At 42.2% G+C, this 72,089-nt stretch overlaps 2 protein-coding genes across 2 annotated transcripts; one reads left to right on the plus strand and one right to left on the minus strand.

Annotated features, from left to right (window-relative positions):
- Window positions 1-2,684: 2,684 nt before the first annotated feature.
- On the minus strand, window positions 2,685-28,144 carry LOC138363728 (uncharacterized). Its single transcript, XM_069323119.1, has 3 exons — window positions 28,132-28,144; window positions 7,702-7,820; window positions 2,685-3,542 (listed from the first exon to the last, which is right to left on the minus strand). Exons 1-3 carry the CDS (start codon window positions 28,142-28,144, stop codon window positions 2,685-2,687), a joined length of 990 nt encoding a protein of 329 aa, XP_069179220.1.
- Window positions 28,145-48,243: 20,099 nt separating this feature from the next.
- On the plus strand, window positions 48,244-53,304 carry LOC123758398 (uncharacterized). The gene is made up of 2 exons (XM_069322836.1): window positions 48,244-48,438; window positions 50,536-53,304. Exons 1-2 carry the CDS (start codon window positions 48,406-48,408, stop codon window positions 51,403-51,405), a joined length of 903 nt encoding a protein of 300 aa, XP_069178937.1. The 5' UTR covers window positions 48,244-48,405; the 3' UTR covers window positions 51,406-53,304.
- The last annotated feature ends 18,785 nt before the right edge of the window (window positions 53,305-72,089 follow it).

Here is a 72,089-nt window from a genome sequence, read left to right on the forward strand (position 1 = left end):
GCATGCCTTTGATGTAGGAGAGTTAATCCTCGGGGATTTACATGGCAGCATAGTATCTGATAATTTCGTGACCTCCTCACTGTTGACTTGGCTCTTGGTTAGTGCCTGACTCAGGTGTGAATTTTCCATATTATTTCGCTGACAGTCTCGCGATGGGTCAACTGTGAATGTTCTGCTGTAATGTTGCTCTGCTGTGTACTGCTCTCTTGTTACATAAGAATGAGCTCAGTGGGCCTCAAGCTAATATAATAAATAAATATATCAAAACTGGCCTTGTACCTACAGCCTGGAGGGTCATTAACGTGGTCCCAATACTCAAGAAGGACAGACTTCTTGCTTCAACTTTAAGCATGACAATAATCGTGAGAAAGTTCTTAGAAACAATCATGGCAGATTATATAGTAATCACCTAGAAGTCACAGGTTGATAAGAGACTCCTAACACGGGGTGACAAGGGCCCTTCCTGTCCCAATAATTTACTTTTATTTTATTCCTGTATATTCGAGGCAGTTGACAACTATAGCAAGAATGATGCTCTATACCATGACCTCATCAAGACCTTCGACACAGTTCAGCACGAGAAGGCACTTAGGAAGGTTGAAGTACACGACATTGGAGGAAACATACTAAACTGGATCAGAACATGGTTATAAAACAAAAAAATTGTCTAATTATAAATAGAATGAATTTTGAGTGGATGAAAGTCACTAGTGGCATGCTTCAGGAGTCTGTGTTAGGCCCACTGTTTTTTTATTATTTACGTCAATGACCAGGATACCGCAGTAACCAGCAATATCTGCAAGTTTGTGGATGATACAATGACGTGGCATGTTGTGGATTCAAAAGAAGACAGAGGGATAGCAAATGAACTTAAGCATACTGCAATGCTGGGCAGAAAAAATTACAAATGCAGTTTAACGACGAAAAGTTAAAATTCTTTAACCTAGACATATATAGCAATGCTATATTCCATATTACAAACATAGTCACGGAGAATAGCGTTGTGGATGAATAGAATGAATTTCTGGCTATCATTATTGAGATACACAGTTTACCAAATTGCACAAATAGATTGGGTACGCACATGATTAGAGGGGGGGGGGAGCGTAATTTTTACATGGAACCCGGCTAGTTAGAGTTAGCACGTTTTCTCTGATGCTCCTTAAGTCTTAGGTTGTGTTACTTCACAAACTTATTGCAGTATGCAATTTATTTATAGAAAAATTTTGTTTGTAATTTAATCTTTAAATTATATGAATATTTCCTTTTTAATGTACTGTACTGGTTTCGTTGTTTCGTAGTATTCCTTCTCTGTTATGACTATCTACGCCAGAGGCGTTTGGGAGTATTCATACGATAAATAAGGACTAGAGTAAAAATTGTTGATTAATTGGAGAAAGATTTTCAACCGTGATGATGTTGTTGAGGTAATTGGAAATGTTACAACTAATATTACTACAACTACCATTATATGTACTTCTACTTGGATATAGCAATCTATTTTAACCTGATATTGAATCTGCACTTTTGGTGTAAATAAAGTTTCATTATATAGTGATTACTAGTATGTATTTTACTACTAATGAGAAAACTAATTGGAGTAATCAGGGGATTCGAAACTAAGACCTGGGTACTCCAAGTTGTGTGCCTTAACCCACTGGGCCACGATGCGTTATATGTTACTTAACCGGGAATCCTACTTAACCCACTAGGGTTCTTGAGACACAGAACTAAACCAAATTAGAATTTTTACAAATTACCCGCCTGCACTCTGGTGTGGTATAGGAGTTCCTCCCACATGCTCCCTTCAGATTTCCTTCTGTACTAATACTAGTATCATTGCTACTAGTTTTTTTAATACTAGAAAGTATTGCTTTGTGTTACTACTAATATGATTCACCTTACTGCCACAGTTACTGTAACTGTTACTTTGATTATTATTACCTCAACTATTATTATTAATGAGACTTGCTACAGCTGCTACTTTGACTTCATCTGTGACTTACGACTGTAAAAAGTCACAATAACATGTTAAATTCTTTTTATTCACTCTTCTCCAGGGAAGGTAAACCACAGTTAGTTTACGATTGTTTACTTGATGAAAACTATAGTTTACTTCCAACAATACTTTACTTTATATACATTACTTACATTACTTGATTCATATTGTACATTAATTGCTTCAAGGTATACGTATTTGGGTAAGGTATAGATTATTTTCCTCAAGCTATACATTATTTGGTTTAAGTTAGTCATTACTTCCTTTTAGTTATACATTATTTGAAAAAAATATACGTTATTTACTTCAAGTTATACATTAATTGCTTAATGTTATACATTACTTGCTTAATGTTATAAATTATTTATATAAGAAGCATTATTTGCATCAATGCGCAGTGTTCCCAGGAGAAGGTGGTGTCACAAGTGTAAGTAGAGGATACAAGTAGAGATGGAAGACTCAGGTGTAGATTATGGTCACAGGGAATGGTAATGGCCACGAGTATTACCTAGTCGTCTAGGTTTACCTGGAGTTTACCTGGAGCTAGCTGTGAGAGTTCTTCTCACGTCCGACCACAGGTCGTAGGAGGAACCTTGTTTTCTAGGTAGGTGGAAACAACCACCTAGTGTTACCAAGTGGGTGGAAGAAGACGTCTATGTTTACAGGTAAGTGCCTCCAGATGGGCTCAGATCGCTGGGCGAGGGCAGTCGTCGGGCTTGACACAGTAAGGGTATGAAGGGTCGGTGTTGAAGAGCAAGGATCCTGTGCAGGTCTCAACGGTGGCTGGCTGGCCGACGGTGCGACAGTTGAAGTACTGCTGGTAACAAGTCGTGCACATGGGGAAGCGTCCCACAGCCGTGCACGTCATGGACTCCTGACAGACTGGAGGTAGGGTCGTACTTCCCCCGGGGACTGTGGTGTCGTTACACATTATGTTACATGGGCCGCCGACTACACAGTGACCCAAGTTTGCATCATAGTTAGACCCTGAAGGGCAATTTACAACGTACTGTTCGTTGACTAGTCCAACTTTTGTACACAAGTAGTACTTGGTGCAGTCGTATGGGTCGGGAACCTGTGACCCTGGCTCATAGCAATAGGCAATACACGGGTCACCACAACACACTGCCTCGTCTGTGCTACAGGTACTACCCACGCCGTCAAAGTAAGGTTGGTCCACTGGGCATTCGATGGGCCCCAAGAGGCTTCCCCCCATGCAAATGTAGTAGCGGCTGCAACTCGTCTGGTCAAAGATCTTGTCCAGGTCAGCGGCGCATGTTGTAAGGCATTTTGGTAGTTCGCAGGTAGGGTCACAAGGTAGCTCACCAGTACAATCAGGGGTAGATGCCGTTCCGTCAAAGTAGGTACCAGCTGGGCAAGACGCAGGAGAGTCCGACGGGGTGCCATCCGCCGCACAGACATAAAATCGAGTGCAATTGACAGGATCAGCAACCATAACCAAATCTGGTGGGACAGCGATGCTACAGTCTGGCTCGCAGACTCCAGCAGCGAGGCCGCAGAGCAGCGCCGTCACCCACGCCACCTGCAGCAGACACCCGCCATGTTAATGTTCCTGTTGAAACACTAGTAATACAAGATAAAAGAAAATCAAACGTTGCTGAATTGTGAATAAAATAATAATTCACCAAAATAATTTGTCAATTACACAGGCAAATATACTTGTCAATGCTGCTAGAGTAAGCAGAGTTGCTCTTGTCATGTTGTTACTGTTGTAAGTATCGTTTTAGTTGTTGCTGTTGTTACAGTTTTGATTATTGTCAGTGTAGTTATAGTTGTCGCTGTTGTTATAGTTGTCTCTGTTGTTATAGTGTTTATTGTTGTCAGTGAAGTTATAGTTGTCGGTGTCGTTTTTCTTGTCAGTGTTATAGTTGTCGGTTTCGTTATTGTTATAAGTGTTGCTATAGGTGTCAATATTGTTATTGTCAGCGTTATTATAGTCGTCAGTGCTGTTATAATTGTCAGTGTTGTTATTGTTGTCAGTGTTTTTATAGTTGTCAGTGTTATAGTTTTCCATGTTACAGTTATCCATGTTATAGCTGTCAGTGTTGTTATAAGTTATTAGTGTTATAGTTATAAGTGCTGTTATTGTTAGTGTTATTATTGTTGCCAGTGTTGTTATTGTTGTCAGTGCTGCTATGTGTCAGTGTTGTTATGTGTCAGTGTTGTTATTGTTATCATTGTTATTATAGTTGGCAGTGTTGTTGTTTTTTTGGGGGGGAGGGATATTCCTGCGCGGGCCCTAAGCCTCTGGCTGGCCCACTAAGCGTTACTTGTTTCTGTTTTACTTGGGCGGAGTATGAGTATTTATGACCTCATAAGGTCGCTTTAGAAGATTTTGTTCAATGCGTTTAACAACTTCTGCTCTGTTGAATCTAAGTTGAAATCTTAATGGGTTTGTAACTGTGCACTGTGTTAGGTAATGTTCCAGCGGTCTGTCGGGCATTTAAACACAGTCCTGACATTTCCTCTCATCTTCCGGAACCTGTAAGCCTATTTCCCATGCAAATGTGAAATTGGATAACAGACCAAGCCTGATGTGATGTAAGTATACTTCTGCTGTTCTACTACTCCCTTTCATCAAACTAAGTGGCTCGTAGTTGGTTGAATTCTTGTACCAACCCGTAGATCCTGATGTTGTAACTGGTATGTTGTGGTTACTGTACATATTTTGCATTGCTCTGTTTCTTATAATCCTTCTTAATCTGTGATAGACTCTGTGGTATGTAAATGTTTATATTTCTTCTCTTAGTTGCAAGTTTTCCAGCTTCGTCTGCAATATCATTTTCTATTATTTCCACAAGTGTTATTATAGTTGTCAGTGTTGTTGTAACTGTCAGTGTTGTAGTTGTCAGTGTTTTATAGTTCTCACTGCCGTAATAGTTGTCAGTGTTTTCATAGTTGTCATTGTTGTAATGTCAGTGTTGTTATAGTTGACTGTTGTTAAAGTTGTCAGTGTTATTGTTGTCAGTGTTGCTATAGTTGTCAGTGTTGTTATAGTTGTCAGTGTTAAAGATGTCAATGCTGTTATTGTTGTCAGTGTTGCTATAGTTGTCAGTGTTGTTATAGTTGTCAGTGTTAAAGATGTCAATGCTGTTATTGTTGTCAGTGTTGCTATAGTTGTCAGTGTTGTTATAGTTGTCAGTGTTAAAGATGTCAATGCTGTTATTGTTGTCAGTGTTGTCATAATTGTAAGTGTTTATTACTGCTTTTAGTGTTATTGTTGTAGTGTAAGTGTTGTTGTTGCTGTTATTGCTCTCAGTGTAGTTAGTGTTGTTAATTAAGTTATTGTTCTCAGTGTTATAGTTACCTATGTTGTTATTGCTGTAAGTGTAGTTATTTTTGGCAATGTTGTTATTGTTAATATTGTTGGCCGTTTAGTTATTGTTGTCAGTGTAGTTATGATTGTCAGTGTTATTAATGTTGAAGTGTAGTTATAGTTGTTATTATTATTACTTTAATATTGTTATTGATGTTATTATTGTCAGTGTATTTATTGGTGTTATTGTAGTTATTGTCAGTGTTATTATTGTTGTCAGCGCTGTTATTGTTTTCAGTGTAGTTATTCGTGTTAGTGGAGCGTTTGTTGTCAGTGTTGCTATTGTTTTTAGTGACAACACCTTGTCAGTGTCATTGCTGTCAGTGTAGTTGCTGTTGTGAGCGTTATTATTGTGAGTGTAATTATTGTTGTCAGTGTTGGCAGTGTAAATATTTTTGTCAGTGTTTTTGTTATCAGTTCAGTTATTGTTGTCAATGTAGTTATTTGAGTTATTGTCAATGTAGGTATTGTTGTCAGTGGTGTTATTGTTGTCAGTGTTGTTATTGTTGTCAGTGTTATAGTTATCACTGTTGTTATTGTCCGTGTTGTTTTTATCAGTGTTGTTATTGTTTAAAATATTGTTATTATTGTTGTTTGTGGTGGAGTGTAAACAGGCATGTCAAACATGCGGCCCGCGATCTTTGCAAGCAGCAGTTTAACTCCCAGGTACCTATTTACTGCTAGGTGAACAGATACATCAGGGTGAAAGAAACTCTGCCCATTTGTTTCCGCCTCCACCGGGAATCGAACCCGGAACCTCAGGACTACGAATCCGAAGCGCTGTTCACTCAGCTGTCAGGCCCCTCAGCTGGCCTAAATTTCATTTCAGTTTTTCAACCTGTGATTTTCTTTGTAATTTTTTTTCAGATTCCACATCATCTCTAAAATAGCTAGTGCTCCTCCAGCTAAGAGAAAACGTAAACTGAACGAAGAATGGAGAGTGTTTCCAGAAAAATAGGAATTACAGTATTTTTGCACAACGGTGAGTGGAAAGATCATTGTTTAATTTGCAACAACAACGACAATATTCCCACGCCAAAAGAGTACAACATGAAAAGACATTATGGAACGAATAAGCGATCTTACGATAAATATGAAGGCCCAATGTGTGTCTCAAGACTCAAGGAACTGGAGGCTAACTTGAGACAGCAGCAGACCTGTTTTGCGAAAATTGAGAAAGGGAATGTTGCTTCCGTTAGTGCAAGCTGTGAACTCTGCCGAATGATCGCCATGAGTGAGAAATCTTACAGTGAAGGAGATTTTGTGAAGCAATGCGTTGTAAAAACGACTCAAATTGTGTGTCCAGAGAAAGCACACTTGTTCAAAGATATTTAATTAATCAGGAACACTGTTGCTGAACGGATTGATTAAATGTCAGGTGATTTGAAACAGTAGTTGAAGGCCGCATCTCCAAGATTTGAAAAATTTTCAATTGCTATTGATGAGAGCATTCACTTCACTGGAATAGCACAGCTTGTGGTCGTCATAAAGGCCTGTGACAGTAAATTTAATAACTATCAAGAACTGCTTGAACTGATCGCCAATGCATGACATTACAAAACGCCAGGACATCTTTAAGAAAGTCGAGCAAGGTCTGCATGACTATGGTTTGGCTATGAGTAAACTTGCATTCTTATGTACCGACGGTGCTGCGGATATGGTTGACAGACATAATGGTGTTGCTGTCAAGGTACGAACAAAAATAGAAAACCCGCATTCAAATTCATCATTTGCACATTTTCACTGCATTATTCATCAGCAAAATTTGTGTTCTAAGATTGTAAAATTGGATCATGTGCTTTGTTTGGTAACAAAGACAGTGAACTATATCAGAGGCCGAACTCTCAACCACCGCCAATTCAGCCAGTTGTTGGTAGATATGGATAACCAGTTTAACGATGATTCATTCTACACAGAAGTCCGCTGGTTATTATGTCACAAAGTGCTGAAAAGATTTTATTTGTAGACAAGAAATAATTATATTTTTGGAGATGAAAGGTCAAAACACAGAGGAAATAAAAGATGAAAGTTGGCTCCAGGATCCGGCTTTTGCTATGGGCATTATTGCACAATTAACTGATCTTAATTTGAAATTACAAGGTAAAAACAAACTTATCACTCAGTTGTATGATGACATCAAAAGCTTCATTATAAAACTAAGCTTATGGAAGTCAAGGTTTTCAAATGATAATTTAGTTCATTTTCCTAAGGGCTAAGAGCGGAAAATCACGGCCAATACTGAGTCTCTACTTAGATTTGCTCAGTATGACAGTCACCTGGAATTGTTGTCAAAGGAATTTCAAAAAAGATTTCGCGATTTCTCATCTTTTGAACACCACTTCGCATTATTCTCAGCACCATTCACCTTTGATGTTGCCATGGCAGAAGAAAGCCTGCAAATAGATCTATTAGAAATGCATTCGGATTCTTCACTTAGAGCAAAGTATCTTGAAGTTGGGATACCTGGTTTCTTTTCATACTTTCCTGAAAAGTTTAAAAACTTCAGAAACTTTGACACAAGGATTATGACAATGTTATGGTCTACCTTTGTGTGTGAACAGTTATTTTCCTTCATGAAATCAACAAAAACTTCTCAGAGAACAAAGATGACTGATCAACACTTGTCATTTCTAATCAAAGTGGGAACATCACAGATATTTTAGCCAGACATAACAAATATTGTCAATAAAAAGAGATGTCAAGCCTCAGGACACAACACTAAAAATGATTGAATAGTCGCAAATAAATGTTCATTTTGAACTGTTGTAATTTTTGTACGATGTATTTGTTGCTACTGCATAGAAGTCTGTGTTGCCATTTAAAATTTAGTTTCTTTTTTATTTTGTTAAACCTACTTTTTAACTTTGCATTCATGAACGTGACTAGCCGCTAGTATGCACATTGTATGTTTCTAAGTTTAAGTAATACAAATATTCTGCAAGAACTTTCATTAAATGGTTTCAATTAGTTGTGGTGTGTGGCCCCTCGTGACAACACAAATGTGGCCCATATGGCCCTCGGGAGACCTTCAGTTTGACATGACTGGTCTAGAATATGTAAAGCGAGTTAAAAGTAACGTGGCGCATAGCAGTCACTAGTGCCGCATGACTCTTTCTCTCTACCGGGACTTACTCCCCCTCTCTCTCTCTTGGTGACACTGTCCATCCAGGTGGAGCACCTTAGTTGCCCACGGGGTTTGAGTTCCCTGAACCCGGTCTTTTCCCCGTGGCAAGTAAGGTAATTCGACAACTACCGTGTCTTCATCAAAAGTGCCCGTAGACACGAAGAACTAGGCTTCACTAGGTCGGCTTGCCTGCCACAAAATTATCACGGTTTCAAGGTCGCCAATCTGACCTGTACTCACCTTAAGCCAGATAAATTTGTCTTGTCACAGTGGTAATACTCGTTCCAGTTCACTGCTCATTCAATATTTTGAATAAGGCGAAAACTTGAGATCAGAATTGAAGAATATAAGAAAGAATGTAGAATTATGGCTGGTAACAGTGTTGTAACTAACCATAGTTGGGAAACGGATCACAATAATGATTTTAAGAAATGTAAAATAATTTTTAAAAATAATAATATTAGAACTAGAAGGGTAGTGGACGGGGCTCTAATAAATACACTGAATACTTTCGCTGGTAACAAAAGCTTTACTTCAGAAGATAGCTTTACTAGGAAAATGATTCTGAGTTAATTAAAATTAGATCCTAATAAATGGATGGATGAAAGCAGTCCCACTTGCCTTGTTCCTTCGAGTATGGTGAGGGTTACAAGGAATAGCATCCAGATGAACACCTCTATTAATAACAACTCTAGTTCCCAGAATAGCAGGAATACAAAAAGGACACGTGACATATTTCCGTGGAAGGCATTACTGCAGGTACATCGCCAGTCGGGAATATTGATGACATGGTCAGGCGGTCAAGAAATATATGAGGATTGGACCCAGGATAGCAGCTTCAAGAGCACCACAAATACTACACCTACTCTGTACAAGACCTCCTCATGGAGGCCACCTCACCAAACTCCAGATATAGCACGGCTCAGTCAAAGTCTCAGGCAAAGAAAAAACGGAAGACCTAGAGGTCTACATTAACCCCACCAGCTCCATAACTGGAACAGCCAGTCCTCCGAGGCTGAAATCCACTGTGAAGACCCCCATCCATCCCCCAGATCTCCAGTATTAGCTATTGAGACAGATATTGGTTCCAAAGAGCCTCCACTTACGGGCTCACTGTAGCCCGTGCTACTTGGAACTTTTTGTTCTGAGTAGCTGAATCTAAAACATAGCAGCCTCATTAGTACTTACGTTGAGATGTAAGTCTGGTCCTAATCACACACTCGGACCTTAACAAAGCACTCAGGAGAGTGCGAAAGACTTGGTGTAAATTCCTTACATAAAATTTCACAAACACACAAGTGGGTTTTTATCCTATGTTATTATGTCTGCGAGAAGACATTATCATTACTAATAGCTTTAAACATACTCCAATTCAGTCCTGGAAAATGGCAAATATAATTTAACACTGATAAATGAGAATTCCGTAACCTAGGGAACACCAGCGATGTTAGTTGCTGTGGGGGTTTTCTTTTTTGCTTTCACGACTGCAATGCGTACGTCGCCAATGTACATGTGGCAGACGCTTCACGAAACTGTCGGAATTAGCAGAATAGAAAATACGAGAGCAACCGTACTGGGCCTGGGAGCAAGGTCGAGTTAGAGTCCTTGAGGGTCTCTTCTCAGACTATTCTCACCTGGTCCTGCTCCACGTTGATCGTTGGAATCTCCTCAATGATTTAACGCTTTAAGGGACTCCTAGGGTCCTCATCGCATCTATAGTTTAGTGAATAATAGACAACTCGGTGTTGAAGACACTTAGAGCTGAAGGCTTCAGTAATATTGGCGGTACTCAGAAGTGGTTCAACGGAAACACCGCATAAAGCTTAACAGTAGTTTATTTACTAACTTAACCACTAATCTCCTCAATGATTTAACCCCCTATTAGACTATTTTACAGGAACTTCTTTTCCACAGCTCATAAAACGGAGGAAAGGGTCCTGAAAGATATTGTTAATAGAAACGTTATCCCTACAGACAAAAATCAGAGGATACAACTGACGATTTACTATAAAACCAGAAAAACGGCCAGCCTACTCATGAGAAACTCTCCAGACACAAAACAGAACGCTTTAAAAGAGACTAACGTCGTCTATGCCTTCAAATGCCCACTTGGGGACTGTAAGCTCCAAAAAAACCAGTATATAGGCAAGACAACAACATCTCTTTCTAGGCGTTTAACGATGCATAAGCAACAGGGCTCCATTAAGGAACATAAAATCTCTTCCCATAACCAAACCATCGCCAGAGAAATCCTAGTAAACAACACAGAAATCATCGATAGATACAGCGATAGCAGGCGGCTTGACGTTTGCGAGGCACTACACATCAAGAAGTCAACACCAGCAATCAACAGCCAATTATTGCACAACTATATTCTACCCACCTCAAGACTCCGCTCCAATATAGAAGCATCAAGAAATATGGAACAATAGGCTTTCTACAAACACTTCTATTCAATACCCATTGTTTCTGTTCTGTCTTGTGTTGATACTTTTAATACCCTATTAATATCCCCTCCTGTTCTGTCTTGTGTTAATGCCACATCACCCTTCCCACCTCACTCAAATGTAGATATAATATCAGAGAGACGTAAGTTCTAATCAGTTGTGTATTTGTGAAGTCTTTGAAAATGTAATAAGTTTTACGAAACGCGCCCGTGTCGCGTCAGACTAGAAATAAAAATGAATTTTGGAGAAGTGATTTTTTATTTACCTCCAACAGTGAAGCGTAATGTACGAAAGATTGAGAAAATTCGTGTTAGAATTATTAATCTTACTTTTTCGGTCATATTTAATAATATATATATATATATATATATATATATATATATATATATATATATATATATATATATATATATATATATACGAACAAGCCTGAATGGTCTCCAGACATATATGTAATGGAAAACTCACACCCCAGAAGTGACTCGAACCCATACTGCCAGGAGCACTCTACATCTGGCATACAGGACACCTTAACAACTCGACCAACATGACCGGACAAAAGAATATGGTAGCCGAGGCTAATTCCCCATCCCCCCGCTGGCACTCTGATGGTAATCTTGGGCATGGTATTTTATCAAATCACCTCATTCTTTGGGGCGCATGTGAGGAACACAAATGCAAACAAGCCTGAATGGTCTCCAGGCATATATGCAACTGAAAACTCACACCCCTCAGTTATATATATATATATATATATATATATATATATATATATATATATATATATATATATATATATATATATACATATATATATATATATATATATATATATATATATATATATATATATACATATATATATATATATATATATATATATATATATATATATACATATATATATATATATATATACATACATATATATATATATATATATATATATATATATATATATATATATATATATATATATATATATATTTCAGGCTTGTTCACACACACATATATATATATATATATATATATATATATATATATATATATATATATATATATATATATATATATATATATATATATATATATATATATGTAGGAGAAGAAAATATCAAAGTGTTCAGTGAGGATCCACAAGGTCTTCTCTGAGTACTCTTTATTTTCTTCTCCGAGGCTATGGGTCCCTACACTTGCACCAGAGGTGGTACCCCTTCTAGGTTTAAAAAAAAAAAAAAAAAATATATATATATATATATATATATATTTCAGGCTTGTTCACATATATATATATATATATATATATATATATATATATATATATATATATATATATTTATATATATATATATATATATATATATATATATATATATATATATATATATATATATATATATATATATATATATATATATATATATATATATATATATATATATATATATATATATATACATGACTGAAAACTCACACCCCAGAAGTGACTCGAACCCATACTCCCAGGAGCAACGCAACTGGTAACTACAGGGTGCCTTAATCCGCTTGACCATCACGGCTGGACAAAAGGAAGTGATAGCCAAGGCTATTTGAACCACTTCCCCGCCGGCAACTCGGATGGTAATCTTGGGCATAGCATTTCACCAAATCACCTCATTCTTTGGGGCACACGTGAGAAACACAAATGAGGAACACATTTGTGTTCCTCACGTGTGCCCCAAAGAATGAGGTGATTTGGTGAAATGCTATGCCCAAGATTACCATCCGAGTTGCCGGCGGGGAAGTGGTTCAAATAGCCTTGGCTATCACTTCCTTTTGTCCGGCCGTGATGGTCAAGCGGATTAAGGCGCCCTGTAGTTACCAGTTGCGTTGCTCCTGGGAGTATGGGTTCGAGTCACTTCTGGGGTGTGAGTTTTCAGTCGCATATAGTCCTGGGGACCATTCAGGCTTGTTCGCATATATATATATATATATGTCGTACCTAGTAGCCAGAACGCACTTCTCAGTCTACTATGCAAGGCCCGATTTGCCTAATAAGCCAAGTTTTCCTGAATTAATATATTTTCTCTAATTTTTTTCTTATGAAATGATAAAGCTAACCATTTCATTACGTATGAGGTCAATTTGTTTTTATTGGAGTTAAAATTAACGTAGATATATGACCGAACCTAACCAACCCTACCTAACCTAACCTAACCTATCTGTATAGGTTAGGTTAGGTTAGGTAGCCGAAAAAGTTAGGTTAGGTTAGGTTAGGTAGGTTAGGTAGTCGAAAAACAATTAATTCATGAAAACTTGGCTTATTAGGCAAATCGGGCGTTGCATTGTAGGCTGTGAAGTGCGTTCTGGCTACTAGGTACGACATATATATATATATATATATATATATATATATATATATATATATATATATATATATATATATATATATATATATATATATATATATATATATATATATATATATATATATATATATATATATATATATATATATATATATATTTCAGGCTTGTTCACACACACACACACACACACACACATATATATATATATATATATATATATATATATATATATATATATATATATATATATATATATATATATATATATATATATATATATATATATATATATATATATATATATAAGGGAGGGAGTACCACCTCTAGCTGGAAGAAGGGGGACCCATAGCCTCGGAGGAAACCACGCATAACGCATTAGAGGGAATGTTTAGATCCCCTCCAATACAGTTTCTGTGTGCTTTTCTCCTACCACCCCCTTCCTTGAATATTTTTTGTGCTTTATTGTGCATTTGATGGTTACAAGATATACATGGGATGATTCAAAAATAATAATGCAAAAAGGTGCTTAAAGGTTATGGATCTCTTGAAGAACACAACAATGGGAAACATTGATGAATGTCACAGACGGGTTCGATCATTGTTGCAAGTCAAACACTTCTTCGAATTCCTCTGAAGTTTAACTAGTGCCCAAGACGCAACAGGCATTTCCCCTCTGAATCGCAACACTGAGGCGCTGGAACAAGAAACTTTTTGCTCTCTGGTCTTTTGTAGCGCTGATCAATTTGTCCCCCAATTCCTTCAGGAACTTCAATGCACATTTTCCCCACGAACCGAGGGTCTCCGAGCCGATCGGAACAAAGCTGTAGCAGTGTGCTAGACCTCTGTATTTAATAATTTTCTGCGATTCCCTGAAAGAAGCAGCACCACCGCTTTCACGTGTGCTGTAGTGGAGGTAGGTACTGGCCAGTGTGGCAGCGCACGTGTAGTCCCATACCACTTGCTTACCATCCTTCCAAGGTAGCAAGGTGACCCCATCAGGGTGCTTATATATATATATATATATATATATATATATATATATATATATATATATATATATATATATATATATATATATATATATATATATATATATATTTATTTATTTCAGGCTTGTTCACACACACACACACACATATATATATATATATATATATATATATATATATATATATATATATATATATATATATATATATATATATATATATATATATATATATATATATATATATATATATATATATATATATATATATATATATATATATATATATATTAGTATATTTTGGTAGCAGTCTTTCCTGTAGACATATATTATTAAATATGACCGAAAAAGTAAGATTAATAATTCTAACACGAATTTTTTCAATCTTCCGTACATTGCGCTTCACTGATGGAGGTAAATCAAAAATCACTTCTCCAAAATTCATTTTTATTTCTAGTCTGACTCGACACGGGCGCGTTTCGTAAAACTTATTACATTTTCAAAGACTTCACAAATACACAACTGATTAGAACTTGCGTTTCCCTGATTTTATATCTACATTTGAGTGAGGTGGGAAGGGAGATGTGGCATTACATTTGAGTGAGGTGGGAAGGATGATGTGGCATTACATTTGAGTGAGGTGGGAAGGATGATGTGGCATTAACACAAGACAGAACACTAGGGGATATTAATAGGGTATTAAAAGTATCAACACAAGACAGAACAGAAACAATGGGTATTGAATAGAAGTGTTTGTAGAAAGCCTTTCTACAAACACTTCTATTCAATACCCATTGTTTCTGTTCTGTCTTGTGTTGATACTTTTAATACCCTATTAATATCCCCTAGTGTTCTGTCTTGTGTTAATGCCACATCATCCTTCCCACCTCACTCAAATGTAATGCCACATCATCCTTCCCACCTCACTCAAATGTAATGCCACATCACCCTTCCCACCTCACTCAAATGTAGATATAAAATCAGGGAAACGCAAGTTCTAATCAGTTGTGTATTTGTGAAGTCTTTGAAAATGTAATAAGTTTTACGAAACGCGCCCGTGTCGCGTCAGACTAGAAATAAAAATGAATTTTGGAGAAGTGATTTTTAATTTACCTCCATCAGTGAAGCGCAATGTACGGAAGATTGAAAAAATTCGTGTTAGAATTATTAATCTTACTTTTTCGGTCATATTTAATAATATATATATATATATATATATATATATATATATATATATATATATATATATATATATATATTTAACATTTTTTAATGGTTAAAGTAATATTCATCATATCCTTTGAGATAAAGGAGACTTCGAATCTACAGTGAGTTCAGTGTCTAGGATCACTGTGACTTGTAACTGATTGAGTTGATAGACACTAACTCATCACTGGAGACTCATGATCACCTCTACCTCCAACTAGGAATTGTCTGTATTTATGCAGAATTAAATTTGGCATAACTTTCTGTCCTTGTTGGACAGGTATTTTAGGCTACTCTATAATGATACTAAGTTTCTAACTTGGCTAAATTCATATTAATTTAGAGAACTGAGAATATTATAGAATAGAGAATAATATAGAGTATAGAGAAATGAGACTAATCAGTCTCTATGAATGTAGCCAGCGGTATTTCTTTACTGTGTACAGATTAAACTTGTACTCTGCTGACCCTAACTAATTTCCCTAAACCTACCTAAGTAGAGGTGTTAATGCTAATTGTATATATTAGGCTACAATGCTAAAACCCTCTTGAGGAAAAACAGAGCACATATAGCTTAAAAAGTTATTATGAGTTCATTCTGCTGTGAGAAACTATTTGTTTATCTTCTGGTAGTCCTCTGGTAATTGTTCACTTACATCCTATTTTAAATTTAAATTTAGCTTGTGCTAAGTGCTTCTTCAAAAACGTCTCTTAAGGTTGGTTATGGGCAGAAACGAGAAGGAAGAAGTAGCTCCAAACAAAACTGATGCAGCCCTGCAGGTGAATGTTTCACTGAATGTTTTATTAGATTACTAAAGTCCTAGTCCAGAGAGACTGTCTGATCTCGTGAAGATATACCCGAAAGCATTGTAAATATGGTCTTCATGTGAAAATCTCCCCGAAGGCATTGTAAATGCGTAGAGGATTGAATGTGGTCAATTATTACCGTCGAGAATAGTTCTGGGTCTGCAGTGGGGGCAGTGATTTGTAGCTGTGACTTGTAGCTGGTCTAGACTACTGGTCATTGACTATCCACCGAGACCCATAGAAAAAATCTTTGTTAATATTAATTGTACCAAACTCAATCTGTGTCTCATAGAGGTGTAGTGGGCCTCGTGGATACGCAGTGTCTCGTGTGGGCCTCATGGAGACGTAATGTCTTGCGTGGGCCTCGTAGAGACATAGTGTCTCCTGTATTCTCCCTTGTCCTTAGTGGCTGGAGATTTATTTCAGCTGGGAGTTTAATTTCTTATTAGTGTTGGTTATCAGCAGGCATAGACTTCTTCAGGTTCAAGACTTTACCTGTGAGTTAATAACCACCTGTTGACCTTAACAGGTTCATTCCCTGTTGTTTAGTTTGTCCAGTCATAAACTGGTAGTTATAGTTTGCCCCTACAAGTAGACCTACATCGGTGAGGCGGTCTGCTGTCAGCCAATTTAATTCCACTTTTCTGTAGGAATCTGGCTGTATTCCCTAGACCCTTATCATTTAGATCAAACAGGATATGATCAACTACTATGGCCTTGACAGGTCGGACATAACCACCTAGGCGTACTAACGGTTCGACTACTTTATATTGTGACGCAAAAGTAAAAGAATACAACAGTGGCTATTCTGGGTGGTGAAATGACAATCATATTAAATGAAAAAAGTAAAACAAAGTAAATAAAACTGCTTCTGACCTCTTTACGGTGTGAGAGCTGCGGAATAAATTTCAAAAGAATGAAAACTTAAATATTGAATATAACAAATGACTAACCCTTAAACTGCGCATGGCGTATATATACGAACCGGAGTAACATGCCCCACCGTGTGCATGGCGTATATATATGCCAATGGGTGTCAGGCACGATTCAAAAGTCTCGTAGTGTAAAGGGGTCACCCATATCTTAGCAAGGGGCGATTGTAAACAGATGCCACCTGGAAAAAAATCTAGTGCAGGCCTCCTTTGTCGCACAGGCGTTAATTACTGATCAGACACCATGGCGAACGCATAACGACCCAGCGTCCGACTTCGCTCAGCACACTGCGCCGCACAGTCATTGACCGAAGATGAAATTACAAATGAATTGTTCAAAGACGTTGATGATCTTGATATTGATGACTCAGATATAGAGGAGGACTATACACAGCCTGAGGATATTTAAATAACGGATAGTGAGAGTGAACAGGTTGATGACACGAATGTGGGAAAATCTGACTCAAAATATTAGTGGAAATAATCTTTACATTCGATAGCTGCAAAAGACCACCACTTTTTGTGAAAAAGTGGAAAACTAAGTAGAGCAAGTGGTTTGAAGTTAAATCCAAGAACTAGTGTCCTATGGATGTTTGTAATTAATAATGTATTGAATGCACTAAAGGGACTGTGCACTACACATTCGGGTAGATGGGACTCGTTAGCCTGGGAAGGCAGCTCATCTAGGGGGGGGGGGGGGAAGGAAAACCCTGATTCTTAACCTCCGCTGCCTTGAGGCCATACCCTTATTTTGGGAAAGGCTTCAGGAGTCAACCTCGAGGAAAATCTGGAGTTGGAGCCCCTAAAGCAGTTCGTTGTCGATTACGACCTCGCTCTGGCAGCTCCTACGACGGTGCTGGAACCATGTGTATTAGCATTTGCCTTTCTATTGGTTAATTTCAGCAACGTGGAGAAGGGGGGGGGGACCTGCTGCATGGGTAACAGCTTCTCCATATCGACCTACCCAGGCTTTGCACCCTGGATGGCAACCAGAGCGCAACTCCATAGATTGCATAGACTGAAGGATGCTTAATAAAGGGACTGTATATTAGAATCAATTATGAGTCAAATTCTCTCACCCAAATTGGGGGTACAGGCACTAAGTAATCAATCAATCACTAGCACTAATAATCCGGTGCTGGTTCTTCACCAAAAATGAAACATGAATATAAATCAAAATGGTTATATTAAATAGAGGTAAACTCACCTCAATAGGCTATAGTAATATGAAAGTAAATTTATAGCAAACATAAGAAGTTAGTTGATATGATCCCAATAGGAGATCATTATTATAACTGTTTTGTTAGTATCTACAAACAAAAGGGTTAACAGGATAGCTGTAAATATAAGAGACGTGATATGGGTTGCCACGCTCCACTGACGACTTGTTGCATCAGGTAAATCGTTCCACATGACCGTGGTGTAGCCTAACTTCTTGCTGGTGTGAACTCTGGAGCTGAAAGGCAATTACAATGTAGAATTCTTCTACATAATGAACAATAGATATATCTAATACTGCAGAATTCTTCTGCAAGAGAAATAATTGATATATCTAGCACTGTAGAATTCTTCTACAGAAAATAATGAATATAATTTCCTAAATGAATTACGGAAACTGCTAGAGAGGAAACGTACTGGATTTTGTTGTTATGAATATGGCCTAACGACAACTAGCCTACATGTTTACAGTGATCGCTAGGAAACAATAAGGAAATAATAGTTGCCGAGCCATGTGTAAGTTGGTCGAGGGAATGACTCCAATCCTCCGTCTTCAACTGCTGTTGCTAGGACGTCAATTACGGGTTGGAGTGTTAATAAGTTCCAGGACACTGCCGTTGTATGCCAAATTAATGTGGCACTGCTCTCAAAGATGTAGGCACCGCTCTCATGAGAGATGCATCTCTCAACCGTGTGAGATATTAAACTAGAGTATGTTATAAGGAAGGTAACATTAATGACATTATCAACATATAATTATTAACATGAAGCTGTTATCATGTCGTCGAAAATGTATGAAAGTGGATGGAAAATTTAGTTACTCCATGTCAATTCTATGATAACAGGAGATTGCTGTTAAACAGTGATCTTTTAGCTAATAACAAACGATTATCTGATCACTGGTTTACATAGTGACAGTTAATGATTCCATGAAAAGAATACTGATACAGAGTAAGAACATAATTTAATCCTCTGTAATGTAGACGTTATCTTTCCTGATGCTAAATGTTGGACGTACCCACGCCATGTAGTGCAAATATTGGGCAAATTAATTTGCGCAGTAGGAAAGGATTTAATATAATTACTCTACCAGTTAGTAAGATTAATATTTACTATGGTTAATACAATAATGATGTATTATAATACAAAAATGATGCATAAGTGTTGGATATTTTCCAATAACGAGAGTGAGGATGTCACGAGAGTCACCCGCTACAACTCAACACCACTTCGCGCCCAAGCACATAGTTCAGGTGTTACATTGCCAGATTATGATGACATGATCGACGAGTCTGAAGCAGGTGAATTGTAACGACCCTGGGTTCTTTAGTTGGAAACCAGAGGTCAAATTGAGCTCTAAATAATTACTTTACATTAATTGATAGGATTGGATCATGTGAGAAGGATAGTCAATTAACAATAACATTTACATGCAGGACCCCTTAAAGCCTGGTTCTGCAGTATTCCCATCATCCTTGCCAAACGTAAGATGAACCTTGTTTCTCACTAAGCATTCCCACTCTGAGCTTGTTGACTATTATATATAATATTGAACTAAGTATCAGCTACCCTTAGAATTGTTAAAGTAACTAGTAATGAAGGTCGGTGAAGATTTGTATTGGTGTGGCTGTACGATCACCTAGGCATCACACTTCAGCAGCATTTATATGGGAGCGAAGAGGCTGTTTGAGCTCTCTCTGGCTGGCTGTGTGGTGGTGGACATAACTCTCCTGTGTGTCTCTATTCTACTTCTCCTCCTCTTCCTTTACCTTATCCTGTGTCTAGTTTACAAAGATAAGTACCGTGTTACATGTACGTTTTCTGGCATAAGTGTGTAGTAATGTGTATAGGCTACGCTAGTGTTTATATTGCTAAGTTACTCTAGGGGGTCTCAGTGGAACTACGTGTGCTCAAGTGGTACCAGGCTACCTAGAGTCCTTGCTAGTGTCCCTTACCAAGTAGTCTTTACCCTAGTTGCCATTGTAAACCTTGAATCCTGCTTATGTAGACCAAGGTATTTAACGTAAGATACAGTGGTAAAGAGAAGGGCGTTAATGTATATGGGGGGTTATTAGAGGGTTTAATAAATAAGGTATAAGAAAGGAGGTTTCCCTTAATCCTGCTGAGTGTGGAATAAGGGATCAGCTTAAACTGCGGATATATATCCGTCTGGTTATAAAAATGCAAAAATTAAAACTCGTTCGATTTCCATCAAACTTTTTTGACAACTTCTACATGAAAAGTGTTTCATCTGGTCCAAGTTTCAGCATCGTAGCATAAATAGGAAGGGAGAAAAAAAATATTGAAGTAGTTATGAAAATTATGCCAAAATGGTCAAAATCGATTATCAATCAAAAGTGTCAACTGAAATCATAGCTACGACTCTTTGCTATCACAATAGCATATATTAAACAAATATTGTAATTAGTTTAATTGAAAAAATTTTTATGAAAAAAAAAAGTATTTTTTTTTTTCAAATTTAATTTTTTTCAGGCGATTTGCATCAAACTTACACACCTGACTGTACGTAAGCCTATCTGTACGGATGCCAATTTTGGAGAAAATTGGTTGATGTTAACCTCAGCCACATATTTTAGAACCTTAGACTTTATTCATTTCTGTTTTTTTTCAATTGACACAAACGTTTGCAAACTGATTCATTTTTTATTCAATTTACATGAAACGTACAAAGTATATGTGGAGGGCATGTCTCTACATTGTGGAGTTTACATTTTTCTCTAAGTTCATTTATTGATTTTATAATAGCAATAAACATGCCATATTTGCAAAAAATTTTGGGGGAACTTTGAACATTTGTATTAGGAAAACTAAAGATGTTTTGGAAATTCTATAACTCAAGGTTTTTTATTATATGCTAATGTGTCAGAAAAGTGTCACAGAGTAATTATATCTGAAACGTGTGTTCTGAAGTGTAGACTTGAAAATGTGTAAAAAACGTTGAAAAAAAAAAATATCCCTTTCTATTTACGCTGCAGTACTGAAACTTGGGACAATTTCAGCACTTTTCATATACAACTAGTCAAATAATATTGGTTGACATTGAACAACTTTTACCTGACAAGCAGACGGCCCCTTAACTGTTAGTATTTATTGGGAACCCAGCAAACACAAATCATCTACACAACGTTCGCCTATCTCTTCCCATAGGTGTGGGAATGATTTGCATTGAGAATGGTGCAGGAAAGCCTTTGAGAAACTTTTACTCAAAAAATCCAAACACAAAGGTTTAATTATAAATTGTTTTTCTACAATTATTTTCTTCCAAATGTAAAACAAATAGTTTTTACATGTTTAAATATAAAATTTATGGTGTTTTTTTGTAAAATTCATTAATAAATTGTGAATGATATATATTGGCTGAGTGAAACCTTTAAAATCCATTTAGTTATAATATGAACAGAAAAAAGTAGTTTTCCAAATTTTCTAAAAATCGCTCTTTTTAACACAATTTGACTCCTTATGCATTCCACTAAACACTAATATCATGTTTAAATATATAATTTATGTATTATTCCCTAAGATAATTTATATAAATTTTAAAAGTTGCTGGAAAGTGGTGAGAACGAATCTGAAAACGTTTTGTTGTCTTATATTGGCGTGTTCTTATTAACTAGAGTGAGTAAGAGTGAGCGAGAGTGGGTAAGAGTGAGTAAGAGTGAATGAAGGTGAGTGAGAGTGCCAGAGAGTGTGTAAGTGTGAGTAAGAGTGAGTATAAGTAAGAGTGACTGAGAGTGAGTAAGAGTGACAGAGTGAGTAAGAGTGAGAGTAAGAGTGACAGAATGAGTAAGAGTGAGAGTAAAGTGATTGAGAGTAAGGGTGAGTATGAGAGTAAGAGTGATTGAGAGTTAGAGTGAGAGTAAGAGTGATTGAGAGTTAGTGAGAGTAAGAGTGATTGAGAGTAAGAGTGATTGAGAGTAAGAGTGATTGAGAGTAAGAGTGATTGAGAGTAAGAGTGATTGGGAGTAAGAGTGATTGCGAGTAAGAGTGATTGGGAGTAAGAGTGATTGGGGAGTAGGAGTTAGAGTGAGAGTAGGAGTAAGAATGAGAATAAGAGTGATTGAGAGTAAGAGTGAGTAAGAGTAAGAATGAGAGTAAGAGTGATTGAGAGTAAGAGTGATTGAGAGTAAGAGTGATTGAGAGTAAGAGTGATTGGGAGTAAGAGTGATTATGAGTAAGAGTAAGAGTGAGAGTAAGAATGAGAATAAGAGTGATTGAGAGTAAGAGTGATTGGGAGTAAGAGTAAGAGTAAGAATGAGAGTAGGAGTGATTGAGAGTAGGAGTGATTGGGAGTAGGAGTGATTGGGAGTAAGAGTGATTGAGAGTAAGAGTAATTGAGAGTAAGAGTATGAGAGTAAGAGTGAGAGAGTGAGTATGAATGGGTAAGGGTGACTGAGAGTGAGTAAGAATGACAGTAAGAGTGACAGAGAGTAAGAGTGACAGAGAGTAAGAGTGACAGAGAGTAAGAGTGACAGAGAGTAAGAGTGACAGAGTAAGAGTGACAGAGAGTAAGAGTGACAGAGAGTAAGAGTGACAGAGTAAGAGTGACAGAGTAAGAGTGACAGAGAGTAAGAGTGACAGAGTAAGAGTGACAGAGAGTAAGAGTGACAGAGAGTAAGAGTGACAGAGTAAGAGTGACAGAGAGTAAGAGTGACAGAGAGTAAGAGTGACAGAGAGTAAGAGTGACAGAGTAAGAGTGACAGAGAGTAAGAATGACAGAGAGTAAGAGTGACAGAGAGTAAGAGTGACAGAGAGTAAGAGTGACAGAGTAAGAGTGACAGAGTAAGAGTGACAGAGTAAGAGTGACAGAGAGTAAGAGTGACAGAGTAAGAGTGACAGAGTAAGAGTGACAGAGAGTAAGAGTGACAGAGTAAGAGTGACAGAGTGTAAGAGTGACAGAGTAAGAGTGACAGAGAGTAAGAGTGACAGAGAGTAAGAGTGACAGAGTAAGAGTGACAGAGAGTAAGAGTGACAGAGTAAGAGTGACAGAGTAAGAGTGACAGAGAGTAAGAGTGACAGAGAGTAAGAGTGACAGAGAGTAAGAGTGACAGAGTAAGAGTGACAGAGTAAGAGTGACAGAGAGTAGGAGTGACAGAGTGTAAGAGTGACAGTAAGAGTGACAGAGAGTAAGAGTGACAGAGAGTAAGAGTGACAGAGAGTAAGAGTGACAGAGTAAGAGTGACAGAGTAAGAGAGTGAGAGTGATTATGAGAGAGTTAAGAGTGTGAGGTGTGTGAGTGTAGCAGGCCAGGGAGGCAGGATGTGTGGTCACAGGCGAGGCCTAGGCCTCGTGATCTCTAATGTTGGTTTTTATATATATGTGGGATTTTTTGTCCTGTTTCAAATTATAATTATTTAGCAGGAATGTAATAAGATATTGCACAGTATTAATGTGACAATAATATATGCATTATTTCCTTGATAATCAAACTTGTTGTTCAAAGATAATATACAATCTTCGAAGGAAACATTTTGAGAGCGCAAGCTGGCAACACTGTTCTGGTGGGTGAGAGAGACATATGGTTAGTTGTACTCAGACCTACAGTGGAGAAGGGTGTGTCCCAGCTGGCCGCCACCAGCCGCCACCCGCCACCAGCCGCCACCCGCCACCACCCGCCACCACCCACCACCAGCCGCCACCCACCACCAGCGGCCACCCGCCGCCACCCGCCACCCACCACCAGCCACCACCCGCCGCCACCCACCACCAGCCGCCACCTGCCACCACCCACCACCAGCCGCCACCCGCCGCCACCCGCCACCAGCCGCCACCCGCCGCCACCACCCACCACCAGCCGCCACCCGCCACCACCCACCACCAGCCGCCAGCCGCCACCCACCACCAGCCGCCACCCGCCGCCACCCGCCGCCACCCACCACCCGCCGCCACCCACCACCAGCCGCCACCCGCCGCCACCCACCACCCGCCGCCACCCACCACCAGCCGCCACCCGCCGCCACCCGCCACCAGCCGCCACCAGCCGCCACCCGCCACCACCCACCACCAGCCGCCACCCGCCACCACCCACCACCAGCCGCCACCCGCCACCACCCACCACCCGCCACCACCCACCACCAGCCGCCACCCGCCACCGCCACCCGCCACCACCCACCACCAGCCGCCACCACCCACCACCAGCCGCCACCCGCCACCAGCCACCGCCACCCGCCACCAGCCACCGCCACCCACCACCGCCACTCACCACCCGCCGCCACCACCCACCACCAGCCGCCACCCGCCACCCACCACCGCCACCCGCCGCCACCACCCACCACCACCACCCACCACCACCAGCCGCCGCCGCCACCACCACCGCCGTCACCACCCATCACCGCCGCCGCCACCACCACCCACCACCACCGCCGCCGCCACCACCCATCACCGCCGCCGCCGCCACCACCCACCACAGCCGCCGCCGACACCACCGCCACCACCCACCACAGCCGGCACCACCACCCACCACCACCACCACCACCCACCACCGCCGCCACCACCAGCCGCCACAAGCCGCCACCGCCCGCCACCGCCGGCCACCAGCCGCCATCACCACCACCACCACCACCAGCCGCCATCACCGCCACCAGCTGCCACCACCACCAGCCGCCACCACCACCACCACCACCAGCCGCCATCACCGCCACCAGCTGCCACCACCACCAGCCGCCATCACCGCCACCAGCTGCCACCACCACCAGCCGCCACCACCAGCCGCCACCACCGCCACCACCACCTGCCACCAGCCGCCACCACCGCCCGCTATCAGCAGTCACCGCCCGTTGCCACAGTCACCACCGCAAGCCGCCACCGCCAGCCGCCACCAGCCCCCCCCACCGCCGATCGTCACCACCCACCACAGCCGCCGCCGCCCGCCACCGCCCGCCACCGCCCGCCACCACCCACCACAGCCGCCACCACCCACCACCACCCGCCGCCACCACCCACCACCACCCGCCGCCACCACCCACCACCACCCGCCGCCGCCACCACCCGCCGCCGCCGCCACCACCACCCACCACCACCGCCGCCACCACCCACCACCACCAGCCGCCGCCGCCACCACCACCACCACCCACCACCACCGCCGCCACCACCAGCCACCGCCACCGCCACCACCACCCACCACCACCGCCGCCACCACCCACCACCGCCAGCCGCCACCACTCATCACAGACCCCGCCACCGCCCGCCAGACACAGCCGCCAGTGTCCGCCACCGCCGCCACTGTCCGCCACCGCCCGCCAGACACAGCCGCCAGTGTCCGCCACCGCCGCCACTGTCCGCCACCGCCGCCACTGTCCGCCACCGCCGTCACTGTCCGCCACCGCCGCCACTGTCCGCCACCGCCACCACTGTCCGCCCGCCGCCACCACTGTCCGCCCGCCGCCACCACTGTCCGCCCGCCGCCACCACTGTCCGCCCGCCGCCACCACTGTCTGCCCGCCGCCTCCACTGTCCGCCCGCCGCCTCCACTGTCCGCCCGCCGGCTCCACTGTCCGCCCGCCGCCTCCACTGTCCGCCCGCCGCCGCCACTGTCCGCCCGCTGCCGCCACTGTCCGCCCGCCGCCGCCACTGTCCGCCCGCCGCCGCCACTGTCCGCCCGCCGCCGCCACTGTCCGCCCGCCGCCGCCACTGTCCGCCCGCCGCCTCCACTGTCCGCCCGCCGCCTCCACTGTCCGCCCGCCGCCTCCACTGTCCGCCCGCCGCCTCCACTGTCCGCCCGCCGCCGCCACTGTTCGCCCGCCGCCGCCACTGTCCGCCCGCCGCCGCCACTGTCCACCGCCGCCACTGTCCACCACCGCCGCCACTGTCCACCACCGCCGCCACGGTCCGCCCGCCGCCACTATCCGCCACAGCCGCCACTGTCCGCCCGCCGCCACTGTCCTCCCGCCGCCACTGTCCGCCCGCCGCCGCCCTGTCCGCCCGCCGCCACTATCCGCCACCGCCGCCACTGTCCGCCCGCCGCCACTGTCCGCCCGCCGCCACTGTCCGCCCGCCGCCACTATCCGCCACCGCCGCCACTGTCCGCCCGACGCCACTGTCCGCCCGCCGCCACTGTCCGCCACCGCCACCACTGTCCGCCCGCCGCCACCACTGTCCGCCCGCCGCCACCACTGTCCGCCCGCCGCCACCACTGTCCGCCCGCCGCCACCACTGTCCGCCCGCCGCCTCCACTGTCCGCCCGCCGCCTCCACTGTCCGCCCGCCGCCTCCACTGTCCGCCCGCCGCCTCCACTGTCCGCCCGCCGCCTCCACTGTCCGCCCGCCGCCGCCACTGTCCACCCGCCGCCGCCACTGTCCGCCCGCCGCCGCCACTGTCCGCCCGCCGCCTCCACTGTCCGCCCGCCGCCTCCACTGTCCGCCCGCCGCCTCCACTGTCCGCCCGCCGCCTCCACTGTCCGCCCGCCGCCTCCACTGTCCGCCCGCCGCCTCCACTGTCCGCCCGCCGCCGCCACTGTTCGCCCGCCGCCGCCACTGTCCGCCCGCCGCCGCCACTGTCCGCCCGCCGCCACTGTCCACCACCGCCGCCACGGTCCGCCCGCCGCCACTATCCGCCACAGCCGCCACTGTCCGCCCGCCGCCACTGTCCTCCCGCCGCCACTGTCCGCCCGCCACCGCCCTGTCCGCCCGCCGCCACTATCCGCCACCGCCGCCACTGTCCGCCCGCCGCCACTGTCCGCCCGCCGCCACTATCCGCCACCGCCGCCACTGTCCGCCCGACGCCACTGTCCGCCCGCCGCCACTGTCCGCCCGCCGCCACTGTCCGCCCGCCGCCACTGTCCGCCCGCCGCCACTGTCCTCCCGCTGCCACTGTCCGCCCGCCGCCGCCCTGTCCGCCCGCCGCCACTATCCGCCACCGCCGCCACTGTCCGCCCGCCGCCACTGTCCGCCCGCCGCCACTATCCGCCACCGCCGCCACTGTCCGCCCGACGCCACTGTCCGCCCGCCGCCACTGTCCGCCCGCCGCCACTGTCCGCCACCGCCGCCACTGTCCGCCACCGCCGCCAATGTCCGCCCGCCGCCACCGCCGCTACTGTCCGCCCGCCGCCACTGTCCGCCCGCCGCCACCACTGTCCGCCCGCCGCCACTGTCCGCCCGCCGCCACTATCCGCCACCGCCGCCACTGTCCGCCACAGCCGCCACTCTCTGCCGTACAGCCTCCCCTCTCTCCGTTAGTAAATAATTATAATTGTTAGTAAATAATAAAAGAAATATAAATTATTAGATTTTTTTTACCCTTAAATTGGTTTTAATATTTAAATTGAAAATAATAATATAATATAAAATATAATAAAAATAATATAATATAAAATATAATTTAATTTCAAGAAATTTAACTTTAAACACAAAGATGTAAAAAGGGTTCAGATTATTGGCTCAAACCTTTCATAAGAGATTCATATTGGTATATGAATGGATTATGAATGACTCATGTTAGGAGTGTAAAGTTGCCACAACATCTCAAATTAGTGTTAGATACATATGTCTTGGTTATAAGTTTTGGAAACCTATTTAAGTCCACACACAATATCGTATCTGATACGATAAAACAAACGTTTCCAATACTTTCAAATACTTTCCAGATATGTTGTGGCAACCTAAAATTGTTTGCTGGGAATATTCTTCCCTGGAGGCCGGGGCCTTCCTAATTACACTAGTTTAGGAATTCTTTTATCTTGTACCATTGGCCCTCTCAGTTTAATCACATACCTTTCCATAACATGAATCATTCTTTGGTTTTAGTGATACATAATCGGAGAATAGTTTTGCCACGCCTGCTAGTGCCAGTCAAAGTTTCGTCGCACCAGCAGCCCACCCAGCCAAGCACCGCCGCATGGAACAAAATGGCGACAGTGAGGAACAAATCTCCTCATCTTCAAATACTTATCCCTCATCGTCTCTTCCTGCCCCTACTGTTGTTAAACCTGCTACAGCTCCTGGCCCACGGATTCCTCGCCGTGGTGCAGCTGTTGGATATCGAAAGACAGCAGATTTATTTATGTGGAGTGATGGGGAAGATTTTGTTCCACAAATTCCTGCCTTTGACAATAGAGGTGTGGGAATTACAGATATTTTCCCTGATATACTTGACGAAATGAGTGAAATGAACTTCTTCACCGCATATTTTGATGAGCCGCTCATGGAACATATTGTTCACGAAACGACAGACTTGCGGCTGATCTCATAGAAGGCGAGGAAGTATCAAAATTTTCACAATTACAGAGTTGGAAAGAGACGACTGTAGGTGAACTGTATGTGTTTTTCACAATATATATATGTTGATGAAACATTGTGTGAAACACGTAATATCACATTATTGGAGCAAAGACAACACTTTTCCAACACCATTATTCGCGAAATATATGTCTTGAGACCGATTTCTGGTACTCCTACAGTGTCTTCAATTTGAAAATAATGCAGACGAGAGACAGGATGATAGGCTTTGGAGGGTGAGGCACGTGCTAAATGACCTTATTGGAAAGTTAGGAGATTACTACTTACCAGCCCAGAAGCTGGTTATTGATGAATCCCTTGTGCCTTTTAAAGGATGTGCTGCCTTCAAGCAGTATATTCCCTCAAAACGCCACCGATTTGGATTGAAATTCTTTGTGCTCTGTGACTGTGAATCAGAAATGGTGTTAAACATGATACTTTATTCGGCTACAAATGTAGACATTCCTGGTAATGACCAACATGGCTTCTCAGGAAGTGTGGTGAAGGCACTGCTTGCTCCATATCTGAACAAGGGCCACATATTGTACACAGATAACTATTATACCAGTCCCTTGCTAACCAGGTTCTTGCTTGATAATAGAACTGGAGTGGGTGGCACAGTAAAGCCGAAACGAAACTGCTATGCAAGTAGGTGAATGCGAGGTAAGAAAAAATGGTGCAATTCTTTCATTGCGGTGGAAAGACAGACGTGAAGTGAACATGTTGACCACCATTCACCCTGGAACAATGGTAGACACTGGCAAGGTGAACAGAACAACAAAACAAATAATATATAAGCCAGATTTTGTGACGGACTACAACGTCAACATGCGTTTAGTCGATAAATGTGACATTATGATGGGTGCTGTAGAGTGTGTACGGAAAACAGTGAAGTGGACCAAGAAGATGATTTTCCACCTTATCTACGTACAATGCTGAACAGTTACAACATGTATCTTGTGAAAACAGCTAGAAAACCATATTTCCGTTCGTTTAGTTTTCAAGTTGTCTGGCCAGCGTCGGTGCGTTGTGTGTAACACTACAAAAATGAGGCCACAGAAACGTAAATTGGTGTTAACATGGTGCGAAGCGTGTGCAGTCCCTCTGTGCCATGTAGACTGTTTCGCACATTATCACAGTCTCCAGGACTACTAAATGTCTAATACTTTTGTAAAAACATGTATTCGTTTGCCTTGTTCGGGTTGAATGTAGACACAGTAGTCGCTTCTGTATATATTTATTGAGTGAGGCAAACAGGTGTATAAATGGCCAGCCGAGGTCCACCTACTCTGAGTCTGTGAGGAGAACTGAGGCTGCTGGGAGCATGGCTGAGACTCCTCTGTCTGGCATGACGTCAGAGGCCTACTTGCCTGTGATTGGTTATATTCCAACTGACAGAATTTGAGTATAACACCGCTCGGACACGCTACCAAGTCGACGTCCCTTGTCGACAAGCTCTGGCTAGCTATATAGTTACAATGATACTGAAAGGACCTCGGTGGCATTCAATAATGGCTTACATGTGAAATTTGCATAATAAAACATTGAAAGAAGATCAGGTGTGTGTAATACTAACAACTCGGCATATGCACCAAAAAAAAAAAATTCATCATAATAGGTGAAAATCATGGAAACAATGCTTTGATTAAACTAGAGTATTAAGAACATGTGGATGTCTACTGATCAGATATGAACAATACAACTCAAGGTATTGCCTAAACAAAATTATTAACATGTGTCAATGGCATGTGCTTGAAAACCATACAAAATTAAACAATTATTACATTAATGGAACAAAGTTCTGACCTAACAACCACAAATGAATTTTAAGATTAGATAATGTGGATTTTTTTTTCTTTTCTCTTTTTTTGACCAATGTACAATATATTTAATGTTCAATATATTTACAAGCTATATACAAGACCTGGAACAAGAAGACTAACATCTGCGTGATAACAGTCAGTATTCACTGGCCACAATGTGGTTGCTAGAACATTAATAACTATTATGACAAGCACTGTAAAAATACAAATGATAGTAGACTTAACAATGGCATCTAATATATAACAAAATAAAGTTGAGAAAAACTATACATTACAGTATATATAATGGTAATAATAAGACATGTGGTAGAAATACTGCAAATGATTTTTTTTTTCAAAACAAACAGAATAACTGCAGAGTGCACTCAATTATAAATTCTGTGGATATCTACACCTAGCTCATCCAGAGCACTATACAACTCTGGCTCTGACTGAAGGTCCGGAACAGATGAAACTTCATGTGACAAACTATCATCTTGAGAGATATCCTCGTTAACATCTAGCCAATGGACGTGTGGTGAGTGCACGGTTGAAACGAGAGGTCTAGATCTAAGATTATAAGTGCTAGTATGGGGTTGCTGAACATCAAGTGGTCTGTCAACGACAGAAGGTGGTGTCCCAATAGGAGGATCTGTCTGGGTAAGTTCATTGTCATCTTCCTCATCAGTCTCGTCAACAGTTATTTTAGCTAACTTCATGTGGTCTAAATGTTCATTTATATACTCTCCTGTTAACAAGTTCTTAAGTCTGTATTTGTTACCTTTAATAAGCTCGATTACCTTATATGGACCCAAAAATTTCTTAGTTAACTTATACATAGGACCAGACCTGTGTTGGTTAAGTATCATTACTACAGATCCAATAGTTATTTTACTGGGTTTAGCTCGTGCATTCCTTGCTAGAGTGAACTCGGCTGTAGCTTTGGACAGTTGTTCACGTATTTTCTTGAATACTAATTGCATCTGTCTACGCTTCACTTGAACAAAATCATCTACATTATATAAGGGAGTAGGAGGTACATTAATCAATTCATTAGGGAGGATCTTATCTGTACCATAAAGAATAGCGTGAGGTGTGTCACCTGTAGAAACATTAATTGAAGAATTTATAGCACACTGAATTAAGGGTATAAAATCATCCCAATTGTTGTTATCAAAATTCAACGTGACTCTCAAGGCATCTAACACTTTCCTGTTAGTACGTTCGGCTAGTCCATTACTTGCTGGATTATAAGGCATGATGCTACATTTTTTGATGTTATATAAATCACACACGCTAGTTAAAATACTATTACTGAATTCTGGACCATTATCTGAAAGGATTACTTTAAGCATACTATATTTACAAATTATTTGGTCATGGAATGCACTGGCTATAGTTTTTGCTGTTTTGTTCGGGATAGGAACTAGTTCGCAAAACCGTGAAAAGTTATCAACCATTACAAGCAAATGTTTGTTCCCTTTCTCTGTTTCCGCAAAATTTGTCAATAAATCCATCGATATTCGTTCCCAAGGAGCTTTATTTGCTGGGTACACCTGAATTGGATTAGGTCCTGAAACATGTCCCTTGTGCTGTAAACAAGTTAAACATCTGTCAACATAATGAGCAATCTCCTTAGCCATTTTTGGCCAAAAATACTTCAATTGACCTTGTTGGAGTGTACGATCCTTTCCTGGATATGCACTTGCAGGAGCATCATGGATAATTTTTAACACAGTCGGTACCAAGACAGCTGGAACAACTAACTGACAACATTTCCTCGGGGCTGTCCCTAGCTTTACTACTCTACACAATAAATTGTCCAACATAACTAATTCTTTCAATGGTACTGGTGGTTTATGGATCGGGCGAGTGTCTTGCTTAGTCAAAAATTTAATGACGGGTGCCCATATGGGGTCTTGTCTTTGTTCCATTTCTACTACTGTAGCATCTAATGCTGGGTAATTTAACTGAATCGCAGCGTGTCGAGAAAACGCATCGGCTACAACATTTTGCTTTCCTGGAATATATCCAAATGTGGGATTGAATTCTTGGATTGTGAGCAAATATCTAGCAAACTTTCCAACTGGATTCTTATTTTTGAACTAGGGAATTAATGGTTGGTGATCTGTAAGAACATGAACTGGGTAATTATAAATTGTATCCTTGAAATGTTTAAGTGCCCAAACAACTGCCAAGGCTTCTCGTTCTGTTGCACTATAATTTTTCTCTTCTTTAGATAATGTGCGGCTAGCATAAGCTATTGCGTGATCTCTGTGACCTTCTGTTTGAAGTAATGCAGCACCTAGACCTATGTCACTAGCATCTGTAACCAACGTAAAAGGTTTAGAAAAATCTGGGTACCTATAAGGACAGGTGACGAAATCAAGGCTGCTTTGAGTTTTTTGAATGACTGATCCTGGGCCTCTCCCCAAACAAAGGGTTTATCTTTTCTTTGTAACTTGTAAAGCGAAGTGGCTATAATAGAGAATCCAGCAATAAATGAACGATAAAATCCTACAAGACCTGTGAACTGTCTTACGGCTTCTGCGGTACGAGGTGTCGGAAAATCACGGGCAGCAATAATTTTTTATTCATTCAATGAAATACCTGAAGGTGTAACTGTATGACCTAGGAAATTAATCTTTTGCTTTAAAAATGAACATTTTGCAAGTTTTATTTTTAAATTAGCTTCAGCGAGCTTTGCAAGTACTTTTTCAAGGTTCTGGAAATGAGTCTGAACATCTTGCGACATGATTATGAGATCATCAAGGTAAACTAGAAGAGTACTTCCTATCAATCTACGAAATAGATTTGTCATGAGCCGTGAAAAGGTTATTGGACTACTACGCAAACCAAATGGCATTCTTTTGAAATGAAAATGACTATTGGGAGTACTAAAGGCTGTCAATTGTTTACTTTCCTCATCAAGGAGGATTTGCCAGAATCCCTGCAACAAATCTAACGTTGAGAATACTTTGTTTCGACCAATACTTTGCAACAAATCATTTAGAACTGAAATTGGGAAACGATCAGGTATCGTTATTCTGTTAAGCTTGTGATAATTGATTACAGGTCTCCAAGTCCCATCTCGCTTTGGTACAAGAATCACTGGAGCGTTCCATGGTGAATTACTCGATTCAATTACATCACTCTGTAACATTTCCTCTACAAGTCTATCGGCTTCTGCTCTCTGAGAATGGGGAAGACGGTAAGCTGGTACATAAACAGGCGTAGTTCCTTGTTCAAGGGGAATTTTATGTGTAATAAGAGGAGTGAGACCTAATTTTTCTCCTGGTAGAGCAACAACAGCTCTATTCCTGTTCAAAATTTCCAAAAGCTGAGCCACAGAGTCAGGAAAATCAGTAGGACTGAGGTGTTGCGCTTGCACCTCTGGCTGAGATCCCTGTTCTCCTGGTGTGAGAGTACAAAAAGTATGATCCATGGAGACATCATCCACAACTCGCACCGGTAACGAGTAATGGGCAAAATCTACAACATGGGTACCAGAATGGAGATGGATGTCGGCATTACTAGTGTTTGCAATAAATAATGTAACAGTACCATCCTGCACTGTGTGCCAGGAGGGGTTCAACAAATGTACCATTCACTTTACATGTTTCACTTTCCGCAAACACATCCGACAACTCAGGCACTCCCTGAACCTTAACTCTTATTCTGGTGAGAGAATGAGGGTGTAGCACAGTGTCAGTAGCCGTGGAACCACTGACTTCAGAGATGGAAGCTGCCAGGCGAGCGAGACAACGAGAATCCGTTAGGGCGTCCCCTTCCAGAAAGTCCCGATACTCTCCTTAACAACTGCACAACTACTATGCTTCAATCGAGTGCCTGGTTTCTCGGGTATGCTACCACGACAATGATCTGACAAACCTACGCTAGCAAGGCGGGTGTCAACAAAATTAACGTAATCTGACTGAAGGTTGAACTCATGGCCCTGTCGATACATGCTACACAAGGGTATGACGTGGTCTTTGATACTTATGTTCCAACGATGGGTAAACAATGCAATATTTTCATCAATCATGGTGTACAGACCCAAGAGAATGTCTCCAGGAAAATGAATAAGTCAGCAACTAAACATGTTATAGACAATGTGACATCATTAAACTTGAGTGGGAGGTCAATTTCACCCTGAACTTTTACTTTATTTCCTGAAATACCACTTAGAAAAGGTATGTGTGACTGTTTTAAAGTAGTAGGGTGCTTACTTTCAATGTCTCTAAGAGCTGAGGGCTTGACAATATTAATTTTTACACCTGAGTCAAGAAAAACTTTTAAAACTCTACTATGTACAATGGCTGATACAAGGGGACCATCACTTGAGACTGGACAAGTTACTACTTTTGACTTACGTTGTCTGGGATATCTGCGTCTTGTTTGGGTCAAATTTACTGTGGATCCGTCAACATCTACAACTGGTCTAGAGTCAGTGTCCTCCTCTGTCAAGTGTCCAAATCTATTTTGGGTAGCTACTGAATACACAGGGAGGGCACTAGGATTGACTAGCTTGAATTGGTTAGCAGATGGCCTTGGGGGTTTCCCGACGACACGGATTGAACATTCTGAATTCCAGCATTCTGTGACCGAGCATTATAATTTGAAGTTGCATTATAACTGGGCTGGGAGTTGTAATTACGTGAGTTCTGATAATGTCTTGGACGCTGTGTGCCTCGCCAAGACTGACCGTGGGAGTTACGAGGTGGAGATGTCCTTTGCCTAGCTCTACAATCCGCAGTGTGGTGACCAACTTGTTTATGGTACGTGCAATATGGAAGCCTAGAGTGATTAGATTGACGAGGGGACCGAGAGAATTGTCTAGGTGGTGATGATCTAGGGGCGGACCAACAGTCCCTTGCGAGGTGGTTACTCTTACCACAACGCCAACATGAGGGAGTGGATGGTTGTAGACTATGGCGTTTCGGCAATTTATGAGGCGGCGAATTTGACTGGGGGCTACGAGCATGGGTACGCTTCTGCGACCAAGAGTTCTGAGAGTTCGTGGGAGGATGCTGAGAGCTTGTTACTATATTTACAGTATCAGAGGGTGGCAACAGTTGAGCACTTCGGGGAGCTAGTTTATCGGCGCATTGTTAATGGCCTCAAATACTTCACCAATTTCATGTTTAACTCCAAAATTTTGTTGCTCAATGATTGGTTTAGTATGCTCTGGGGCAAAATGCATTAAAGTCCCAAATGCTATCATCTTGGCCATAGCCTCAGGGGACAGATTATTGTCTTTATCTAACCAAGTTGAATTATTCATAGCAGAAACTAAGGCATACAGATACTGATCGAGACGGCTAGTAAACGCACTAAACGATTCACCAGGCTGCATGGTGGCATTAGCAATTTTCTTGACTAACCTATACCGGTCCAGGTCTCCTTTATTAACAAAGCGACGGCAAAAGAAATCCTTAAATTCGGGCCAAGACTGGAGTCTAACAATGGCTTTCTCATCAACAACAAAACGTGCATCACCTTTGGTTGTGCCCACAGCTGACTGTGCAATTGCTAAGTATTCGGCATCAGTAGGCTTAGAAAAACGTGCAACTGTTTTCGCTTCAACCTTACTATACTATGACTCTAATAAGCGGGATTCACCAGCAAAAATAGGAATAGCCATTTCCTGAGCTGACCTCTGGCCATTGGGACAAGCAACTGTTCCCGTTGATTCTGAAGGGGTTTCAACAGTGGTAGGCATTGTCACAGCCGTGGAAGTAATGTTAGAACGCAGATTATAATTAAGTGCACCTGGCATCAGAAATAGTATACACAAAAATAAACACACAAAAAAATATCAACTTGGCTAAAGTAAGAAAAATAGCAAAAATAAAATTATTAAATTGGGCTAGGCAACAAATAATTAAAAACAAACAAAATTGTGAATTAAATTAGCAATCTGGTATGAATATGGCTGGGATTAGAAGCATGCAAATTAATTAAACCAGGCTAAGCACAGCAATTTAGAATATAAAAACTGGAAAATGCAATTGCAAAATTTCATTAAAAAGATTCAACACAACAATTGGCAATGCAAGAAATATATGGATGTAGCACATAAACTGGACACAGGAATGTATATAACTGCTATGGTAAAAATTTAAAATAAAATGCCCAAAGGATAAATTTCAAGTTAGGTCTGGAGAAATATAAAAAAAATTCTATGTTCTATTGTCTTTGGAAATCTCAAAACAAATTTCTCTTATGCAAAATAAACTGCTAGAAACAATTATTTCTTACTTCTCTCACCTTTGAATTCACTAATGACACTAGTAACAATTAATGAATAATGGAATCAATGCAGGAAATATTGAAATGACTGAAAGAAACTGTGGGAATGGAGTACTAAACAGGCTCCAATATTTAACAAGTCATTGAAAGGTTAATTCATAAGATATTTTGGATATATTTACGTTAAACCTCATTAAATCATAGCACACGATATCTTAGCTCATAATTACTTAACTCAGGGCTGCAGGATTTGCAATATAACAGTGGCCAAAACGAAAAACGGTGACGAGACGTGTGAAGAGGCCAACCCGTTCTCGCAAATTTAATAAGTCAATATTGACTTATTAAATATGTGCATAGGTGACATACTTAACATAATAGATACCCTTAAAAAGATTCATAGAAAACACCGACCGTACCTAACCTTGTTAGTATCTTAAGATAAGTATCTTATTGCTTCGTAATTACAATTATTACCTAACCTATAATAGGTATAGGTTAAGTAATAATTGTAATTACGAAGCAATAAGATGCTTATCTTAAGATACTAACAAGGTTAGGTAAGGTCGGTGTTTTCTATGAATCTTTTTAAGGGTATCTATTATGTTTAGTATATCACCTATGCACGTAGTTAATAAGTCAATATTGACTTTACGAATTTGCGAGAACGGGTTGGAAGAGGCCCAGGTGAGGGCTTGTTTACAAACTGGTGTGATGGCAGCGCTCCTGGCGGCGGTGGCGCGAAACTCCTGGACCCCATACTCTGTTGATGTTGGGAGTGCGAAGATAAATTCTGACGACGACGATATTGCGACGATGGCGGTGGGGAAAGCACGATAGGGAGGCAGGAGTTCACACAAAATGATGTAGCAGGGGCTGGTGGCGATGATGAGAGGTGGCGAGGTGTGTGAGCTTGGGAGGGAGGCAAGGTGGCGACACTAGTCAAACAATTGTAGTCTTTTTTTCACCAATTCCTCTTGAATAACTGTACAACACCCACAATAATCAGTTGATACTTGCGACGATGGCTGACGACGATTTCAGTAGCTTGAACACTCACAAAGCTTAGATGCTGTCAGCTTGGGTGGCGGTGGTGGGTGCAGGTTCCCACGTGGTGGCGCGAGATTCAAAAATGGCTGGCGCGGAAGCTTCCTTCCTCCTCACTGATGAATTAACGTTCAAATAGGAAATTATTGACCCTTACTTCTGAAACGTTGGCCTGGAGTAGTGGTTGATGGCAGGACCCCGGTCTGGCACAATATTTGATGCGTGGGTGGCAGGATGGCGGCTTATGGAGGCAGCTGATGGCGGTGGCGGCTGTACTGTGAAACACAAGGCGATGCTGGGTACTTGAATTTTCGTTTCCAGAAAAAAAATTCTGGGTCCCACTGCTGCTACCAGTATTCGTTTGCCTTGTTCGGGTTGAATGTAGACACAGTAGTCGCTTCTGTATATATTTATTGAGTGAGGCAAACAGGTGTATAACTGGCCAGCCGAGGTCCACCTACTCTGAGTCTGTGAGGAGAACTGAGGCTGCTGGGAGCATGGCTGATGCTCCTCTGTCTGGCATGACGTCAGAGGCTTACTTGCCTGTGATTGGTTATATTCCAACTGACATAGAATTTGAGTATAACACATGTACATATCAAGTGAATTTTAGTGTATATATTGAAAAACCCCAAATACGTTGTATATTTCCTGTAAAATATAACATTTTCATGTGCATATGTTATGAAAAATATTACTTGTTATGGGGAGTATGGAGTATTAATGAGAAGGGCCAATAGCTAGAATGAAGATGTGTAAAAAATAGTGGAATAGATAGGCCCGGCCGCCAGGGACATAGGTTCCCATTAATGCTTCAAGGTTTTAGAAACAGATCTACTGTCTAGTATACAATCATCTGCACCACTTCAACAGGATTAATGGATACACCTCAAAAACTAACTTATTTATTAAACCCTCTAACAACCCTCCATATACATTGCTATAATAACAATAACTACTTTACCACACTATCTTACGTTAACTACCTTGGTCCACATAGACAGGATAAAAGACTTACACTTGGGAAAAGCTAGGGTAAAGTCTACTTAAGAAGAACTCGAAGGCTTGAAGCAGCCTGGGGTAGCTAAGCCCCACGTGGTACCCTAGTCACAACACAATATAGTTAGGGATGCCCCAAACACTGGCTTATACTACATAATACTTATCAATAAAACACACAAACTTAGCTAGTAGCATGATACCTTAATACTAATTAACTTATCTGTGAAGTACCCCAGCATGGGGTAAGGGAAGAGAGGAGTAGGAAAAGGAGGAGACAGAGCCAAACAGGAGAGGTGTTGACACAAGCACAGTAATCCAGTGAAGAGCGCAGGAGCCTCCAGTCCCTGAGGTCCCAAAGTATTTGTTGTTGCCAGGAAGTTAACCTAGCTGATCATGCAGCTACAAACAATGCAAGTCTTCACCGGCCTTCGTTACTAGTTACTTTACTAGTTCTAAGAATAGCTGATAACTAGTTCAATATTATATATAATCAGCAACAAGCTCAGAGTCTGAATGCTCTGTGAGAAACAAGATTCATCTTACGTTTGGCAAGGAAGACGTGAACAAAGGTATGAAACGCTCCAAGTATAAACGTTATGTTAACTAACTATCCTTCTCACAAGATTATTTGTAACTCAGTTTGACCTCTGATTTCCACTAAAAACCCAGGGTCATAACACTCCTTCCCCTTCAGAGAAAAAAAAAAATGTGGCTACATTTTTGGCTACAAAATATATTAGTCATATAATAGCTATATATTAGCTATATTGGCTACAAAATATAGTAGTCATATTTTTTGTAAGAGCATACAGAGAATAAAAAGGAAAATCTATGCAATAAAAGAAAATCAACCAAAACAAAAATTTCTCTGCAAGGAAAAGAACAAAGGAATTCTCTGAAAGAAAAAGCACACAAAAATAAATTTTCTGAAAAAAAGCACACATAAAGGAATTCTCTAAAAGGAAAAGCACATAAAAAAACGGGGAAGTAAATAAATTTGACACGGAATATTTAATGTCACAGGAAAATAAAAAAAAATAACTAAAGCTTGACATTTGGTATATGACTTCCTGTGGCTCAGATGAATGTTTCTCAGGCAACCAGGACAGCGCATCGGCTATCATGTTGAGCCGGCCTGGTAGGTGGGTAATGGAAAGATTGATGTCCTGTAGGTACAATGCCTACCCGAGGATGCGTTTATTTTTCTCCATCTGGTTTAAGAACACTAGCGGGTTATGGTCCGTGTACACTTCCACTATATTACCTGTTAGATATACTTCAAACTTTTTACATGTTAACACTAGCTCCAACGCTTCTTTTTCTACCACTGAATAATTGTGTTGCACCTTGTCAAATTTCACAGAGTAATAGTACACTGGGTGATCCACATGATCATCCCCAGTTTGCAACAACATTGCACCAGCACCCGAGTCAGACACGTCATCATGAATTTTAAACGGTCGGTCGAACCTTGGACTAGCGAGCACTGGAACGGAAGCTAAGATCAATTTCAAATTTTTAAATGCCTCTGCACAGTCTGTTGACCACTTAAATTTAACTGCCTTTCGCAACAAGTCCGTGAGAGGAGTGGCAACACTGGAAAAGTTCTGACAAAAGCGTTGGTAGTACGCACACATACCGATAAATCTTTGAACGTCCTTTTTAGACCGGGACACTGGATACTCCAGAATGGCACTGATTTTATGTTGCCGAGGTAACACTTTTCCTTGGCCCACTTCATAACCGAGGTACATCACTGTGCCTTTACCAAAATGACACTTTTTTGCATTTAAAGTTAGGTTTGCACTTTTCAGAACTGTGAACAACTTGCATAACCTAGCTATGTGGTCAGTCCAATTACTATCAAAAAGCACAATGTCATCTAGATACGCCCGACAATTTGGCACATTTGCGAGCAGAGAGTTCATTAGCCTCTGGAACGTTGCAGGAGTATTACGCAAGCCGAACGGTAACACGTGATACTCGAAGACCCCATCGGGTTTTTCGAACACAGTTAGTTGCTTGGCACGTTTGGTGAGCGGGATCTGACAGTAACCTCTCTAGAGATCGAATTTCGAGACGTACGTGGCGTTTCTGATCTCGTCGATGCAGTCTTCTAGGAGGGGAAGCAGATAGGCATCCACAATGGTCACCTTGTTGAGCTGCCGATAGTCGGTACATAATCGCCAGGAACCGTCTGATTTGGAGACCAAAAGGCAGGGCGAGCACCAAGAGCCCTGGCTCAGCCGGATGAGGCCATGCTGGAGCAGAAAGTTGACTTCGTTCCGCACAATGGCCTATTTTTCCGGACTCATCTGATAGGTTTGAAGATGAATGGAGGTGTAGTCCATCAACTTGACATCATGGTAGATGGCATTAGTCTGGGTCAGGACCTCCCCGAACAGACTGGAGAATTCGTCAAGTAACGACTGCACTTCTTCACGTTGGGCCATCTGCAAAAGGGACAGTCTCCCCTCCACAGCATTCACAGAACTAGAATTATTGAGAATAAGATTAGTTGGGTCCCCAGAACAATCATCCTCTCCCTCACTGGAAAAGGAAACATTGGTTAGTGCGATGGGCCTGGGGACCTAGAACTTCTTCAGACGGTTCAAATGTACAAACATCACCTGGTTACGCTTGTCAGAGTGCCTTATTTTGTACGTGAGGTCCCCAACCTTTTCTGTCACAATATAAGGGCCTTCGTACTTGTGAGACACATTGTTCCCTAGTCGAGGTTTTAATACCAGGACAGGGGTCACCAGGCTGAAATACCCGCAACTTAGCCTTAGCATCGTGTCGTTCTTTCATATTTTCTTGGGCCTTCCCAAGATACTTAAGTGCAGCCGCCTTGCAGTCCTTGAGTCTCTGGTGGTGTTGCGCAGAGAAAGCCGAACCTTCGGTCAACATTATGTTCCCTAACAGATTCTCCTGTAACATTTGCAAGGGTCCACGAACCTTATGGCCAAAGACTAACTCAAAAGGAGAACAACCCAGTGAACTTTGTAACCCCTCTTGAGCAGCAAACAAAACATAAGGTAGGTTCTCATCCCAAAATCTATTTGAATTCTCACACGATGACATCAGCATCTGCTCTAGTATCTGATAGAACCGCTCAATTACCCCCTGACTCTGTGGATGGAATGGGCTAGAAACCTTATGAATTATTCCATGGTCCTTACAGAATTTCTAAAAAATATCAGACTTAAAATTAGTACCATTGTCAGTTTGCACAACATGAGGCAGTCCAAAGGTATAAAAAATTGCAACATACGAGCAACAACAGTCTTTGCTTGGATGTTCCTCACAGCAAAAGCCTCAGGGTAATGGGTCGTGATACACTTCATCGTGATTAGGTAAATATTACCAGACTTAGTTCTAGGTAATGGACCAACACAGTCCATTACCACATGAGAAAATAGTTCCTCCGGCACGACAATAGGCCTTAGAGGAGCTTTAGGTAGTGTCTGGTTTTGTTTTCCAACAACCTGACAAGGAATACATGAGTTACAAAATAACATGAGTTATTTTGCCACATCGCTTTTCAGTTGGGCCAAAAGAAATATTTACAAATTTTGTGATAGGTGATATTAATACCTTGATGTCCCCAATAGGATCATCATGAGCAGCTGCCAAAACTTTCTCTCTATAGCAGGTAGGCAACATAACCTGGTGGATTACCTCCCACTCATTTGACAAGGGAGAACTCTGTGGTCTTCATTTTCTCATCAAAATCTAATCATTGTAATAGTACCCAGTTGCTGCATCTACAATCTCCTCCTTAGAGAGAGCTACATCGTGACATTCTGCAAGACTGGGATCAGCTTTCTGTAAATCACTCAAGGAGGCGTCCATACCTTGGTCAGATGCCATTGGCCAAGGCTCTACAGTGTTTTTTTTTTGTTTTAGATATATATAAGAGTTGTTACATTCTTGTACAGCCACTAGTACGAGTAGCATTACGGGCAGGTCCCTGGAATACGATCCCCGCCGCGAAGAATTGTTTTTACAACCAAGTACTCATTTTACTGTTGAGTTAAACATAGGCTACAGTTAAGGATTTGCGCCCAGTAAATCCTCCCCAGCCAGGATACAAACCCATGACAAAGCGTTTGCGGAACCCCAGGCGAGTGTCTTACCACTGCAGCACGGAGACTGTGTTCTCCTCCACCTCCTCACTACTCTCGGTAGGAGTCGATGGTAGGTTCTCCATAATGTCCTCTGCCTCGTCATCGAGTCGAGCCATGAACGTGTCCGCAAGGTCCACTTGGCTTTCTCCATTCGGAAAGTTCCTCGTGTCCTCGGGATTTACCACCTTGGCAATCACAGGGCTGCCCTTACATTTAAGTCTCATAGCCCTGGTCACCGCGCACGCAGGGTACACAACATTATCCTCTGCGGCGGGTAGATCCAGGGAAACCTTAGGGGTAGGCAACATAATAGGAAGTCTGGAGTCCCCTATCTTATCCCCTGCTAAGTCATTACCCAATATTACATCAACATTAGGGAAAGGTAGGTAAGACATGACTCCGACTGTACAAACACCGTTGTGGAAATCAGATTCCAGGGTAACCTTACGGAGGGGTACTGCTAGAGTATCACTAGTGACACCCTCGACCAGTACTATCTCTCTAGTGTCGATAGTGTTGACACCTTGCAATGCACTCTCTAAAATTAGAGTCTGGATGGCACTGGTGTCTCGGAAGATCACTACCTCCTTCCAGGAAGAACCCTCAGACAATAAAAGTCTCCCTTTCGACAAGAATGGGGTAAGCAGGACCAACCACTGTGGGTTAGAGGTCTTACTCCCTAACCCTTCAGAGGGCCTCAAGCCTTGTGTCACAACAAGAGCACTGGATCTTTTTTCCGAGTACAGTTGCCAACAACGGCTAGTAATGTGGTTTGCATGTTTACAGTGACCACAGACTCGTCGAGGAGAAGAGACATTACTAACAGGATTTCCTTTTGGTTCAACCTTGGTGCCGTGGGGTTAGACAATTTAACAGGGTTTGTTTTGTCTGAAACAGAAGGTGCATTAGGTATAGGGTTAGAATGGGCTGGTCTGGACTGGCTGTGGGTATAAGTTTTGTTACTATGTGGGCTATAATTATTTTTATTGGGCCTTTTTCCCGCCAACTGGTAATTCTCTGCCATCTTGGCCAAATCCGTAATATTAGTATCTACCTCCATCCGCTCTCTAAGGTACCATGCTACATTCTCTTATCTATAAAGTTTTCCGTTAAAATTAAATTTTTGAGTGCCTCGTACGTTTCGGCTTTAGCCGAGCGAATCCATTTTTCGAACAGTCGGATTTGATCATTTGCAAATTCAGTGAGAGGTTGGTTGTGAATAGGCCTAAGGTTGCGATAAGCTTGGCGGTGGGCTTCAGGCGTAGTTTCATATGCCCTCAAAATTCGTTCCCTGACTTTACTATATTCAAAACACTCGTAGTCAGGCATGTTTATAAAAATATCTTGAGCTTTACCTCTAAGCCTTCCCTGTAAGATTTTCACCCACTCTTCCTCTGGCCAGTTCATGGACATGGCCAGTCTCTGAAAATGGTTGAAAAACCTTTATGGATCTGACTCTGAAAACTCAGGCAAGTTATGCTTTTTATCATAATGCCTGGGGTTTGAATCCCCGGCAGGTGGTGGTATATTAGCATTGCCTCTAATTTTTGCCTCCTCAGTTTTGAGCCTTTGCTCCTCTACCTTAGCATTTTGTTCTGCCGCTCTTGCCTCTTGGTCGGCTAGTTTTAATCAGGCCAGCTGTAATTCAAATTCTATCCTGCTAGATTCACTTTCAGCGGGACTGGCCTGGCATAAAATAGTATCACTTGCCAATAGGCCTTGTCTATGCAATTTTGTAAAATTTCATTGGTTATGACACACTTTTTATTAGTTTCATTTAAGTCAATCTTGAGGTTATCTTGAGATGATTTCGGGCTTTAGTGTCCCCGCGGCCCGGTCCTCGACCAGACCTCCACCCCCAGGAAGCAGCCCGTGACAGCTGACTAACACCCAGGTACCTATTTTACTGCTAGGTAACAGGGGCATAGGGTGAAAGAAACTCTGCCCATTGTTTCTCGCCGGTGCATGGGATCGAACCCGAGACCACAGGATCACAAGGCCAGCATGCTGTCCTCTCGGCCGACCGGCTCCCTTTGCCGTCAAGGGCCTTTGCATTGTCAAGGCCCAATTCCTTGCCTAACAATACTAGGTTAGCTTTGGTCAGCTTCTTGATCTCTACTGCTGAAGGTGCCTTTGCCAGTTCCTGCAATTTAGCCTCAATCACTAATTATTTTAGCTACTGGCCAAAGAAAAAATATAAATAAAAATTGAAAAAAAAAAAAAAAAATTGCATGCCCCCTGTCACATGGCCACACTTACCTCAATCGTGAAGAGATCCGGCTGGGTGTCCAATCAGTGCAAGATGTATCCTTTGCTAGTTGAGCTGGACCCTAGGCTACCACACAACCGTTCTGCGGAATTCAAGAATTTTGAATTTTGGCTCTCAAAAATCAAATTTTTACAATTAAAAAGTTCCTCCCGGTCAGGCCAACCACTTGTTAATAATCTTTTCACAAGATTATTTGTAACTCGGTTTGACCTCTGATTTCCACTAAGAACCCAGGGTCGTAACAGTGACAAAATCATGTGAGTGCATAGTGAATTTATACCAGTTGTATTATAATACATCATCAAGTGACAATAATTGGAACAATACTAGCGAAAAACATTGTTCTAAAATATACCATAGATACTTTAAATAATGCCGCTGAAATAAATTTGAGGCAAATCGGGCTCCCTGATGTAGCACCCTTGAGCGCTCTTCCTCAGTGACGTCATCGGCGAACTTGTCGACTCAATTAGGTCATTGATAATTACAAAAGATATTTTTTATTATTTTTTCCTGTGCTCAGGGAAAACAATTTTTTTTTTTTTTTATATTTTTTTCTTGTGCACAGAGGTGTGGAAGTCTCCAGGACCCCTTAGCAGCCTAAGAGTTAACAACAAATAAAACAATTCCCATATTCTACTTGTCAAGAACACAAAACAGAATGCAAAAGGAACAGGTAACAGTTATGTTAACAGCAAAGAGAGGTGCAAAACATATACTTTATACAAGAGCTGTTCGAGTGTACCAACACCCAGGGGGAGCGAGAGTAGATCTTGCAGCTTGGAGCACGAAGAGTATTCTGAGGTCTGACTGCTGGTGAGTTGCTTATATATGCGGGGCCAGACCTGATGTAGATGGCGCTGATGTGCATGTAACTATCACTGGCAGTCTTAAGCTAGTGGTTCAGCTGGTCGACCGGCAAGTGGAGTTGACCCAGGATAGCTGTCTCGATGTTTCAGGTACTTGAGGGAGGAGGGGGGGGGTTGTGTCTTGTATAGATACAGGCTTCTGAGCACGTATTATTGTTGTTGAATTCATATACTTGAGTATGATGATATGTTGTTGAATATACGGTAAAGGAATAGGTAGGGAAATCCTAAGCAAGAGATTTCTGTAACAATATTCTTGGGGTCCTGTGTCTGTCAGGAACCCTGAAATGATCAGCTTCACTTCATGCAAGGGTTTAAGTCTCAATTTGTTGGCCACTTGTTGAGTGATGAACGTTTTCTGTGATCCCTGGTCTCATAGACCCCTGTCTATGAGACCAGACCAACGACATTATGGTGAGAACAACACTAAACCATGCCGTCACCACGTGTACTAACTATATACACTTCTTACATATGTACATAACACAATATCGCAGGTGTGACTTTCACACAGGACACTACAAGCGAACGTCTGCGATCTTCTAACCCGGCGAGTCCACTTGTATCTTCTATCGTACAGCACTCTCCTGCAACAAACTGGCAGGGGTCTCCAGCAACAAACTGGCAGAGGTCTCCAGCAACACACTGGCAGAGGTCTCCAGCAACACACTGGCAGGGGTCTCCCGCAACACACTGGCAGAGGTCTCCAGCAACACACTGGCAGGGGTCTCCCGCAACAAACCGGCAGAGGTCTCCAGCAACACACTGGCAGGGGTCTTCAGCAACACACTGGCAGGGGTCTCCAGCAACACACTGGCAGAGGTCTCCAGCAACACACTGGCAGGGGTCTCCAGCAACACACTGGCAGCAACACACTCCAGCAACACATTGGCAGGGGTCTCCAGCAACACACTGGCAAGTGTCTTCAGCAACACACTGTCAGGGGTCTCCAGCAACACACTGGCAGGGGTCTCCAGCAACACACTGGCAGGGGTCTCCAGCAACACACTGGCAGGGGTCTCCAGCAACACACTGGCTGGCTTCCACACGGGCTTCAACTATAACAAGCCTTAACAAACGGACATTAATACCGTCTCGTAACTCTACTGGGCTATCCTGGAATTCATCCGTCCATTCATTAAAACTTCACTGGTTATCACAGACAAATCACAGTCTCCACTGACTCAGGCCACTATCTGCCAGGAAAAAGTATGCTGTTCACTGGGCTGAACAACTGTGGGCTGTTCACTGGAACACGCCCTGAGTTCAGGTCTGCCCTGGCTGAACTGACTTGTCGTCGAAGGTACCACGCACATCACTTCTGAGGAGTAAAAAAAATTCTAAAAATATAAATAGAAAAAAAACAAGCTTAGTAAAACTGATGGAGGAAGTTAAGTTTAGTAAACCTGATGGAGGAAGTCAGTAATTTAGTAGTGGACAGAGTATTTGCAAAGTTTAATATGTAGAATTATATCTGTATCCCCACAATGAGTATCATGAATGATAGTACAGCAGTATTGGCCGTAGGTACAAAAATATATCCAGTATTCACTAACGTTCTCGTTTTGTACGACTGAATTGTTCGAAATGGCACGCTTAAAATTAAGACAGTAACTATACAGCGTAATGTAACCTCTCCGAGACCGAAATAAGTAATCCTAAGCTTAATACGCCATTTTAGGCATAATTTAGTACATATATGCAGTGCTGGACTTATAAATTTAGGTTTGGTTGTTTGTTCCCTTCTTTCTCGTGTCCTCTACAAATATAATAATGCAAAATGTGCCATTTCATTTTCACACGTTCGACCACCAGGTGATATAATAAAGTTTTGGATGACGAGTTGGATTAGCAATGTCTCCCGGCATTATATCTTTCAGTAACCTGAGTAACATCACGACAGCTTGTAAATTTCCCACCTGTTAATTAACATATTTTTACTCTAGTCATTTATCGTGTAAATCTTCGCAAATGCTTCTGGGCCTGATAGTCACTAGTACAGAAGGAAGACTAAAAATAACATTACCAGGACAGTAGAGGAAGAAGTAATTTAGAAATGGACATTTTGATAGTTTAATGTCGGAAATTTATGAAAATGCATTAAAATGCGAATATGATTTGAAAAGTATTTACTCAGCGTCAATAGGTTCGCTGACGGTTTATCAACTACGTCGCTGTGATAAGGATTAGGGTATAAATGTTGGCGCCAAGGCAGCAGTATCAGCAATAAACTCCTGCACCCATAGTAAGCCTCAACCACCCAACCCAGTCCACTTGCTCTAAGGAACAGCAGAAGCCGCATCGAGACGTAAGGTCAGCAGCAGCATCACAGCGCTCTGTGGTTAACGTTCAGCTGTCCACCATCAGCTGTTCATCGTCAGCTGTACAGCGTCTCCAACATGACCAAGCAACTGCTGCTGTTGACGCTCTCGGTAATCCACAAGTGATTTCTAAGAATTATACAAACCTTTCCATATTTCGTGCCCAGCACAACACACAAACACAACAACACAACAACACAACAACACAAATATTGTTCGGGGGAATAATATTTGTGTATATTTTCTCAGTCCGTCCTCTCGAGCTTTCACAACGTCACAAAACTGATGTAATCAATTGCCCGATCCTAAATTATAACATTCGAGGTCCCACAAATAGAAAATAAGACAACCCGTCAATTTCATGAGCCGCTATGATTTATAGTGCATCGCATTTTGACGTTGGGGATTTATACGTCAACATACACTGTATTAGTCGAGAGGACGAGTAGTTCTTACGTGGGTTCTTGTCTGTCTCATAGAATTATTACTTTAAAATTTCCACCTGAAGATACTTCACCCGTGATCAAGAGAATGTCTATGGAGATCACGTGTCTAAAACTATGTGTCAACGAAGCTGCACGTGTCTAACTACAAAAAAAATCAAGTATACTATCATTGAGTTAAAAAACGCTCTTTGTTTCTAATAAATCTTTGGGTAGCGGGAAAATGCATTTCGGAGTTTTAAAGAAAAAATTACTTTGCTTACCTTCTTTATAAACGCTTTTACGATTGTATTGTTAATGTCCAGTCTTTTGTAAATTATTCCTATGATTATCACTTGTATATAAAAACAAATAATAATTCGCTTCACTTGTTTGTTGGATTTGAGTCGTCTGTCAGTTATTTGAAAAATAACAAATACTGTAACGAAGGTGATTTTAAAGATCACCTTATCCTTCAAGATTACAATATTTAACACTTACGTTAAGTCCGCTCCTAGGTTTTAACAAATATTTAACTCGTTATTGAGCCTGAATTATTTCTTATAAATGTATGAACTAATATACACTGAGGTAGACCCCCATCTCTCGGTGTATATACTCTGAGAGTTTACTGTAGTCCTGGACTATGGTCTGGGCTAATGTATACTTGCTGCTTGGTCAATCAACTATTGTGGTGGCCATAATATCCCTTCAGAGGTTAATCCTTGAGCCCAACACCAAACCAAGCTAATTCGCAGAGCCTCTGAACTGTGCTTCATAAGATTCAAGGATTAGGCTACTTATTATAATTCCCAGCATCCTGTTTGCTTTAGTTCATGCCTTGTTTTCTTATTCTTATGTCGATGTTATCCATTACCAATTTGTTACCCATTGCCGATTACCGATGTTACCCATTACCCATTGTCTCATTACCCTGTCTCGCAATTGTATATCTACCTTCGAATGTATTAATAAATACATTCACCAGCATTGCTGGCTTTCCATAGTTTAAGAAATTTGCATTGAAATCTCAATGTTTAATTGCATTTGCCATTTTCCAGGATTGCTTGCAGTTTGTTGTAGGTTCTTTGTAGTTCACTGGAGTCTTCTCTTGTATTTACTGCACGACTTATCTTTGTACTGTCCGCAGACGTGTTGATGTAGCTGATCACTGCAGAACTCATGTCGTTAATATATTGCAATAGTAATAATTATTATTAAAAATAAAATAAATAATATTATAATAGTAATGAAATTTGTGTACCAAACTGGCTTTGTTACACAGATGTGTACAAAAACAACGATATTTGATGCTTGTTGGGAAAATTGTAACTTTCCATTCCCGTAACTCGTAGTGAACTTTCCTCCCACTAGTTTTTCCTAGAGCATGACCCGGCAGTCTGTTTACAACCAGGTCCCCAATTGCAACTGGTTGAATTTGGACATATTATAACAACGCTAACAGCTATAACAACACTTGCTACTATATCAACACTGATAACAAAACAACAAACAACTGTCAATATTGCTAACATGATAATGTTTAATTTGTCCAATATTATCATAACAATAACAGGTTTCAACCAGGGTTGGTGTGGGAGCAGAGCGGGTGGCTACCCACTTAATTAATCGCCCTGATTTTTTACACTAAACATCCCAGCCGGGCTTAAAATAATTGGAATTTTATGTGGGTCAATACATATTAAACAACTTATTTGATTTTATTGTAAAATATCCGATTTCATTTACAATGACTGGTTTCAATACTGACAATAACACTGTGCAGTTGCAGGTGGCGTGGGTGGCGGCGCTGCTCCGCGGCCTCCCTGCCGGAACCTGTAAGCCAGTGTGTAGCGGCAAGTTCCCTCAGGATAAAGTAGCGGATCCTGCCAACTGCACTAAGTATTACATATGTTTGGATGATGAAACGCCCTCGGCCATTTCATTTCCTTGTCCAGCTGGTCAAGAGTTCGATGCAACAACCACATTCGAGTGTGTTACACCTGCTGATGGTGCCCCACCTTGCGTCGCTAGCTGCACAATACCACCTTGCCGCACAACATGCACCAACGACCCGGACGCGATTCCTGATCCGAAGAATTGCAACATGTACTACGTTTGCACGAGTGGCAACATTCTGGGACCATTAGAATGTCCTGCTGGCAAACCTTACTTTAACAGCACCGGCCGGGCCTGTGCCGCGAGCTCCTCCGTGTGCTGCAGTGACCCGTGTGTTGCCATGTGCGTGGCCGGGCATGCACAGACCCAAGACCCCTACGACTGCCACAAGTTCTACTACTGCGCCGCCGTGGGACCGCCCGACGATATGTATCATTCTACCTGCCCCTCAGGTGAAAATTTTAATCCAGCAACGTATGCGTGTGGAACTGGTGTCCCTTGTAACACAGTGTGTGGCGACATCACGGTCCCCGGGGAAAGTACGACTACTCCATCTCCTGACTGCCTGGATTCAATGACGTGCACAGCAGTGGGACGATTCCCCAAATGCCCGACGTGTGACCAGCAGTACTTCAACTGTCGCAATATCGGTCAGCCAGCCACCGTTGAGACTTGTACAGGATCCTTGCTTTTCAACCCGGACCCCTCATATCCTTACTGTGTCCAGCCGTGGAACTGCCCTCACTCAACGCTATGAGCCTACTACCCACTAGGCTCACTCCACCACCCACTGGTCTGAGCTCACCACCCACTGGTCTGAGCCCACCACCCACTGGTCTGAGCCCAGCACCCACTGGTCTGAGCCCACCACCCACTGGTCTGAGCCCACCACCCACTGGCCTCACGTTACCACCCGTTCTTTACTTGCAGCCACCTACATAGAAACACTAGGTGCCTCATCTGACATCAGAACTTAAGAAGAGAGGAAGCTGCAGAAAGTACATTGGCTCAACATGGCAGTTCCTATTTGTTCCCATCCAAACTCATTATATATCTGACCTACACTTGCACAATCTCCTATTCCACGTCTATTATGTTACCCGGCCTTTTGTTCTATAAATCAACATTATTTCCAAACCAGTATATACCCAGGTCTTTTGTGAATCTAACCTTATCAAATTTTCATCCATTGTTTCGCGTTGATATATTTATTACTTATTAATATACACATAAAATACCCTTTCATCCATATGAATATGTCAATCATGTCACTTCTCCCTCCTCGCCTTTATAGAAAATGAAAATTAGGCATTCATGATCTCTCTCCAAATTTTCCAAATAATTTATGTTAATTTTGTAAAATAATGAATCACCAAAACTGAATTGCATAATCTATAAGAATAATAATAATAAATTAATCAACTTGATAATGGTTCAGAACGAACCGAAACGTCGCCCATTCATCATCTTCTGTTGTATGGTTAAATCATCAAATCTTCAGCCACGTTATTGTGACTCATCGTCTCCTATATTTAGCTGCATTAACCAATTTTCACAAGAATATAAGAATCAGGAAGCACAGCAAGCAGGCTTTTTGGTTCCCACAAAAGTAAAGGAAACTCCAGAAGGCCTATTGGCCCATACGTGGTAACTCCTATTAATATTCATGAACATTCATTTATATACGCAGAACGTAATTCGCAATAACGTGGCTGAAAATCAGACACTCAGCCAACAAATCTGCTTAATCAGAAGTGACTACATTTTGGTCTGTCATGGATCAAGGTTAGATATTATCATGTGTAGCCTACGTTTGAAACAATCAAGTGATCCCACGTCTATTATGTTACCTGGTAATTTGTTCCATAAATTAACAACTCTGTTTCCAAACCAGTATTTACCCAGGTCTTTACTGTATGTAAAGTGATCAAATTTATATAAATATTTTTGTATTCTATTTTATTTTGAGATACTTGAAACTTTTTTTACATCCCCTCTTTTCTACCTTATTATTGTTTCCAGGAATTTTCTCTTAATGAACGTTACATTTTTTTGGTTGATATTTCAAGAGAAATTTTTTATTCCCCGTTTTGAATATTGGGATTATGTTAAAAAAAACTTCCAGGCTGTAGGAACAACCACAACATGAACTGAAATATTAAATATACTTCTCAGAAACCCCTAAATCCTTAAGGACAAATCCTTGCATTCCTTGAATACTCTCATGAATATTTCGCCACGACTGGCAGATTTAAGTTGTATGTTGTAATGACTGATATAACTATTTAGTATATTACTCATTTCTCCCTCTTCATGTCCTCTCAACAACGTTTGCTTTATATAGTAGGAAATATGCTTTAGTATTGAGCGTTGCATCTCTGGCACTCTTAGCTTCTGGAGTTCTTTTGCCTTTTCTTGTTTCTTGCTTGACTTTGTTTTTAGTTTAGTGAACTGATCAATTAGGTGGAGCTCCCTCGTTTATTGTCTTGAAGGAGTATAATTTTGGGGGCTTTTTTAGCTATTTAATTTCCTTTGTCATCCAGTTCTGATAGTTATCATATGATCTAATTTGCTTTCTCGTTATTTTGTTTCCTTCTTCTATTTTTACAGTATTTACAAATTATATTTAATGTTCGTAATAAACATTTGATTTACTTGAGCGACTTTTGACTTTGACCTCTCTAGGACTTTTATTATTTTTGACGCAACTTTCCTAGGTGATACCAGTTCTACTTTTTATATTATCACTTTTACTATGGTTGTTGTTAATTTTCGCATTGTTAATCATAACCTCTTTGTTAACCAGGACCAAGTCCTAGTCTTATGACCTCAAGTAACTTCTACAACACGATTTGTCTATCGTTCACCCAACTCTTGGTGAGAATGTCACTTCCTAACTATTACTTTTCTGATAAATTCAGCAATGCGAGAGGTCTTGTAGTGATTTATTGTATTCTCACTCGTGTTTACTACGCGACTCACTTTAACATCCGCAATACAGTAATATCCACAACAATAATATCCGCAACAGAAATATCCGCAAGTTTGCTGATAATATTGTTTACAAGAACAACGAGGAACATATTATGAAACTTAAAGGGCCTAAAACAGGTTTCTCGGGACACCAGATGACATATTTCTCCATATGACATTAACATAGAACACTGAAGGTCAGTTCTAAAGAAATAATGATTAAAATTCAGGAAAGACGGTTAAATACTGATTTAGAAACTGGATTGTAGTTTTATAGATAAAATTTCTGGCTAGCATAATAGACGTGGAATCGTTGGATTGGTTCAATCGAAGGTTAGGCATATATAAATGTGTTTGTGGGAATATAAATCTGAGCTGTATCGTATGGGCCAATAGATACTGTCTCGTATGGACCAATAATAGTCTCGTATGAACCAATAGAAGTGGCCTCGAATTGACCAATAGGATCTATCTCGTAAAGACCAATAAGCGCCCCCTCGTATGGACCAATAGGAGCTGTCTCGTATGGACCAATAGGAGTTACCACGTATGGACAGTAAAAGCTACTTTTACTAAGAACAAAAGAATTAGGGACTATAAGAGCATTCCTGTAGATCTTCGTTTTGATAATTACTCTCGCCAATATACCAGTCCAATCTACACTTGAGACCTGCTAAAATGTGTATTTAAAAATGTTAAGTGACAACTAATTATACTCATAAATTACTCTATTTACAAACCATAATTCTCCTAAAATAATATTTATTTAGCATGTTCAAATTGTCGTGGGTCCAAACCTGTTCTGTCAGTTTCAGAAACCTCTTTATACCATTTATTTATGTTCCTCAATCACTTCAAGACCTTCATCATATATATTCCTTCGTCCATGACATTACGTTTTGAATGATAAAACAGACAGACCGAAATGCTAGAAGTTTATTTGCAGTTCATTCAAGTCGTCTATGTATCCACTATACGCCTTGTCACTGTCATCCAGAAACTTGCCAATATTACTGGTTACTCCGGTATCCAGGTCTTTGAGGTAAATGATTAAACGCAGTGGGCCAAATACTATGGCACTACCACTACTGATATTCGTCCAGTCGGTCTTCACTCCATTTATACTGACACTGTTTTCTGTTTCTAAACCATACTCTGATCCAGTTTAATGTTATTAATGTCTGCCAGCGTCATGTGCTTCGACCTTCCTAAGGGGCCTTTCATAGGGAACTGTGTCGATGGCCTTGTTGAGGTCCAGTTATATAACACCGTATATATTATTGTTGTCAAATACCTTGAATATACTGGAATAAAAATAATAGTAAATTGGTAGAACAGTCTCTTATCAACCTTATCTCTTATCGTGTTGAGTCTCTTATCAACTTGTAATTTTCTACATGATTTTCATGTAATATACAATTACTGCTTCTAAGAGCTTTTACAAGTTTAATGTCAAGCTTATAGATGCAGCAAGAACTCTCTCCTCCTCCTTTAATATTGGGACCCCTTTAGTAACCCTCCAGGCTGTTGGCACAATGTCAGCTCCGATATATTTTTTGCAATATTCTCGTTTGAGGCTCACTGAGTTCCTCCTAATATTTTTTTATGCCTCTCCTGAATACCTCGTCATGAGATAGATTTACTTGGCTTAGGCCACTCAATCTGTTTACGTAAATTCTTCTTTTATATTTGTATTTTATTTAGTTTGTTTTCCTCAATGTCATGGTTGATTGCTTCAATGTTGAATAAATTTTCAAGTTTTCCTCTGTGAGGACCGATTTTAATTAGTATATTGCCAACTTCCCCATTTTACATTAGTAAATAGTTCCCTGGATACTGTTTTCAATGGTTCTGTCCTTATCACAGTCTTCCTTTTTTGTAGAGTTGGATAATTGCTTTAAGATTCAACGTCACATAAATTGCTACCTTAACTTCGTAAAATCTTTCGGTTTTTCTAATTTCTTTACTAACCTCTTTCCTTAATTTATCATACCGATCTGTCAAGTTGGGTTCTCCCCTTTTGTGTTTTCTCAGACACAAGACGAAGACGGGAAAATATAGTTAGTGAGTTGATATTTTAATTTGTTTATATAACATAATGGACAATCAATTATCAGTTCCATGAGTTGTTTATCTGTATTTGCTTGATATCAAGAGGTTTCTCGCCATTCTTGCAACTGTGTCGGTGTGATAATCGTTGGGATATAAGTCTTGCCTCTAAGACAACTGCAGCAGTAGTGCACGCCTGCATCTACAGTGCTCAGCTTGTCACTATCACCTGTTCACTTTCAGTTGGTCACCATCACCTGCTCACTTTCAGCTGGTCACCATCGCCCGTTCACTATCAGTTGGTCACCATCACCTGCTCACTATCAGCTGGTCACCGTCACCTGCTCACTATCAGCTGGTCACCGTCAGTTGCACAGTCTTCAACATGGCCAAGCAGCTGCTACTGGTGTCGCTCTCGGTAAGAATGTCTGCAAGTAATACTCAACAATTATGCAATCCTGTTATTGAATCTTGGGAATAATGGTTCACATTTGTAACTGGAAACGCTTGTCTGTCAAAATCTCAGCTTAATATACATATATGCAATGACACTTTATCCGTGTCCATCCAAATTTTCCATGTGTCCACGTATCCTCATGTGTCAGAATACAAATAAATAAACAATTCCAAGAGGTTCAAAGAATGCGTCTATTGGAAGGATTTGTTGTTTTGAGATATTACAATTGTTTGTCAATCATTTTGCAACTATGTTTTCGCGTTGTTTTATCCAATTAACGAAAATTTACATAATATTTCAAAACAAACTTGTCATTCCACTCAACGGTATTGATAATTTGTTTTGGGTCTTTTAAGCTTGAGCTAATATCTGCCTTGTCAGCAAGCTTCAATTAGCATTAAGTAATGTAAACTCCAGAGTTTAGAACAATAGAAGTATTTACTGTTGAGGATAAAAGATCTGTCTTTTGAAGTGACACAAGTTTAGGGTTTCTGTGCCTGCAACAGCGTAACGTGGTTGAGGTTGGGTCCCTTGATTGTTTCAACCTTGAGTTGGACATGTATATGAGTGGGATTGGGTGATTATAAATAAGAGCTGCCTCGTATGGGCCAATAGGCCTTCTGCAGTTGCCTTTATCCTTATGATCTTATGTGGTCAGTTCTTATATGCTCCCAATATGAGGAGCTCCAGCATAGCACGTCCGCCTCGGGTTATGGCAAGCCATCAACTGGTTACTGGCGCCTGGATATCTCGACAAAAGAACTTGCACCTAACGTACTAACTTTCAAATAGCTGAAAAATCATGACGTTTACTTGCCTAATTTTTTTTACAAAATATTCGACGGTCAAAATCATGTCATCTGTCAAAAAAGGGTAAAGAAACAATAATGATATACAAATTATGGACCCCTTCTAGTTTGGACCTAGTTTGTGGAGAGGAGGAATTAATGTGTAAGGCGGTGTAAGGTCCTGTTAATTATTACTAAGTCTTAAATGTCACCTTCTGTACCCGACTCCATTCCAGATTGTAACTGAATAAATGACCTCTGTAAAACCTTGTTGTTTAAAGATAGACTGAAGGCAACATAAGGAAATAAGATTCATATAACAAATTAACTATATATTACATTAAAACAAACTACATGTAGGTATATATACTAAACCTTGGGACCTTACTAAGTATCTGTAAATTATACAACCTGGGATTTCACTGAATACAGAACTTTGGAGGCTTCTACTGAAGTTAATCCAAGTTTTACACATAACCCTAAGCACTCGGGTGTAGGTAAAGTAGTTCATGAACCACACCAACTTCAGATATAGCGTTATCTCACAGCGTTAGTGTGGTTTCTTCAAGTGCTCCACTAATTTTTTCATCGATATATATTACGTCAGCGTCATTTCTTTGTGTATCTGAAACTGGAGGGTACTGTTGATGAACTATTTTACCTACACCAGAGTGCTTAGGGCTATGTGTTAAACTTGGATTAGCTTCAGTAGAAGCCTCAAAACTTTCTGAGGATTCTGTGGAATCCAAGGTTGTATAACTTATTCCATGTCATGGAATAAGGAGTAAGGTGGACGCCTGGGAGTACCGTGATAGCTGGTTCGAGTCCCTACATTGCTCCAATTGATTTTCTCACAGACAACTACTTCAGAACCGACGACTATTACAACATTGACAACTTTTATAACACTCACAACTAATACAACACTGAAAACTATTGCAACAGTATCCTAGAATACTTATAAAAATTATCAGTGACTTATATGAGTCTAGTAAAGATGTTAGAATAGTTTTATTAGTTGTAGTTTCAGCAGGAGCATTAACCTGGCCCGTGTCTGCTGCAGGTGGCGTGGGTGGCGGCGCTGCTCTGCGGCCTCGCTGCTGGAATCTGTGAGCCAGACTGTAGCGGCCCTTCCCCTCCGCCAATTATACCAGATCCTCTCAACTGCACTCAGTTTTACCTCTGTCTGGCGACCGATTTGCCCTCGGACGCTCCTGGGTCTTGTCCAGCTGGTACATCCTTCAACCCAATAGCCGTAGATTGTTCTGGTACCACACCTTGTAGACCAAACTGCACGCTACCAGCTTGCATTTCAACATGCACCAATGCCCTGGACAAGATCTATGACCGGACGAATTGCAGCCGCTATTCTATTTGCTATGGAAGCAGTTTATTAGGGCCCTTCGACTGCCCGGCGGACCAACCTTACTTTGACGGCGTGAAGCAGGCCTGCAGCGCGGACAAGCGCGGGTGTTGCATCGACCCGTGTATTGCCTACTGCTATACCGCAGGGACAGAGACACCCGACCCCTATGACTGCACCAAGTACTACTTGTGTGTCGATGTGGGACTACCTTACGAGATGTTCCATAATACCTGCCCTTCAGGTTCCACCTTTGACGCACAGCTGGGTCACTGTGTGGACGGCGCCACTTGTAATACACTGTGTAACGATACCACGGTCCTCGGGGGAGGAATCACCTCTATCTAGAAGATGCCAGGAGTCCATGACGTGCACGTCAACAGGATTATTCCCCAAGTGCACGACGTGTGACCACCAGTACTTCAACTATCACACCGACGGTCAGCCAGTAACTGTTGAGACCTGCACAGGAGCTTTGCTCTTCAACACCGACCCTTCCTTCCCTTACTGTGTTCAGCCCGACGACTGCCCTCGCCCAGCGATCTGAGCCCACCTGCAGGGATTTACCTGCAAACATAGACGTCTTCTTCCACATACTTGGTAACACTAGGTGGTTGTTTCCACCTACCTGGAAACACTAGGTGTCTCCTACGACCTGTGGTCGGACTTGAGAATAACTCCAGGTAAACCTAGACCCCTAGGTACTTCCACCACTTACCTGAGACAACTACCATCCCCTGGGACCATTATCTACATCTGGGGTTTCTACCTGTACTTTTATCCACTAATTACACTTGTGCCTCCTACCTGCACCTGATCAGTCCGCTGTTTACTCGTTGAAACTTGTAATTAATGTTTTTCAGCAAATAATTTAACTTTAAGCAAGTATTGTATAACTTGAAGTAAATAATGCATATCCTAATAAATAATGTATAACTTAAAAGAAGTAATGACTGACTTATACCAAAAAATTTATAACGAGGCAAATAATGTATAACCAAATATTTGTAACGAACCAAATATGTATAACTTAAACTAAATCGTGTTTATTTAATCGTCATTATTTAATCATTCACTATTTAAAAAATGTAGTGTATAACTTAAACTAAATATGTATAACTTATGCCAAATAGGTATATTTTCAACTAAATATGTATACCTTGATGCAAGGAATATACAACCTGAAGCAAATTATATACACCGTCTATAAAGTAAGGTATCGCTGGAAACCAATTGTAAAGTTTTCACCAAGGAAACAGTCCAACACTAACTGCCGAGTTTACCTTCCCCAGAGAAGAGTGAATGCATAGATAGAAGAACATGTTATTGTGATTTTTTACAGTAGTAGTAAGTCACAGTCGTAGTCTAAGTATCAGTTGTAGCAAGTCTCAGTAGTAGTAATAGTTGAAGTAGTAGCAACAGTCTCAGAATTAATGATTGTCTCAGTGGTAGTAATAGCGAAAGTAGTAATAATAATCAAAGTAGCAGTGGTTGAATTACAATGGTAGTAAAGTAGTAGAGTTAGTCATATTAGTAGTAACACATCAGTAGTTATAGTAGTTTTAGCATTATAAAAAGTAGTAGTAATTATACTAGTATTAGTAGTAGAATAAATCGTGTTTACTATAGAATCTAACTTTACTTAAAACCAAAATGCAGAGCTTCAACATTTTTTAAAATACAGCTTGTTATACCCAAATAGAAGTAGATATAATTGTGGCTGTAATTGTAGTAATATTAGTTGTAGTAAGATTAGTTGTACAATTATTTGTCGTAGAAAGATTAGATGTAGCAGTGAAGACGTGCGCATCATTCCAATAACTTCACGACGGCTGACAATTTTCCCACCAATTAATCAACAGAATTTTACCCAAGTCCTTATTTATCGTGCGAATACTCTCAAATGCCTCTAAGCTCTAACCACAATATCACAGAGGCGCACTTCCAAATAACAAACGACAATAATAGCAGGAACTTTGAGAATTGTGCCTCGTAGCATTCATTCACGCCGAATTTATTTATACTGACACTGCTGCTTCTCAGCCATGTTGTGACCCTGTTACAGCCACAATGGGTGTCACCCGGGTTCTTTGCTGGTGGAACTAAAGTTCTGGTATCCGGCCCCAAATTAGTAGTGGCTTTCAAGGAGTGAGCTCGGTAATGAAAGTAAACACAAAGGGGGGGTTGCATTGAATACGACACTTCATCAATTATCAATATATTCATATATAATCACTTTCCCATCACCTTATATATAATCCTAAAGGAAGTATTACTATATATACGCAAGTGTCTCTCTCATGGGACACTAAGCGCTCCTCGATGCTCAATCGATGCATTCTTGTCAGCTTTCGTGTTTCCTTAACACACAGTACCGTCCTCAACTAATACTGGGAAACACCAACGAGTCTACCCTAGCCACGGGCCAGCCTATACACAGTCTCACTAGGTGCTTCCTCGTGAACGCCCACAATCACCCTCCAGCCTGGTGCTGGCAGAGAACATCAGCCTCGCGCTGCTGGGCCTCTTCTCGAACAAATACAAGGATAGCTAACCCTTGGCAGGAGCTTCTTGCAACTCGCTAGTTACACTCCTCCATAGCATCTTACTGTCAGTCTCTTTTTCCGCTAGCCAGTCCCGGGTAAGCCAAATTCTGTCACTGCCACTTCACAGGCAGACAGTAGAACACTACACAGTTTTTCTCCGGAGGCGGCTCACTGCTTCCGTAAAGCAGAATGGTGTAGAGAGCTATTGACTGCCCTGGGTAGACTGTCTGTCCTCATACCACACCAGCCCTACGTCGACTCTGTGGATACAGACACGTCATCAGTACACTGGTCAGTACATGGGACACTAGGAAACATCACTTACGTACTCAGACATAGACATACAACTCCTATAACAGATGGCACTGATTTTCTAGGTGCCATCTCACCAGAGGTCAGCACCAGCTACATCTCGAGCTGACTAGGACGGGAATCTAGCGCCTCTTGCTGGTATAATCCTGTCACCACTAGATGGCGTCGTCCAATTTGTGAGGGTTTCGGGAGCGGACTCACAGGTGGCGTTGACGTCGCTGCTCCGTACTCCGACAATGGAATCGGGTTCGTAACAGACCCAACTTTGCATTTCTTCCAATGCTGTGTCCTCCGGCCTTAATAAGTCACTTCTCATGGGTAACTGTGTCGAAGGCCTTGTTGAGGTCCAGTTATACAACACCATATTTGTTGTTGTTGTCAACAGCCTCGAATATACTAGAATAAAAAAAAAAGTAAATTGGTGGCACAGGAAGGACTACTTGTTAGTCGTGTGTTGGGTGTCTCTTATCAACCTGTAATTCTCTACATGATTTTCATATAAGCTGCCATTATTGCTTCTATAAAGTTTCCCAAGTTCAATGTCAAGCTTATAGCTGCAGCAAGAACTCTCTTTTCCTTCGTCTTGAATATTGGACCACATTAGTAACCTTCCAGGCTGCAAATATAATGCCAGTTTCGATTTATTTTTTAATATACTAGTTTGAGGCTCACTAAGTTCCTACTTGCATTCTTTAAGGACTCTACTGAATACCTCGTCAGAAGAGGGAGATTTTCTTGGCTTAAGCCTCTCAATTTGTTTAAGTAAATCCTTCATTTATCTGTAATTTACATAATTTTTTTTTTTTTTAAGTTTTGCCCCGAGGGGCAAGTTTATTGGGCAGCGCCACTCATCTTGTGAGTGGACATGCTGCCATAGGAAAATGTACAACACTCCCCAATAGGAAGAAAACCCGCTGGGTTGTTCATCCTGTCACTTATACCCAGACATAGCTGGAACTTGCTTAACTGTCTCAAGTGAACAGCTCCTCAAACAAGAAGATTAACATCTATCAACCCTTGAAAGCTTACGTTATCTTGCGGGTGCAAAATGGGGAAATCTTTTAAGAACAGTATCAATATTTGACAAATAGTGTTTTCCTAGCTCAAACAATGTGGGGTTTATTATTCTACACATATTCCTAATGTCTCTCAGGTGTTCACATTCACGTAGATAGTGGTCAAGGCGGTGTCCAACACTTTCACCACAGATTCTGCAACTTCGCTGATCAACTGTTGTTTCCATTCCAAATCTCCATGGATATTTGTATCCAAGACGTATTCTCGCTATTACTGATTCTCTCCCTCGTCCTCCATAATGACTGGGATTGCCAGCTGCAACCATGTTGTACCATCGTACAGATTCACTGGTTTGTGCTTCTATCCTCCTTTCCTCAGTTACCTTGTCACGGTGATGTTGCCTGATAATACCTCTAATTTGTAGTTGAGTCTTGGGTATGAAGTACTCAATATGGTCTCCTTCAGCGCCTTCAGCAGCCAGCACATCTGCTCGTTCATTCCCACATATTCCAACATGGGAGGGGATCCACAGAAACTTGATGACTCTTCCCTGATTGGTAAGTACTCTCACAGCTCTCTTAATTTCAGCGACTATTGCAAGATTTTCTGCCCGATTTTTACTTAGGCTTTGCAGTGCTGCTTTTGAATCGATGCAAATCACTGCACCATTAGTGTTCCGTTCAAGAAACCTTAACGCCATAGCAATGGCAGTTAGCTCTGCTTGCGTTGAAGAGGCATAGTTCTCAATGCGTGCTTTTTCTTCATTTCTGCGTTGGAAAGTATTATCCTTAAATACCGTGTATGCTGCACCAGCCCTGCCATTGACAGGATTAGATGACCCGTCAGTGTAGATTTGATCTAGTTCATCTCCGGCTTCTTTATAAATTTCCTCGAGATACTTGTGCCTCATTTCTTGTGGTATCATGTTGGATTTTTTCGTTGCCATTTCATTGATGACGATCTTGCATGAGTCATCCTCCCAGGGAGGTGACCTCTCTACTGGCAGGAGCTCACGGGCTTGCTCAAGCAGATGAAGCTCTTCAAGGTAGCAGACTGATCTGTGATGCCATTTTTTGCTTCTCCTTTTTCCCCCTGAAAGTAGCACAGAGCTCAGTTTTTTCTTAGCAATATCATTGTAATGGGGATGTCTGGCTATCCTAATTGCAAGCTTAGCATTCAGCTCCTGAATTCTGCTTTCAACACTGGGAAGGGACAACTACTTTCGAAGATTAGACGTTTTGGCAGTTCTTGGAACTCCAAGAATGATTGTCATGGCTTCATTTTGAATGCTTTCAAGCCTTTTCATATCGCTTTGGGAGTAGGTGCACAGAACTGGTGCGGCATAGTCTATGACGGAGCGCACATAGGCTGTGTACATCATTTTAAGCACGGCAATAGCGACTCCATGTCCATTCCAGGTCATAGCTTTCAGTGCCCCGAGTCGACTTTTGCATGTTCCTATGAGTTGATTGAGCTCCTCTTTCTTTCCCTAGTTAGAGCCGACAGTGACCAAGGTACCGATAGTGGTCAACCCATTCAAGTGTTACACCATTAATTTGCAGTTCTTCATTTGCTCTCCGCTTGCGATGGGAGTATGCCTTCGTCTTGTTTGTGGAGAGAGATTGAAACCGAGCTCAATACATTTCCTTCCAAGGAATTCAATGGACTATTCAATTTTTCCCAAGGTGGGAGCTTGTATTAGGACATCATCTGCATATCCCACTTGTTGTGTTCCTTCCGGAAAATCAATATTTGCAATGGCGTTCATAAGTACATTGAATAGTGTAGGGCTTAAGACTCCGCCTTGGGGGGGTCCCGAGTTCCATATTCATTGTTCTGGAGACTGCTCCATTGAAGCAAACCTTGGCTTTCCTTCCTGTGAGGTAGTCTTCAACCCATTTCATGAGTCTCCCCTTGACACCCATGCATGCAAGCTCGTCCAGGATCGCAATCCCCTGTGCTTTGTCGAAGGCTCCTTTGATGTCAACAAATACAGAGTACCTAGCCGTGTCATTAGCCAAGTAATTTACTATACAATTTGCTGTGCTCCGTCCTTTAACAAATCCATTGACCCCCTCCCCTAACCTGCCTATTTTGTGCAACAGTCGGTTTAGGATGATCCTTTCAAGCATTTTGCAAGTGCATGACACGAGACTGATAGGTATGTAGGCTTCGGTATGGGAACAATTATTGCATGTTTCCATTGTGTGGGCAACACTCCACTTAGGAATGACTTGTTAAACAGGTGGAGTAGTGGATTCCCAGACACTTCACACAGTGCATTGAGTATGTCGTAGGTGATGCCATCTTCACCTGGTGCTGTACTTTTACCCTTTTTCATAGCGCCCCTTACTTCTTGGGCTGTGATTGGTTCCCCATATTCGTCATCACTAGACAGTGCTCTTGTTATCCTAATTCTTCTGTCATCATGTCGCAGGAGCTGTTCCCTGCTGATTTCTGCAGGGAGGGAGGAGAAGGATGCTGCATCACTCCACTTGTGAATTAGTTCTTCAGCCTTACCCTGGGGGTCTTTGTGAGCCGCAGGCCGGGCTCTGCCACCCTTAGCTATCTGAATTTTCACCCACACTTGTCTTGCAGATGTTTCCCGTCCAATAGAGCTAGTGAACTCAAGCCATTGTCTTTCCCGCTCTTTAATCTTCTCTTCCCTGGCTACTTGACACACAGTTTTAAACAACTCTTGGTTACTTTCAGTGGGATGTCTCCGGTACTCTCTACTCATGTCTCGTACATTTGCGTTAAGCATCTTTATGAAATCATTCTCATACCATTTTATTTTCTTCCTCTGAGGGTTACTTCGCCCAGGCGTATGGCGCGGAACTCTTAGACAGCTCTCAATTTGGTGATTAAGGTCATCAACAAATGTGTCAATGTCTTCTGGGATTTGGTATTCCGTGAACCAGTCACTCATCCTGTTTATGAAGTGCGGCCTCATATCTGGTCCGAGTGATAACCTTTTTCTTTTATTTGTCTCTTTCCTTCTCTTGCTCATGTCGACAGTGGTAATCAGTGCCCAATGGTCACTACATAAACTGTGCACAATTTGTGTACTGGCATCCGTGCCCTGTGCATTCAGCAGAAGAGCATTGTCTAATCTTCCTCCTCTGAGGTGAGTTGGCTGTTCATCACCCAGGACTCTAAGGTTTTCACTTCCCCTGACAAAGAGTGACAGTTTCCGTCCATTGACATTGGGCTGATGACAGTTGGCACCAAAGTGTGGGTGTCGGGCATTCAGGTCACCGACCAGCAGGGTAGGTTCTTCATTAACAAATTCAGGCAGTGTGTCAAGGTCAAGTTTACTCTGTGGCACATTTAGGTTGATTATATGTACGGCATTATTGTTTAAGTAAAGGGTTACTCCCAGGGATTCATAGTCATCCCCCATGTGCAGGTCATCAATAATCTGTGCGGGAATGTTGTTATTTACAAAAGTGATGAGACCCCGTTTTCTTTCCCCAGAGGGCAGGGAGAACTTGCGATAACCGCTGAACCTTTGGTTGAAGTCATCGCCTACCATCGTCTCCTGTAGCACTATGACGTCAGTTTGGTGTTCACGGACGTACTGTATGATGTCATTAATTCTATTGCGAACTCCATTACAGTTCCCTTACAGTATAGTGAGATGTTGTTCATTGTGATTATCCATTTTGAGGTTGTTTGTCATCAGCTGCACGTGTGTAATTATTATGTTCACATGTGTCATCGTGTATCCCATGGTGTGTGGTGTTACTGTGTGTACTGGCGTTACTGTGTGCACTGGTGTTACTGTGTGCACTGGTGTTTCTGTGTGCACTGGTGTTACTGTGTGTACTGGTGTCACTGTGTGCACTGGTGTTACTGTGTGCACTGGTGTCACTGTGTGCACTGGTGTTACTGTGTGCACTGGTGTTACTGTGTGCACTGGTGTTACTGTGTGTACTGGTGTTACTGTGTGCACTGGTGTTACTGTGTGCACTGGTGTTACTGTGTGCACTGGTGTTACTGTGTACACTGGCATTACTGTGTACACTGGCGTTACTGTGTACACTGTTGTTACTGTGTACACTGGCGTTACTGTGTGCACTGGCATTACTGTGTACACTGGTGTTACTGTGTACACTGGTGTTACTGTGTGCACTGGTGTTACTGTGTGCACTGGCATTACTGTGTACACTGGCATTACTGTGTACACTGGTGTTACTGCGTGCACTGGTGTTACTGTGTGCACTGGCATTACTGTGTACACTGGTGTTACTATGTACACTGGTGTTACTGTGTGCACTGGCGTTACTGTGTGCACTGGCGTTACTGTGAGCACTGGTCTTACTGTGTGCACTGGTGTTACTGTGTGCACTGGTGTTACTGTGTGCACTGGTGTTACTGTGTGCACTGGTGTTACTGTGTGCACTGGTGTTACTGTGTGCACTGGTGTCACTGTGTACACTGGTGTTACTGTGTGCACTGGTGTTACTGTGTACACTGGTGTTACTGTGTACACTGGTGTTACTGTGTGCACTGGTGTTACTGTGTGCACTGATGTGCTGGTGTCCTGGTTGTGTCTGCTGACGTACCTCGGCAGTATGTGTTGCATCATCTTGCACCAGGCTCTGGCTTGCAGGACCTCCAATGACCTGTTCCTTTAATTTATCGTACCAATCTGTCGTGTTGGGTTCTTCTGTTTTGTGTTTTCTCAGATACAAGACGAAAAACGGTAAATATGGTTAGTGAGATGATATATAATTTTTGTATATTACTACAAAGGACACTCAATTATTAGTTCCATGAGATGATTGTTTGTATGTGTTTGATGTCTCACCATTCTAGCAACTGTGTAAGTGTGGTAAGCGTTGGGGTATAAGTTTTGCCTCTAAGGCATCTGCAGCAATAGTGCACGCCTCATCCACAGTATTCAGCTGGTCACCGTCAGCTGTAAAGCGTCTTCGACATGACCAAGCGGCTGCTGCTGGTGTCTCTCACGGTGAGAATATCTTCTAGTGTTTCTTACGGTTACATAATCTTCTTACTGGTGTACTTACCTAACAATACTTGTGTAAACCTAACTGTGAGAACGGTGGAGTGAGGTCTAGCTCCTTGTACCTCGCCTACTAGTCTTGTTATACCTGTTGTGTTATAATTTAACTGTTTGACGTTCGAATTCTTTGTCGAATCTGGCATCAGAGTTGTGGATGGAGGTGACTTCCACAACTCTTATTTCAGCTCATTCCACTTGTGGACCACCTGTACAAGATACAAATATTTCCTTTCATTCCTTCAATTCATTTGGCGTTTCCAGCTTCCACCTGTGTCCTCTTGTCCTAATTCTCTCAATTTGAAGAGACTGTCACTGTCCACCATGTCTATTTCCCCTCAGTATCTTGAATGTTGTGATCATATTGGGGCACATTTTGTTTACATCTGTAACCGGGAACGCTCTCTTCTGTCATCTCTACTTAACGTGTATATGATTGATTTGATTGTTGCCGCCGGAGGCGGCTTGTTTATTGTGCACCCCATACCCATCCTGTGAGCGGTAGCGCAAAAAGCATTACAGAGGGCATGAAAGATCTTTATCAGACCTTATCTTAGATTATTACATAAACAATTTCATCTGTCCTTCACACCTTATAGTTACAATGTCAGCTAGTTACAGAGAAAGTGCTATTTCAAGAGCTATACATTTACAGTAAGTCATTATACATTAATGGTAGGTCTTATCGCTATAATACATAATAGTTTGACCAATGGAGATAGTCATAGGGTAGCTTCTGTTTATTATTAGTCTACACAATACACTATCTGTTTCTTCATCTCATATATGTCGTTTATCTACTGGAAGCGAAATATGGATACAGTGCAAGGATTTCAGGTAATTTATCCATGGTAATAAGATAGGTTGCCATATCATACAGAGTGAGCTTAGATTTATCTCTAAATGGCTCAATTTTACTATATTCCAAGATATAGTGTTCGAGTGTGTCCCTGTCTTTGTCCACACACTTTACACTCTACTTCATCTAGATCCCAATACAAGCCGAACTGCCAGAGATACTTGTAGCCAAGTCTTATACGAGCTGTGACAACATGTTAGTCTACTTACTTTGTTACTTGCCCCATACACATGTTTTACTTCACACATTTCATTGTGGTGAACAATGGACCTGCTTGCTCCAGTTTGCACAGTTCTACTTTCTTCATATCCATCCAGGAGTTCTCGTCTAATAACACTTTTAACGGACCTATTTGATAACTCAAGATTCCGTTCAATACTGTCTTTATTTACTGCAGCCAGAGCAAGGGCGTCAACTTTGTCATGTTTCTGCAGGCTAATGTGAGAAAGAATCCACAATATTTTTAAATTTACCCTCTTGCTAAGTATTCTTATATATCTACGAGTATATGAATGGATACTTTCCTGTGTTCAAATAGCCGTTTGTGTATTCATACAAACTATTTAACATAGACATACAATAGGTTAAATAGCAGCAAAACAATGAGTGCATCTGCTTAAGTATGCTTACAAATTGTTCTTTGATCAAAATTAAGCCATGTGTCTTAAAATGGTGAAGAAACAATAATGAAATACAAATAAAGGTCCTTACAATTTTGGACCTAGTTTGTGAAGAAGAGGGACTGAGGTGTACGGCGGCCTCCCTTAGTGAGGCAGTCAACACAGACAAATGTCGTGTCTCCAAATATTTACCTTCAGCGGGTATGGTAAATTCTCCCCTGAGTCCAGACTCCTTCACTACGCTGGTTACACCAGAATGTCTCGAAGTTGTTAAGATCAGCGAGGACTATCATCTGATGAATCTATGCCACACATAACAAACCTGATGGAGGAAGTCAGTCTTAACAAACCTGATGGTGAAAGTCAGTCTTAACAATCCTGATGGTGAAAGTCAGTCTTAACAATCCTGATGGTGGAAGTTAATCTTAACAAACCTGTTGGATGAAGTCAGCCTTTGCGAACCTGATGGGGGAATTCAATCTTAACAAAGCTGAAGTTCGAAGTCAAAATTAACAAAACTTCAAAAGAAAACCAAACTTAACCAAACTTCCAGCTCTTTGTAATTTTGCAATCGTCCAATAATTTACAAAAATAAAAGCAGGACATCTGTACAAGAAAGAGTACTTGGTGTGTGTGTTGTTTGTGGGATTACATTATTACTAACACTTGTACAGGTGTGTGGGAGTCAGATACTTTATCATTCCCAGCTGAACAACTCGTTGTTGACTTGCCACTGACACATTCCCCATCCAGTGAGGCTCAACACAGGATGCCGCTGATGGCCATGCTCATCCCTGTGGCCCTCACTCTACCCACTCTCAGTTGTCGTAGCCCACCTTAGACTGCCCACCAATAGCCCACCCTACCCACCACCAGTGGCCCACCCTACCCACCACACGTAGTCTAAGTAGCAGTTGTAGCAAGTCTCAGTAGTAGTAATAGTTGAAGTTTTTTTTATTTTTATAAAAGAAAACACAATGTACAAAACAGACACCCGCCGAAAGAACAAGTTAAGAACATACACAGGACAATATAACAAAGGAAGTAAACCACGGATACACGAAACATACCCAACAAAAACCAAGAAATAAAACACATGACACAAGGCACAAAAAAAAAGAGAACCCAGAAACGGGGACAGTATGTACCACAAAAAACAGAACATGACATAAATAGCACACAATAGAAATAACATAAAACATAGGCACATCCACACAACCTTAAGTACAGAAATACAAAAGGAGAACGCACATACAAGCCCAGCCCAACAACCCAAACACAGGTGCATAAAAGTACAGAACAACAGGCCTCCGAAACCCCTAAGAGGCAAAATTACAAAACTACATTAAACAAAAAACATGGAAATACAGAACATTGAAAGTCAAACAGAAATAACTGAGTACATTTCTTGTTTCTTACTCCGTTTCCTCATGTATAATTAAAAAGACAGAATACAAAGGCAGAACACAAAACACAAATCAAGAAAGAACAGATAAATAATACATAAATAGCCCATGGCAAAGTACATGGCACATAAAAAGAGAAATAACAATCAGTAATGGCAAAAAGAACACTCATAACACAGGAACAGTAGTACATGAAAAGGGGGGGAGGGGGGGGGGGGGAGGACAAAACATAAACCCGGGCACCCCCCCCCCCCCCCACACACAGAAAATCACAAAATACAGAAGAGGCACGCTCCAAAGACATAGGAGCATACAAGCACACATACCATAAAGAACAAAAATGCACAAACCATAAAACCCATACAAGGCAAACAAAAAGGCCCACGCAGGAGCCAGGGAAAACATAAAAACCACACCCACACACAAGCACACCCAAACGAACACACACCCACAGGAGCAACCACAACAGAAACAAAACAACCACACACACACACACACACACACCTCCCAACAGGCCCAACTGGACCCCAAGATCATTTAAACCACGAACATGCAAAGACGCACAGACAACAGAGGGCGCCATCGGGAGAACCTCAGGACACCCCCAACCCAACGCGTCCCCCAGGGGACACAACCGCACCCGCAGCGGGAGGCACATCCACACCACCAGGCTCAACCCCCTGCCGCACCCTGGAAGACGACCGGCCAGGAACCGCCTTCAAAATCACAGGGGAGACACCATGCGAAGAGGGCGCCCCAGGCGTCGAGGACACCATCCACAGTTTTTCCCCTGCCTCCGCCGCCCCGAGCCCGACACCACGCTCAATGCCCCGCTCATCCCCAGATCCCGCTTCCGAAGGGGGAGGAGGAACCACTGGAGAAGCGGAGGGAGGAGCACCAGCCAAAGGCACACCACCCGAAGCCTCGATCCTCTTCCCAGGGGGGCCCCTGCTGTGCGACCGATCCCTCGGAGCGCGCTTTCGTCGAGGAACAGAAGAGCCCAATGCAACCACAGGAGGCACAGCACAAGCGACAGCTGGCGGCTGCGCCACGGCACCAGCAGCAGGAACACCACTAGGCTGGCCGTCAGGAGACACAGTAACAACACCGCCCCTGGCCTCGGGAAGCACACTGGCCACTGCACACGGGTCGCCCGCCGGCACCACACCACACACGTCGGATTCCAAGGAGACACTTGGGTCGCGATGTACCTCCGCCGCCACCAGCAGAGGCGCACCCGAAGCAGGAGCCGCGAGAGCATCAGAGTCAACAGACAGAGCAGAGGACCCAGCAGCAGACGGAGAGGTAGGGACAGCTGGGGACGACGCCTCCAGAGGCACACCCACAGAGCCCGGGCCCACTGGGGGCGCCCCAGCCTCCGGCAGAAGTGGAAAATCATCCGCATGGAAAACTGATGGGTCCTCCGGGCGAGGGGCACGGCAAGCTGCAGCGAAATGGCCTACCTCACCACACCGGAAACAGGAGCGAGTCTGCCCCTGGTAGAACACACGCACATAAAACCCACACACAGCCACCCGAGAGGGAATAGCCCCAGAGAGCCGCATGCGCAAAGTACGGGCACCCATACGGAGCCCCTTCAGGCGCCCACTAGGCATGACGCTGCCCCACCACCTCACCATACCGACGGAACGCGGCGGACAGCTCATCCTCAGGAAACTGCACCGGCGCACCATGAACGCTCACATACGTCAGGGGGCCCCACGGATCGGAGACCTCCACCGTCACAGCAGAACCTGGAAGTACATGCGTCCGTGTACCCCATCGACGCACAAACAGCTGATACACCTGCGCCGAGGAGAACGTCACCGCCACCCGGGTAGGGGAAAGTTTCTCAACACCGTAGAGATCTTGGTACTCCACACGCATGACGTCCATAAGGGCAACCTCCACCAAGGGCCAGTCAACGGGGGCCGAGAAATCAAGTCGGGCGGTGTCGACCCGGCGAACACGGCCACCACTAGTCGACGCCATGACACCCGCCAGGCCCCGGCCAATGGCCGCACC

Source organism: Procambarus clarkii, chromosome 11 (genome assembly GCF_040958095.1).
Source record: "Procambarus clarkii isolate CNS0578487 chromosome 11, FALCON_Pclarkii_2.0, whole genome shotgun sequence".
NCBI lineage: Eukaryota > Metazoa > Arthropoda > Malacostraca > Decapoda > Cambaridae > Procambarus > Procambarus clarkii.

Bases quoted from the DNA above. Each gene is read 5' to 3' on its own strand.
- LOC138363728 (XM_069323119.1), bottom strand. The intron at 3,543-7,701 runs GTGAATGGTGCT...TGTCTGCTGCAG, and splicing joins CTGCCATGGCAACATCAAAG to GTGGCGTGGGTGACGGCGCT.
- LOC123758398 (XM_069322836.1), top strand. From the start codon at position 48,406: ATGACCAAGCAACTGCTGCTGTTGACGCTCTCG. The intron at 48,439-50,535 runs GTAATCCACAAG...AACACTGTGCAG, and splicing joins TGCTGCTGTTGACGCTCTCG to TTGCAGGTGGCGTGGGTGGC.